General features: G+C 50.1%; 6 protein-coding genes and 1 pseudogene across 16 annotated transcripts in view; 2 read left to right on the forward strand and 5 right to left on the reverse strand.

Moving 5' to 3' along the window:
• Window positions 1–6,449: 6,449 nt before the first annotated feature.
• Window positions 6,450–9,849, reverse strand: LOC120642760. 2 transcript variants are annotated; one of them, XM_039919337.1, is made up of 6 exons: window positions 8,931–9,849; window positions 8,175–8,341; window positions 7,746–7,984; window positions 7,446–7,645; window positions 6,880–7,005; window positions 6,450–6,785 (listed from the first exon to the last, which is right to left on the reverse strand). In XM_039919337.1, the coding sequence occupies exons 1-6, from the start codon at window positions 9,735–9,737 to the stop codon at window positions 6,687–6,689; spliced, it is 1,638 nt and encodes a 545-aa protein (XP_039775271.1). In that variant the 5' UTR covers window positions 9,738–9,849; the 3' UTR covers window positions 6,450–6,686. The 2 variants fall into 2 exon arrangements, with proteins under 2 accessions (XP_039775271.1, XP_039775272.1); XM_039919338.1 differs by having other exon boundaries at window positions 6,454–6,785; window positions 8,175–8,338; window positions 8,931–9,836.
• Window positions 9,850–10,090: 241 nt separating this feature from the next.
• Window positions 10,091–22,349, forward strand: LOC120642761 (scarecrow-like protein 3). 8 transcript variants are annotated; one of them, XR_005662728.1, is made up of 7 exons: window positions 14,767–15,120; window positions 15,281–15,438; window positions 15,524–15,623; window positions 20,697–20,746; window positions 21,265–21,325; window positions 21,461–21,529; window positions 22,042–22,349. XR_005662728.1 is itself a non-coding variant. In XM_039919339.1 (2 exons), the coding sequence occupies exon 1, from the start codon at window positions 10,500–10,502 to the stop codon at window positions 10,848–10,850; it is 351 nt and encodes a 116-aa protein (XP_039775273.1). In that variant the 5' UTR covers window positions 10,091–10,499; the 3' UTR covers window positions 10,851–11,204; window positions 15,281–16,107. The 8 variants fall into 8 exon arrangements, 1 of the variants encoding a protein (XP_039775273.1); XR_005662729.1 differs by having other exon boundaries at window positions 15,539–15,623; XR_005662727.1 differs by lacking the exon at window positions 15,524–15,623 and adding an exon at window positions 15,881–15,988 and having other exon boundaries at window positions 14,770–15,120.
• On the reverse strand, window positions 12,215–14,685 carry LOC120640378 (peptidyl-prolyl cis-trans isomerase Pin1-like). Its single transcript, XM_039916207.1, has 3 exons — window positions 14,675–14,685; window positions 14,066–14,532; window positions 12,215–12,569 (listed from the first exon to the last, which is right to left on the reverse strand). The coding sequence occupies exons 1-3, from the start codon at window positions 14,683–14,685 to the stop codon at window positions 12,445–12,447; spliced, it is 603 nt and encodes a 200-aa protein (XP_039772141.1). The 3' UTR covers window positions 12,215–12,444.
• A 1,124-nt stretch (window positions 22,350–23,473) lies between the features above and the next one.
• LOC120642763 (auxin response factor 11-like) lies at window positions 23,474–30,097 on the reverse strand. 2 transcript variants are annotated; one of them, XM_039919342.1, is made up of 14 exons: window positions 29,760–30,097; window positions 28,847–29,067; window positions 28,611–28,723; window positions 28,301–28,399; window positions 28,154–28,210; window positions 27,504–27,659; window positions 27,334–27,415; window positions 27,132–27,222; window positions 26,591–26,755; window positions 26,378–26,497; window positions 25,667–25,875; window positions 24,229–25,580; window positions 23,930–24,120; window positions 23,474–23,794 (listed from the first exon to the last, which is right to left on the reverse strand). In XM_039919342.1, the coding sequence occupies exons 2-14, from the start codon at window positions 28,935–28,937 to the stop codon at window positions 23,686–23,688; spliced, it is 2,835 nt and encodes a 944-aa protein (XP_039775276.1). In that variant the 5' UTR covers window positions 28,938–29,067; window positions 29,760–30,097; the 3' UTR covers window positions 23,474–23,685. The 2 variants fall into 2 exon arrangements, with proteins under 2 accessions (XP_039775276.1, XP_039775274.1); XM_039919340.1 differs by having other exon boundaries at window positions 27,331–27,415; window positions 29,760–30,096.
• A 9,955-nt stretch (window positions 30,098–40,052) lies between these two features.
• On the reverse strand, window positions 40,053–42,767 carry LOC120642764 (annotated as a pseudogene).
• A 22,588-nt stretch (window positions 42,768–65,355) lies between these two features.
• Window positions 65,356–66,889, forward strand: LOC120642765 (agmatine coumaroyltransferase-2-like). The gene has a single exon (XM_039919343.1). The coding sequence runs from the start codon at window positions 65,502–65,504 to the stop codon at window positions 66,819–66,821; it is 1,320 nt and encodes a 439-aa protein (XP_039775277.1). The 5' UTR covers window positions 65,356–65,501; the 3' UTR covers window positions 66,822–66,889.
• A 581-nt stretch (window positions 66,890–67,470) lies between these two features.
• LOC120642766 (beta-fructofuranosidase, insoluble isoenzyme 6-like) overlaps window positions 67,471–68,780 on the reverse strand; it is a 2,615-nt gene continuing 1,305 nt past the window's right edge. For both annotated transcript variants that reach the window (XM_039919345.1, XM_039919344.1), the window contains 3 exons: window positions 68,263–68,780; window positions 67,968–68,061; window positions 67,471–67,830 (listed from right to left, as the gene is read on the reverse strand). The exon at window positions 68,263–68,780 is cut by the window's right edge and continues 770 nt beyond it. In XM_039919345.1, the coding sequence (XP_039775279.1) occupies window positions 67,567–67,830; window positions 67,968–68,061; window positions 68,263–68,780 (876 nt within the window). In that variant the 3' untranslated portion in view covers window positions 67,471–67,566. The remainder of the gene's footprint in view (window positions 67,831–67,967; window positions 68,062–68,262) is intronic.

Consider the following 68,780-nt stretch of genomic DNA (forward strand, 5'->3'; position numbering starts at 1 on the left):
AAGCTCCGCGCCAACAGCCGAGGGCCCGGACCCCCCATATGGGTCCGCGACCTCCCCGCGTCCGTCCGGACCTCCCACGCGCGTAGAACCAATATACCGCCGGGGCGGGCTCCGGGGGCACCACGTGTCCCGTAGGTGCAGGTGCGGGCGCGAGTCTTCCGTTGGAAGACTCGCCCACCCACCGCATTCAATGCGGGTGGTTGAGGCGTGCTCTGCCGCCGCGGCACGCGGGACAGCTTTTGTCAGGCCTCACTGTAGACGCATATTACCGAGGTACACAGTGCAGCCGCATGCACCGCATCCGCGCAGAGCCCGTCTGCCGCATTAAATGGATATGACGGCACGGCACCCTTTCATCATACCGCATACGCTGCAAGCTACACGGTCTGTTCAGCTACGCGGCAGGCTACGCCGCAAGCTACGCCCTGGCGCCGTTTCGACAAGACAGGGCATGGTTATGCCGGACGGAAGATTCCCACGGGCAAAACAAGGAAATCCCGGAATAAGATCTTTCCCAGGTGTAGCACCATAATAGCGCTAAGTCATTCGTATTAAATACAACATCGTTGGGTCCACCTGTCGGGGACTCAACTGCCATGTACGCTCCTCCCTTGATATATGAAGTGGAGGCGCTCGCTGCACACGCAAGACGCCCTGGACTCTCTGAAGTCTCTCTGGACTCTCTGGAGACTCTCTCTACACTCTCAAAACACAAGCTCGGATTCACTCCGAAGAATCTCGTTCTCAACCTCTTGAGAGCACCAGCAATACAACACACAGTGGACGTAGGGTATTACGCTCTGGAGGCTCGAACCACTCTAAACCAGTTGTGTTCATCGTGATCTTGCATCTAGATTGGGATAATCCTAGCTACCCCGAGTACTCACCCTCTGGGTTTATGTGGGTACACTACGTCACCCGGCTGTGAGTTTGCACACCACGACACAAAGGATGAGAGGAATGTCGTGTATGTCACTTCCTTTTTTTCATAATGAATCATCGTCTATATCTATATGTTTCAAATGAAAAATTTTATCCATCTTTTTCTTTTGTTTAGGGCAAGATTTTCCAGCATCCAAATTACGAGTTTTCAGAGAAAACGTGGAGTCTCCGATACTGCACAGAATAGGCCTTTTCCGGCCTAGCCAAGTAGCCAGCAGGAGCCGCCTCTGTACAGTGATAACATTCATTTTCATACAGTGCTCCTACAGTATCGCGCAGAGCCCTAGCAAACAGTTAGCTTGCTAGGTTACAGCATTTTTATCCTTAGCATATCACGAGATCGCCACATCACTGAAGGCATGGAGGGCTTGTTTGGTTGCGCTAGAAATCTAGCGTGCACGTTTTCTAAAAAAAGAATCTCGCATGCATGAATTACTAAATGAAGTCTGTTTGAAAAAAATTTTAGTGATGGGTGTAATTTTTCGCAACGAATCTAATGATGGTAATTAATCGATGATTTGCTACAGTGATGCTACAGTACCATCCTCTAATCGTGCGGCCAAAGGACTCGTTAGATTCTTCAGAGTCACTGGTACGGGATTCTGAAGTTGATTTTGTAAACTGATTTTGTTTGGTACCGTAATTAGCAGTCAAAATATTACTGTTTCTAGCACTAGCACTAGGAAGCATGCCAAACAAGGCCAACGCCTGTGGAATGGGAAACGTCTCGTCAGTCAAGAGAAAGCAAGCGGGTAGACAGTACTATTCATTCGCAATTTCTCATGATCTTTCCACACGTAAACGGTTAAAGGACCTTTTTAAAAGTAATACGTGAAATGCTATTTCATTTTGTAACAAAATTAAAGCACATACTCTATGCATAATGTCTGGCAGATAGTTTTTTATGGCAGATAACTTGTTTTTATGAGACAAATGCATTGCAGGTGACTGTACTCGACAGAGGAGACAGAACACATGCAGTGCAGGTGGCCTTGTGATATATTCTCAGTGATGCAATTTTGGCAAGCTCTCCCTCTAACCCTCGGAGCTGAAAAGAGGAGCATGATTGCTCTGTAGAAACTTGTCTCTCTCTTTTCCCCTTCCTTCCCTGACCCTATCTCTCCTTAGAGAACTTAGGTCCTTCCTATCAAGGGCCTGTTCCTTAGGTCTGCCCAGCAGCAGCAGCTCCTTACTATGAGAGAGAGAGAGGCTCCTCTGGCAAAATGCACTGCATATTTGTGATCCCTGCAACTACAACAAGGTAGTAGCATGTGTATACTTCAGTTCGGCCATCAAGTGCTTCTTGTTTTGTACTGATGATAGCGAGAGGAGAGTGGAGAACATCCCTGTGGCCACACCACACATAGAGTGGTGGAATGCTGCTACCTGCAACAGCAACAACACATAGAGGGACTGGAGTGGGACAGCAGTTGCTATCAGTACACAAGCAGTTTAGCTGCAGGAAGTTAACTGAAGTTGAAGGGTACCACCATCACTACCATGAGTGAGAAACAAATGCCCCGTTTAGTTCCAAAAAATTTTCACCCAAAAATTTTCACCTCCCCTTCGAACACATGTATGAAGCACTAAATGTAATTAAATAACAAAACTAATTACACAGTTTGGATGTACACGACGAGACGAATCTTTTAAGCCTAATTAGTGCATGATTAGCCATAAGTGCTACAGTAGCCCACATGTGCAAATGATGCGGCCAAAGACCTCAAAAGATTCGTCTCGCGGTTTCCAAGTGAGTTCTGAAATTAGTTTTTTAATTAGTGTTCGAAAGCCCTCCCGACATTTGGTCAAAGTCTCGATTTGACATCCAAAATTTTTTATTTTTGTAACTAAACGCCCCCAAAAGCAAACAAGATCAAAATCTGTTGACTGAGGAGAGAGCAGGTAGCACAAGCAACACAAAAGAGCGCTGGAGAGCCATAATTAATAGAAGTTTCCATTCCTGGGATGCTGGGGTTTAGAGCTGCAGGTTTTCTGTCAGGGAAACTAATGATGCCTTCCGAGCAACCCCAAGCACTCAACTTGAAAGAAAGAACTCTTGCTTTTGTGTTGCTTGTGCTACCTGTTCCGAATTAATGGGACAAGGCATTTTATATATTCTGGTACACTAGTAGTAGTGAGTGTGTAAACTCTAGCTACCAAGACATAAATGGCGTAGTGGATTAGTTTAATGAGAGAATATATATACGTGCATTATGATAAAAAAAAATAGCTTAAGAATATATGAAATTAAAACTGTAGCTCGAGAGCCAAATTACATTTCAACTCCAAAGCAATATAATTGTTCACCAAAACAACTCAATGGCTCGGAGGCCAAGATAATTGTTCAGAAGCAAATTGGTTCGTGCTATTGTTAGTTTGTTACCGAACAAAAGATCCTCGAATGAAATACAGAAAACGTATTACATTCCCATGAAATTTATGAGAATCTGCAGCAAAGTACGTATGACAGATAATATAGAACAACTAAAAGAAACCCAAATATACGGCATCGGCGACTACAAGAGACAAAACTGAAACTACTTTAGTACAACAAGTAGTAACACTACACAGTGTAACCGCAACAGTTTGTTTTTTTAAAAAAAAACTACACCTGCAACTGTTTTGTGGATGCCATTTCCCGCACATCACAGAGGACCTGTCTTTCACGAATCGGGCAGCAAAGGGCCGCAAAATCTCTTGCAACAAGCCATTCTTTCCGGCCGGACCCTTGTGCACGGAGTATCAAGGCGTGTGGCGAGGGTCGATGAACAGCACCGGCAGAAGAAAAGCACCTATCAAATCGAGTTATGGTAACTAGTCGTCCTAGCAGCCGCGCTAGTATAGAGCTTGTTCAGAGCACCAATCATGGCGAGGGAAGAAGACGGGGCCGGGCGTCTGCGTATACGTACCTTCCCGAGGCTACACTGAAAACTCTACTTAAGCCAGCAAGCTGCATCTCTATTTACTCCATGTCGTATCATTTCTTGTCCAGCCGGCGTCTGCTTTTGTAGCTGCTGCCGGTAGCCGTTCCATAGGATCTCTCTCCGCATCAGCTTGCAGCGTAATCTGAAAAAAAGATTCGCTAGAAGCTGCACTGTGCACATCAGGTCCGAGCCGTGTATCTTGACCAGCTGCTAGCATATGTAAGCATAGACCAGTTGCTTCATCAAGCTAAGCATAGATCAGGATTCAGGAGAAATAAGCAAAGCCCTTTTATAGATGGGAACGGGAACGATGCAGCTGAAAACGAGGGCATGCGCTTCCTGCAGGAATATGCTGCTGAGATCAAGCTGCCGATGGATCAGAGAGCGAGAATGCGAGATCAAGGAACTGCAAGTCTGCAATACAGCACTGCTGTGGTTGCAGAGAATTTTGGAGCGCGCGGTAGGTGATGGACGGATGATCGATCGATCGATAGATGAGCAGACACCGGATATGAGAATTCTTCTTGATCCGATCCCTGCGGTTGCGCCGAAGTTTGCGAAATGAACAGCTCCCCCGGCCAGGCCTGCAGACTGCAGACTTTTGCTAGCGAGAGGGCAGGCAAGCTACATGCATTTGGATCGTACTGTAGCACTGTCTCGTCACCTCGTAGCCGTGTCGTGTGTATCTGCGTCTGCGTTCCTTGTACTAATCATGGCCATGGGCTGGCCGGATTCGTCGTCGGACACCAGGCGATCCGAATCCTTGTCGTGCACGCGTACCAAGTACGTAGACACGCATGAGAATCAGTATAGAGATTAAACAAAGTTGACAAGAGCAGAAAGAAGGCCGGCCTTGATCCATCTTTATTCAACGACGGCTCTGAGCCCCTGTCTGACCGATCTTGCTTGGGTTGAACAATGAATGACTAGAAGCTCCACGCATCTACCGAAAATCTTCCATCCGAAACTTTGTGAGTTCACCAAATTGTACATCTTTTTTTGTTTTTTAAAAAGTCAAATTGAACATCTTCCTCTCTGAAAAGTTTCAAATCGAGACTCAGTAATCGATCATCCACCAGCATGGCAGCATGCAACCAGTGGCGAATCTAAAAGTTCTAGCTAGGTGGTTCAATAATTTTAGCACATACTAGCACTTATACATATGCTAATTTTTTAACTCTTGACTAAAGTTTAGGCCATTTCATTAGCACCCCCTTTTGGATGATCCAGTACAAAAGTGTAGCGCTTCCCATTAGCATTTGGATCCAAACGGGTCTAAATCAATTTAGGTCATGTTTGGAACAAGTGCTAATGGGTGAAAGTGCTAAATATTAGCAATCCAAACATGAGTACTAATAGGGTGGACTAAGTTTTAACCAACGCTTAAAATTTTAGCAAAAATATGAGTGCTAATAGATGCTAAAATTTAGCATCAACTTTAGCCCCTCTAAACATACCCTTAATCTTGTACAAAATCTATAATTTTTAATTTTTTATCTTCTCAATTCAATTATCAATGATTGTATGTAAAAAATAATTAGTAGATTTTTCTAGAAATAATAAATAGTGATTGGGCCAAATCTTAAGGTGAGCCGGAGCCCGCCAGAACCACCCCCTAGATACGCCCCTGCATACAACATTTAAGCTTGGTGGTTATAAAAGTCTCAGTAGCACCTGAAAATATTTTAGGATTTAACGGCGTTGTGCATTAAGCGGTAGGCGACATTCCTTTCGACAGCGAGATGCCTGTGGTGATTTCGTCAATCTCGAGGATTTGCCGGCTCAGTCTTTAAAGATACTCATAGGGGTAGGGTTTGTGTACGTGTGTTCATAGGGGTGTGAGTGTGCGTGCATTATGAGTATCTGCGTTGTATTGAGTAATCTAAAAAAATGAAAAAGTTCTTCTAGATAGAAACAAAAAGGATAAATCAGACCATAAATATATATAGTAGAAGGTTGCGAATGCAATGTGAACAATGCTCGTGACTTTTTGTCCAATTTCAAAATTTGCATGCATGATGCATGGTAGATGATTGCGCGCACTATATATCCAATTGTGATTTTGATAAAAGAAACTTTTATACACTTTTAAAGATGCATGTGATAGTTGATACATGGTAACATCGTAAGGCAAGATGCATTTGTTAGTTGATAAGTTGGTAACGCTAGATACGTTACGTTCTCTTGATGGATGTGTTCATAAGGTACACCCAATGTCGGCGGACTGGCCGTGGACGCTGAGTTGGGCTTGGGCTTGTTTACCGAGACGGGCTTATAACTTAAGACGACAGAACGGCGGCCCAACAGTCTAGGTAGTGTGCTACACTGCTGCTGCATGAATAAACACGAGCACTTCCATTAGGTACTGCTTCAATCAGCTCAAAATGTAACTATATATATCGATCAAAAAAAAAATGTAACTATATATATAGTACGAGCCATACAGCTTACAGCAACATAAAACAAAACGAAAAACCGCTAGGAATGTTGGCAAAGCATTAAGATTTGATTAATATGTATAACCACCCTGGACGCATGACAACCAAATCATGGTGTATTTGTCTCGCTTCCCATAGAACGAAATTACTTTTACGGGAACAGAGGGAACTTCATTTTATTTATGGAAATGACGTTCTGTACAAGCCTCTTTCTAATACACAACCTCAATGACGTGTCACGTGTGGCCCACACAAATGGGCAATCAAATATGTGCACCGACTTCTCTACATCTCCACGGGGCGATGAGCTTCAATATTCTCCGTTCTCATGTACGGGCAGCCACTGAACATTAGCAGACGATTTTTTGACGCAAAACAAAATTCAACGATCTTCCCGGCGAACCCTGTTTGGATCAGAGATCATATCCATCATCATTTTCTCTGGAGAGTCTTCCCAGTTGCCAAAGGTTTTGAGATCAACCTGAAACGGAAAAAATGGGAAATACCATGGGCATTGCTGCACACTTAGGAAGCGACATACAAAGTGAATGGTTCAATTTTGCTGGAGGTAGCACCTTTCTTCGCTGCTCTGAGAAAATGTTCTCCCTCTTCTTGTACACATCCTGTTGCCGTCTTGTTGCTTCTCCACCAAGTCCCCATACCTCAACATCAAGGACTGAAGCCTCAACAGGTAAGTAACCCTGCAATCACAGAAGAAGAAAAGAATGAATAGAATCATAATGTAGCTTTGCTAGTGTAATATAGAAACAATCAGAACCTATATAAACACATAATGTGGTAACCAATAGGTTGTGGTTTATAATTTGTGAAATCTTCTTTAAATGAATGCAGTGGAAGTTGTGGTTTACAGGTTTACCTATCCTATGGCCTGGTACGGCAGTGATGTTTCAAAGCATATATGGTTTTCTATATTTTGATAAATAACAACCTATATTGTGAAGCCAAAACAGAAGTCAAGACTCCCTAGCTAACAAGATTTTACAGCCAAGTAACAACAAACTAGCACCAGCACCCGTCTTCTGAAATGACAAGTAAGGCGAAAGAAAATAACGTGGAGCAGTATATAGAGCAAGCAATCCAATTGATATCTCCAATGAGGAGCAGTAAGTCTGAATTTAACCTGATTGGGGATGAGAGAACCATGTTGGTAAGTTTTGTCAACAGCATGATGGCGAACTACAACTTTAGAGAAGTCTTCATCTAGAAAGATCCTCTCGTTTCCAACTGTTCCACCAAATGCTAAGCCAACAGGCTTTGGATTTGCCTCATAAACCCTTATCTGAGGACGTAGATGGCTGTACACAAAGTTCTTCTCCTTACCTGCTAGGTTAGAGACACAGTAAGCTTTTTTTTTTTTAGATTAAGAGACACAGTAAGCTGCTATCAGGTGTGACAAAGGCATGATAAGCAAGGGTCATACCAGATGGCGGAAGCATGCGGAATATTGGATGTGTGGCACAAAGGAACCCAGAGCTACCATAAAACGTGTCTTTGCTCTCAAACCCCTCCTCGGTCAATACACCAATCAACCATCTTCGATCAGAATCAACATTCTTGACACCACCTTTAGAGAATGCTGATAGTAGAATCAGCATTGGTCCATTGTAGCCCTCAACACCAAACCAAAACCGGCTCAGTCCTTTTCCATGAACTGATGACCTACAAACAAATATTGATCAGGGTTAATACTTACTAGATCAGTGTGAGAAGTCAGAATGTGCGGTATACTTGAATTCATAATTAGACTTGGAAGAACATTGGATTTACATCAATTAGAAAATTCAGTGTTGTACAAAAACTAGCTTAAACAAATAGCCACAAGAATAATATCATCAGTGCACCAAGTCACCTATAAAGAAGGTCTTCTGCGTCCATTCCAATTACAGAACCTGACAAGAACTTTTCGCTCAATTTGTTTCTTAGGCTGAGAACAATTGCCCATGCCCTTCCACGTGTTAGTAAGTACACATCAGAAGTGTCAAATGTCGTGTTATCAGTTGAAACAGAGTTCTCCTGCTTGTGAAAGAGTATAAACTCCAGTTAGTTCGGTGAAACAAAAAGGATCAGTTGAAGTTTCATCATTAATGAGTCACAGACATAGTTCCTTAAGGGGCAAAAGCAATAAAGCTCCTAGTATAAGCAATGGTTTTGGAGCAGGAAACATAAGCGTGTGTAGGAGTGAAATGTGAACCCCAACCCTCTCAGTTGTGGATCATTTATGTGGTAGAATCTGGGCACGAACAACTTCTACCAGAATTTCTATAGCTAATGCTGAACCATCCAATGCAAAAATATAAATGTCCAACTTTCCTAGCAGCTGCTTAGATTCTAACATTACAGAATTTGCTGGTAATTGGCAGATTGGGACCATCTGGAGACAATTTTTCTTGCAAACTATAACAGGTCATGAACAACTATGGATCTTAGCTTCCAGGTCTGGCACAGACACAGTATATCCAAATAGAAACAAGTACAAATACAACAACGAAAAACTCTTTACTATACTTAAGCAAGTATGATGAAACTAACAAAATAATAGCAACATTGCTTAAACTCTAACTATTGGATAATAGCTACTAATAATTCTGCAATATTATTTGCTCACCTCCGTCGAATCAGCCGCCAACGACCGCAACCTCTCCTGCACATACTGCGAGAGGCAGTTCCCAAGCCCCGAAGCCGTGGCCAGCACCCACGACGTGAACTCCTGGACCTTCACCCCCTTGCCGCCAGTGGAAATCTGCCATCCCCAAACACTCTCGTCATCAGCAACGGCGCCCGCGGAGACGAGAGCCGACAGCACCAGGTGCGTGACGTCGGGGAGGAGCACCGCGACGGGCTCCGACTTGTCCCCTCCGTCACCCGCGGCAGCCTTCGGGGCCGAACCGCTCCACGCCATGACCCAGCACATCCAGAGGAACACCGCGATCTCCTCCGGCGCGAGCTCCCCCACGACCTTCCCCTCCTCGTCGCCGCCCTCGTCCGGCTGGAACTGCACGCCGCAGGGTGCCCCCGCGGCGGCGCAGGCGGCGAGGTACACGCGGAGGAGCAGCGCGAGGGAGCGGGAGGCCGACACGCGCGCGCAGCAGCGGTTGAACCCCTTGAGGAACGGGACCCACCCGGCGTCCCCGTCCGCCCCCGCTGCGGCCCCGTCGGCGAAGAAGAGTGAGGCGACGGCGGGGCCGAGCCGCTCGAGGAGGTCGTGGAAGTGCGGCAGCAGCGGGGATCCGGAGAGGCGGAAGTAGGCGCGCGGCGGGGCGAGCGCGTCCGGCAGCGCGGCGGGGCCGGCGGCGGAGCGGGAGAAGGCGGCGCGGAGGAGCGGGAGGGCGAGCGCGGCGGAGGCGAGGGTCTCCTGCTCCCGCCGCTCGTGCGCCTCCGGGGAGGCGCGGGCGGTGGAGGAGGACGCGCCCATGGCCGGTGCCCGGCGAGATGTCGCTGCCGCGGCGAATCGGCGATGCCGGGGCGGGGCGTGAGGAGAATGGTGGCGTGGAAAGGTGGGAGGCCGCCGACCCGTCCCCGTCCCCGTCCCCTGGGGAATTCGAGGGGGCGGAGAAGGGGAGCGGCGCGTGGCGGCAAGGGCGGGACGTCGCGGGGTCCAGCGGTCCAGCCTCCAACTCAAGTCGAGTGCCCCGCCGTGTTGGTTCGCCGCTCCGTTTGCTGAGATCTCGGGCTTGATCGGCCGGGTGTGTGATTGGGGCCCTGGATCCACGTGGAGTTGCCGGGTTGGGTTCGGGTTTCTTTTCGCCTCTCGTCGCCGCGGGGCGAGGCCGCGTTGGCTCCCGGAATGGCTTCGTTCGAAGATGAGTTGTTCAATTCAAGGAGTCAGATTGGCTTCTAGCTTCTCCCTCGCCGAGCCCCCGTCCACCTGAACCTGAACTCCTCAGCGCCTAGCCGTGTGTTTGGTGGGGGTTGGAGCGAGCTAGGTTGGGTTGGACCCGTCCCTACAGCTGTTTGGATGGAATTCGAGGTGGGCTGGATTAGACCAGAACCGAATATTCGGTTGAGATGCGGATCGGCTCCGTCCGCTGAAATTTGGCGGACGGAGCAAATCCTTTTTCTTCCGTCCGGAGCGCCGTGAGCGCCGGCGGGTGGTGCCTGCTGCTGCTTCTGCTTGTGCTTGCTTGATAAAAGTTGGAGGGACGCAGCTCCAAGCAAGCTGGCGAGGCTCGGGCTCATGCTCCAGGACGAAGCCTCCTCGTCGTCCGTCACATCCTCCCCGCTCCACAACTTGTCGTCCCACACCATGCCTCTCCACCCGGCCACCGGCCCGACGCCGCCCTGGCTGCTGCGGGAGCTCCGCTCCGACGAGCGCGGCCTCGGCCTCATCCACCTCCTCCTCAACTGCGCCACCACCGCCGCCGGCCGCCTCGACGCCGCCAACGCCGCGCTCGAGCACATCGCCTCGCTCGCCGCCCCCGACGTCGACGCCATGCAGCGCGTCGCCGCCGCCTTCGCCGAGGCCCTGGCGCGCCGCGCGCTCCAGGCCTGGCCGGGCCTCTGCCGGGCGCTGCTCCTGCCTTCGTGAGCGCCGGCGGGCAGGAGGCCGCGCGCGTGCTCGACTTGGGAGGCCGCGGTGGGCGAGCTCGAGCCCCGACCAGGAGCGGCGCGGTGGCGAGCCCGAGCCCCGACCAGGAGCGGCGCGGTGGCGAGCTCGAGCCTCCCTCACTCTTCCATCGCGTCGGCGTCGCGCGAGCCCCGACCAGGAGCGGCGCGCGGGCCCGCGTCGGGGGCGGCGGGGCGGAGCCGCGTCGGGCGCGTCGCGAGGAGGCCCGGCAGCCGGGGCGGTGGCGGCGGGAGCGGGGCGCTGGGGGGCGGTCCGGCAGCAGGGAGAAGAAAGGAGATGGAGAGAGAAGACTGACATGTGGGGCCCACTAACGGAGTGAGTGTTGCCATCCAACCTGTATTCTCAATTCTCTCAACTAAACATGTGATGGGTTGACTCCGTCCCAAAATTAGAGCTGCAACCAAACAATGGATATGTTGGCTTCGTTCTCAAAATGAGAGTTGGATCCAACCCAACCCACTGATCCCGCAACCAAACAGACGATAGAATTAGCAGAGCATCTGTGTGTGTCCTGCAGGTTCGTCACGTTCGTGGTCGGCTGCTCTCGTCGCCTACCGGATCTTGAGGGGCTAGTTTGCCCGCGTGAGAACTAGGTGAAATGGTGCAGACAATTGTGATGGATGCAGCCGGAGCAGGAGATTCCGGGAAGGATGCCAGGGGAGATGGTTGGGGGAGTTTGAGTTGGGGCCTATCAATTTCAGGGTTATCATGTTGATCAAGTATGATGTGGGCTAGCTAATGCCCTGTTTGGGAGCGCAAGTAGCAGACGCGCGTTGCTTATACGCGAACGCGGCTCGGACGTCGATTACTTGATTTTCCCCCGCGCAGTTCAAACATCTGCGTTTTGCGTTGCGTGCGTTCGGCAAACGCGTGGCTGACGCGAGGCGTTCGGCGGGATTATTTCCGCTTCTCGAGTTTACGCATTGCCACTGCAGTCCCAAACAGGGCCTAAGTTGCTTTGCTTCTTTCTGCCGCTTACACGTTTTCAACTCTGAAGCACACAGCCACACAGGTAAAGGAATGTGGTGGACCGGGCCTGTGAAATTTCCAGAGAATGAGCGATTGGGTCTGACTAGAGATGGATTAGAACAGAGTGGTAAACTACACAATCTTTGTACCAGTGAACATAGTTGCAGAACATACTGCCCCTCCCATTCAATTTGGGACAATTCTCATTTGGAATTTTCAGATTTTGTTTCGGATAGGTTGCAGTTAGGACGTCAAACTTCTAAAATCAGTATTAGAAACCTGCAATGCCAGATGTCAATAAACGCATCTAGTGCTTTCAGAAGGAAGGCTTCTAAAGGAAAAGGATTGACACATGATGACAGGAACAATCAACATAGCGAGTGTAATCTTTGTCACATTCAAAACAATCTGATCCCGTCTTGCCGTGATAACCGTTTAAACTACATGTCTGTCACGGAAGCACAAAAAAAAGAAATCAATTATCAAGCTCACAAGCGAATACACACAAGTTCGTCAATCAAGCAGGAAACCATGGAGCTTCTTCAGGGCACTTTCCAGCTATATGGACTGAGACCGGAGGACGCTGTTAGCCGGTCCTCTTGATGATGTGCACACCACTCTCTGTATCAATCACGTCACTTATCTCCCCCACCTTCAGAGCAAACGCAGACTTCTCAAAAGCCTTTTGCATCTTACCCCTCCCAAATGAACCTGCAACAATGACCATAAACTTAAATCACCATCGATCAAAGCATTTTCAATTATCTGGGTGATTGGTGATAATCCAAACAGCATCAGTTGAGGATAATGTTTGCAACATTTATAATGGAAGAATATATTCCACATACATCATAGCCTTTTTTTCATCCCATTCACAAGTACCTTGAATACCAACAAATTCTTATATTTGAATTGTTTAGCAAGTCATTAAATAGCATCCTGCTGACTACTTTGTCGAAGAAGACAGAAGAGCAGGGTATCCTGCGATGCTTTCCTAAAATGTCAACATACTGCTTTAAAGCATAATTGATATGCATTCAATAAGCCGTTTGGCAAAAGTGGCATTTATAGATAATAACATATTCTAGATTTTCCCACAGGTATGTGCAAATTCTAAAATTTCTGCCACATTCAATTCTTAGATTGTAGCTTCTCAACCAAGTCACTAGTCTGACCAACAGACTGCAACTAGCCTACTCACTGGGAATAACAATTAGTTAATAAACAGAAGAAATGTAGCAATGGCAAAAACACAAAAGCTGCTAGTAGGCAAATAAAACATCTTGCCAACTCTTCCCTTTACTGCTTTACTCCTATGCAGCATTCAGAAAACCTCAGCCACTGCCTCCCTCTCCCAGATATTCCTAACACTCTTCACCCTTTCATATAGCCTATAATTAGTACATACTACATACACTTAGCCAAAGCAGTATAATCAACCATGTCAAATCCCATGTTGAATGACAAGCCAACATGTGCTGGTTTCCAAACAAATTGTTCTATTTTCAGCACCATTGGCAGGCCTGAGGCACCACCCAAGCTAAAACAGGACCACTTCCATATGAAGCCATAACTGATTTGTTTGTTGCCAAACTTTTAGTTCTCGCAGACATCAATATTTGTGATTTAATCTTCACTCTTCAGATGGAGCAAATGAGGCAATTAATGCCGTAAGTCATTCCATGTTGGCTAGCATGCTTCATCACCATGGGTTGTTCTAGCAAATACAATGTTTAAGTTGGAAAAAAATATCTTGAAAATAAAAATATAAAAAAAATTTAGAGCCAAATGTTTTTCCAGTTTTTTTTATTGTGAGAAAGTTGGATAGGACTATCAAAACATTTAAACCACGTATCCAATCCATATGTAGCCAATCAAACACGGGAGACAGTTAAAGGGAAGCAGAATATAGCCTTACTTGGCACAAGCAAAAAGCAATGACAGCATCAACTGCCTGAGTTAGGAATGGGATGTTTCTCGTTTGAATTATAGTATAACTGCAACACGAACTCGCCATTATTGTGCACAATTATACACGAAAATTAGATTCAAATACACCGACCGTTCTAATCTACAAGCCAACCACACATACTGCATCTAGATCCGAGTGAAAGTCTATCCACCAGAGACAAATGTTACCATATTTTGTACTACAGAAGTTGGTATTAATCAGGATCCAGAATTAGCAGTACGGGGCAGGCACTGACCGAGGTCGCCGCCGCGCTTGGCCGAATTGCAGTCGGAGTTCTCGGCGGCGATGTCCTCGAACTTGCGCTCCCCGGAGACGATCTGGTCGCGGAGCGCGCGCGCGAGGTCGGCGGCGTCGTCGCGGGTGGTGGCGGAGATGGCGACGCCCTCGGGGTCCCTCCACGAGGCCTTGCGGCGGGAGCCCTCGTGCTTGATCAGGATGTGGGAGGCGCGCACCTTCTCGTCGGCCGGGGGCGGGCGGCGGGCCTGGTGGTGGCGGTCGCGGGGGGCGGAGGACGATGGGGGCTCCGGGCGGCGGCGCTTGTCGGCGGGCGCCGGGGCGGGGGCATCGCCGCCGCCGGGCCGCTTGCGGGCGGCGCCGTCGGCGGCGGGGGTCTCAGACCCTATCTTGGCGTGCTGGGTTGCGACGCGCAGGAGCAGAAAAGCCTTTGGGTGGGTTTGGGTTTTGGGCTGCTCGCAGCGGGGCCTGTCAGATACTCAGATAGACCCACGTTTTCTCGGCCTCCCATTCGTCCACGACAGCGAAAATGATTTGACCCGCATGATGCACATCCACGGCTCTCCTCCTTCCCGCCGCAGCCTCCACCCCGCCTCCTCCTCCTTCCCACCGCCGTCCCATTTTCCCCTCTCCTCCTCCCCACCGCCGTCCCATTTTCCCCTCTCCTCCTCCCCACCGCCGTCCCATCCACCCCTCCTCCTCGCCATCCCCGTCCCCGGCTTCTCCTCCTCCTTCCCACCGCCTCCTCCCCACCGCCGCCTCACCGCTCCAGACGGTGGCGGGCAACGACGGCGCCACGGGCTGCGGTGTGGTGCCAAGCGCGTGCCCCGGCGGTGTCCGGCACCGGCCACTGCGCCGCGCGAACAGGCCCCGCTGGTGGCCGCCGGCGTTGCTGCGGCACTGCCTACTCCCGTAGTTTTCACGCCTGATGCTGTGCTCCACAAAACCCTGGCGACGGCCACCGGCGTCACGACTACTCAATGTCCCGCTCCCCCCGCACGGCCTCCTGTGCATCGTCCGCGCGGCTCCATTTTCCCTCGATCCGTCCGCTCACTGGTTTGCTCCGCCTCTCCCTCTCACGCTCGGACTCCCCCCCCATTTGATGCACACATATACAGATTTGGTTGGTCTATAGTTCAATATTGTGAATCTGCAGTTCGATTTTATGGGTCTGTAATCCGCTTTTGTTGATTTTGGTTCAATTTGGTCGCCGAAGGTGCTCAACTTGGTGATGAACAGGAGCTTATTCCAGAGCCGCAGTGGACAAAGGGCACTTGCACGATGTGGCTTCAGTGGAGAGAGAGCTTTCCATGCTCTTCTTTATGCTTCAGTTCTGATGCACTCCAACTGCTTGACGTATTGCCTAAACAAAAGGTTGGGTACATATGTTCTTGTTTCAGCTGTTTTTAAAACTTTTTGCTAACTAATACCAGTAACCACATTCCCTTCATTTGCATAGTTCTCTTGATTTCAGATGTCTTTGTGCTTGACAGCTTGAGGCACAAAAGTAGCAATGCAAGGTGGATAGAGGGATTGCAGATAAATCAGTAGTGTGCAAAGTGATTGCTGCACTCACCCTTTCTATTATAATATAAACCTTCTTTCTGCTATAGCTGATGCTGATATAAATGCTCCTAGCTTGCATATTTTTGCTGGTAGTTTTTACCATGTGCTTGTGATGATGTAATTTAAGGAGCTGATTCTGAAAGCTCTGATTCTTAACACTTATATGGTTAAGACATATTGCTTTCTGCATAACAGCATCTATCTTCTTTCTAATCTATTTTTTGACTGAATAATTACTGTTCCTATACAGTTTGTACGATACTCCTAGAATGAATATTTCAATTTTAGGGTGTAATGGCTACATGCAGAGTCCATGGCCCTCCTGACCTTTTCTGGGAAATGAAGCTGCTAAGCCAAAGTATTTCCTTGCTTCACTCGAAACATTGATGGAACTGCCTAATGAGATATATCAGTTATAGCATTGCTGTACTCACCCTTTCTATTATAATATAAATCATGCCGGCAAGATTGTATTTAGTTCCTGCTCATTGTTTTCTTCCTTTCTTTTTTTTGCCCACCACTTCATTCATTCTTATTTACTTCAGTTAGCATAATCTGTACCTCCCTGATGCACTACAATACAAGTAGTGTTTTTGGATGTGTATAGTGTACCAAAACAATAGCCGATTGCAAGCTGACAGTTATGAAACTACTCTTGTAGTGTTCAGGTTTTGCAGCATCGCACCCTTAGGCTAGGAGAAGAACCCATTTTTAGGAAAAAAATATTTCCCTGATTCTATTACCAATTCATCTCTAACTGTGTGCCACCTATACGACGACTTATGCTTCTATGATTTACTTTCTGGTTTAATTGATTCTGATGTATTATTTAATATAAAACAGTATAGAAAATACATTGTCGTGGGGATTCTAGGGGTACCCACAGCCGGGTGGCGGAACGCACCCGCCTATTCCCAGTGAGGGAGTACTCGGGGAAGTACTAGGCGATGGGGCTGGATCTTCCCTGGGACAAGGGGACTCAAGAACACACGATTTAGAGTGGTTCGGGCCGCCGGAGCGTAATACCCTACGTCCACTGGGAGATGTATTGTTTTTGGTAGTGTGTATGAACCTATCCTTTGCTGGCCTTGGCCCTTGCTCAGCCTGGGGTTTTCTAGCGGCGCCCCCCCCCCTTTTATAGATCAAGGGGGAGCGGATACATAGAACGTTGATGCCCCGACAGGTGGGCCCAACGTGATTGTGGCTACAGTGGTAGCGAATCTTCCCTCCGATATGCGTACTGCTGCTCCTCTGACACAGGGGGGTCTTCTCTTGTCCCGTCAGCTAGGTGCCCGTTGGAGTAGCGTAGCTTGCGGCGTGGCTTGCTGAGGCTATTATGTAGCGTCATAAAGGGCGAAGCCGAGCTGTCGTATCCATCTGTTACGGCAGACTGGCAGACGCGGCGTGGGCGGCGCCAGTCCCCCCCACTACCTTGGTAATACGCGATCAATAGTGTCCCTGACTAGTCAAACGCCTCGGCTTCTGCTATATTAATGCGGACGTCCACCTACCGCAATGAATGCGAAGGTAGGTGAACCTCAATATGGAGGCCAAGGGCTTCATACACGTGTCGGCCCCGGACCATCCTGAGGCGGGGCGTCGAAATCTTCCCTTGGAGAGGGGTCCGATTGCTATGCGGGGGGTCCGGGACACTATGAGGGGTCCGGGACCCCGCGGGGATCCGGACTCCTCGGGAGGTCCGGAGCCTCGGCTGCAGGCGCTTGAGCGCCTGTTTCTCCTGGGACACGTGGCGTCCCCGGACCTTCCCCAGCCGTGGAACGGGTCCGGACCATTGTCGGGAGGACAGGACGCCGGACCGCAGGGGTCCGGCTGTTTGGTTGTTAGTCAAGGATGACTACTAAGGCTCTTGCCTAGACACAGCAAGAGGGGGTACCCCAGTCCTGGGGTACCGACAGTGGCCCCCGAGCCCACCTCGGGAGAGGTACGAACCCGCGGGTGGGGCCACCACCGTGATGTGTTCCTACGCTACTTGATTGCGTTGGTGTGCTCTTGGAGAGTGCGGGCATCCCGGACCCCTGAAGCCGGTATGCATGTTGCTAGGTTTAGGTACTAGAGTGCTCTCCATGGGGCGACGAAGGCGTAGGCTTAGGGTGCGGAACCAAGCTAAGCGGCTACACAGACTTCGGATCGCTCAGGGAGCAAGCACCACTTCCCGGACCTGGCTTTTGTCGACCGTGGCGAGCGGTCTCCGCCGGAGCGGGCCACCGGAGTGGACTTGGAGCGACCGTGGCGAGCGGTCTCCGCCGGAGCGGGCCACCGGAGTGGACTTGGAGCGACCGTGGCGAGCGGTCTCCGCCGGAGCGGGCCACCGGAGTGGACTTGGAGCGACCGTGGCGAGCGGTCTCCGCCGGAGCGGGCCACCGGAGTGGCCTTGGAGCGACCGTGGCGAGCGGTCTCCGCCGGAGCGGGCCACCGGAGTGGACTTGGAGCGACCGTTGCTGACAATCCGATGAAGCATGTTACCGGACCTCATAGTAAGGTGCAAAGAAACCAAGCCTTATACTAGAAGAGAGCCCGGGACCTCTAAAGACAGCAGTCCTGGATACTAGAGTACTTGTAACAGGGTAGTGAAGTACGTAAACTTAGGGTACATTATCAGGCTAAGCCACGCGGAGCTTCTCTACCCCAGGATACAAATACCTCTTCTCCAGAGCAGGTCCTTAGGGGTCCGGACTGCCTTCCAGCTAGAAGGGGTGTCTTCACCTGACCACAAGCCAGCAACTTAACTTGGATTGTTAGCAATAAGGGAAACTCCGGTCAAGAGGAAAGAATAGTTAAACCAAGGCGAATAGATGTAATCAGGGTGGAGCCTAGGTAAAACTGAGAAAGAAAATCTCCTTTATTATTGTGGTTGTCACGGTATACATCGGAGGTCGGGATTACGAGGTCGGACCTCCACCGCTCCGGACCGCTTTTGCCTGTTTGTGTGATAGGGCCAGAGGTCGGGTTTACAAGGTCGGACCTTGACCGCTCTGGACACACACGTAGACGCCACGCTATTACAAAGGAGGAATTCTCTTAGTCTTTTCTTAGGAGTAACCTACGGATGCATGCTATACAGCGTGTTCTTCGGAGGTGAAGGCGCCCTGGACGTGCCTGAACCGCATCATCCAGCATCACCTCGGGAGCTCGGGGGACCCCTTCTTGCCTAAGAGCTGTCACATGCTTACATGGCATGGGACTAATTCTTTGGCTTTGAATGGAAGAGGCCCCCTCCCCCTGCCGTCGCCGTTGCCGATGGAAACCAGAGCGCTTGCGCAGCAGATGGACCGGTGCGACGCGTGGAGAAGTGCGGTCGTTCGCCGGCTTGTCCTTGGTGCTAGCGCCAGGGGCCCCCGCACGAGGAGGCGGGGTCCTGTCTGCAGCAGCGCCGAGCAACGCTGAGGTGGATCTCCGGCGCTGGAGACGGCAGGACGACACGGTCCACTTCCTCCGGGATGGCCGTCGGCTCCAGGCTCCATGTTGAGAGGAAGCCTTGAGCCGACACCATGCCACCGCAGAGGAGATGTGGCCGTTGCTTGAGAGAAAACCTTGAGTCGACGTAGGGGCAACAGCGCCCAGCGGCGCCTCCGCTGTGCAGCGCTACGTCGGCTCCGAGGTGTCGCAGTGGTGACGCACAGCAGGCGTCGCTGTCGTGCGCCGCCGCACCGAGGGCGTTGCCGCGCCGGTGCCAAGACAGGCGGAGTGAGTGTGGCCCTGCCTTCCTTCATCTTCTTGCTCGTCGTTGCAGAGGATGAACACGGCCCCAGAAGCCTGAAGATCCAATCAGCGCCTGTGCGTCCCCACGGACGGCGCCAAAATGTCGTGGGGATTCTAGGGGTACCCACAGCCGGGTGGCGGAACGCACCCGCCTATTCCCAGTGAGGGAGTACTCGGGGAAGTACTAGGCGATGGGGCTGGATCTTCCCTGGGACAAGGGGACTCAAGAACACACGATTTAGAGTGGTTCGGGCCGCCGGAGCGTAATACCCTACGTCCACTGGGAGATGTATTGTTCTTGGTAGTGTGTATGAACCTATCCTCTGCTGGCCTTGGCCCTTGCTCAGCCTGGGGTTTTCTAGCGGCGCCCCCCTTTTATAGATCAAGGGGGAGCGGATACATAGAACGTTGATGCCCCGACAGGTGGGCCCAACGTGACTGTGGCTACAGTGGTAGCGAATCTTCCCTCCGATATGCGTACTGCTGCTCCTCTGACACAGGGGGGTCTTCTCTTGTCCCGTCAGCTAGGTGCCCGTTGGAGTAGCGTAGCTTGCGGCGTGGCTTGCTGAGGCTATTATGTAGCGTCATAAAGGGCGAAGCCGAGCTGTCGTATCCATCTGTTACGGCAGACTGGCAGACGCGGCGTGGGCGGCGCCAGTCCCCCCACTACCTTGGTAATACGCGATCAATAGTGTCCCTGACTAGTCAAACGCCTCGGCTTCTGCTATATTAATGCGGACGTCCACCTACCGCAATGAATGCGAAGGTAGGTGAACCTCAATATGGAGGCCAAGGGCTTCATACACGTGTCGGCCCCGGACCATCCTGAGCCGGGGCGTCGAAATCTTACCTTGGAGAGGGGTCCGATTGCTATGCGGGGGGTCCGGGACCCTATGAGGGGTCCGGGACCCCGCGGGGATCCGGACTCCTCGGGAGGTCCGGAGCCTCGGCTGCAGGCGCTTGAGAGCCTGTTTCTCCTGGGACACGTGGCGTCCCCGGACCTTCCCCAGCCGTGGAACGGGTCCGGACCATTGTCGGGAGGACAGGACGCCGGACCGCAGGGGTCCGGCTGTTTGGTTGTTAGTCAAGGATGACTACTAAGGCTCTTGCCTAGACACAGCAAGAGGGGGTACCCCAGTCCTGGGGTACCGACATACATATTCCATTTCTTTACCTGAGAACAATTATTGCTTTCATCTGACAATTTATTTGATGGATCTATTGCTTCTTGCAATTTTTATTATACTACCTCCACAACTGTATGAGTTATGTACTCTAAATTTTGTACATCTATATGCAAATTTTATATTAATTTAAACCTTGAATGATTGATTTGGTTTTTGCAGGTTGCGTGGCTTATCTTGAAGAATTTAGTCCACTAAACTACATATACAAGGTACGTTGCCAATCGACACAATCCTTACATACCTCTGTTGCTCTTACGATCTTTATAGTCCAGTGTTTTAAAGTCAATGGGCATCAGAATGGACTCTTTCAAGGTAAGTTTAGGCTCTGCTAATTTAAGTGCTCTTCGATAAAGATTCTTTACAGCTCTCAAGCTTTTCATGGCACCTCTGCAATAGTGATATCAAATGTTCTGAAAAATGTGTTTACCTATAAGAGTAAATTCACCAGTCTTGACTCATGTGCTACAAAGTTTCAGCTGTTTCTCTTAACCTTCAGAGAATAGTAAGTAGGTTCATCGATTGATTAGATATGTAAATTTCTCACATGTACGGACAATGATCACAACCTGTTTGGTCAATTGACCAAGAAAGCTGCCATTTATTTCAAAATAGAGCAAAGGCTGCGTCATCTTCACAATATAATACTTATTCTTTAAAAACTTATGTTCACTCGGTTATTCTGATTTCCAAAGTGAAATAAGTGCAGCACCTCATATTTCCACTCCAGTGTGTGCAGGTCAGCTGGTACATGTGTTCAGACACAAGCATGGATTATCTCCAATAAAGAGGTCAATCCTCTCTGTATGAAATTATTGTACAACAAAATATCCTTGAATTATTAATATGGTTTCCTTATTGTTATTACAATCACCAAAGTAAATTGGGTTTGATATATATGTCATTTTTTTCCTATACAAATGCAGAGGTTGCCATTTGAAAAGGATCTACACGGTGGTGCAAGAAGTAATCCTGTCGAGTCCAGCAATGAGAAGGTAGTGTCAACCTGTGTAAAATTAATATTGTTTTGTATTTACAAAATGTTGTGTTAAACCTATATATCCTAGCCAATAAATTGCAAATTATTTAAAATGTGCCTACACCGACCTCTTTTGATCTGTCCACAGCTGCTGACATGCTACTCTGATCTAGCTACATAAAAAAAGGGCATTTGAAAAAAAACAGTTAACTATTATCTACATTGCTCTTTTCATATAGCTCATATAAATAATTCGTTGATTTCATCCTTATCCAGTGACCATGTCACATTTTATTGCTGGAATGTAGCTTAACATTCTATCAATCTTGCAAAGTATATGTTATCGATGTGTTTGTGTTCGGATTTTAGAATATCAGGGCAACTGCTGATTTCCAAGATGAATCTGTTACTTATGATTCTGCCGTTGTACTACTTTACTCGAGAATTATGAACAACAATTTTTCCACATGATGGCTGGTGCATGCACTCCAACTGGTTCGTTAACAGAACGTCATGTGCATGCTTTAGGTAAACTTCGATGGGTCAACTGAAGTAGAGCCAACATGCTGAAGCAATGGATATGTTATTTTGAGATGCATCCCATATACATGCATTTAAATTGTTTTATCTTTCCAAAATAGGAAATTTTTTATTATCCTATTGTGTGATTGCAGTGTATCTTATGTCTGTTAATTCTTTGTTGTGCAAGTAAGGGAGGAAAAGAGGTAAGCTGATGTGCATCTCACCCTTTCTAAAAACATAGATACTACCTTGAGTGCCATTGTACATAATTGTTTCAGTGTAAATTTAATGTATATGCATGCATATTTGGACCACCACAAAAAGTTCATACTACTACAGCTTAAGACGCTTATTACGTATAAATGCTCATAATCTTTGCTTATCTTATTAAAAAAATGAGGACGCGCCAAGGCGCGCGCAAAGTACTCATGTATAAATAGCAGCATGGCTGATCGACCCGGCTGCTCAACAAGAGTCCACGACCGAGTGGTGGCGGTAGTCCAGCGTCGAGCTGCGGCGTTGGTTAATGGTGGGCTGGTGGCTCGACGTTTCAATCTAAGCGGACAGATTTTACGGAGACTCGGGTCGATATTCCAATCCGTTGGTGGCAGCCAACGACCACGAGTAGCAGCAGGCGACGCGGCGTAGATAGCTCCTCGTGCCCAACTGCCCACAGTCTGAGTCCGGAGGTGGCGATTGGGGCTTCCTCCACCTCGGTCAGAGTCCGGGGGTGGCGGCGGCCCGGCCTAGATCAGCCGATGCGCGCCTGCGCATGACGCGCGCCCCGTGCACTCCTGCCGCGCTGCGACACAAGGTGGGTTGATCTTCGCGTGCAACCAGCGCCATCGTGGATCTCATCTGTCGGCTGTCACAGCCCACAATGCGTTGGCAATAGGGGTGCAAAGAGGTGACAGGTGCACCTCCAACCCTTTTAGTTTAAAGGTTTGTACTGCTTTTCTAAAATAGAATATCATTTTAAAAAAGTAGTACAAAATTTTAAGTTAAAGAGGATTGGATATGCATCTAAGGGATAACAATTTGCAACCCTAGTTAGCAAGGTGTTGCGTACTGCTGCTGGGCTGCTGAGCGGAAAGCGCGCAATCGCAAGCAGAACCCCTCGACTGACCCGGAGAGCCACACGCCGGTTGCAAGCGCTCCATTAGGGCTGTCAGTGAGAGTTTTATAAGTACAATTATCTAAATTGAGAAGTAGGTAATAGTAAACTCTATCATTCTCTCTCCTTATCATATCAGTAAATTAATGATATTTGATGTTATGAAACTCTCCATGTATTAAGACTAGTCTTAGCGGTCTCCCGTTCGAGATACTCTCCCGCCTCGCCACACCCGAGGCGGCCCATACAACCTCGTAGGAGAATGGAGACTGAACACCATGAGAATGTGTTGTCAAACATGCTGTTAGCCTTTCAGTCTGCTCCTTACGTCTCTGCTGTGGTAACTCTTACTCATTACATGAACCGGTTTCTTCTTCGCAAGAAGTTGTCTCTTCTCATCATGCTAGAAAAGAGATAAAAACATCCAGAGAACTCGATGCATGCGCATACCTTTTATTTACAGAACTACTATGCTACTGAGGCACTCATTTCTCGCGTTGCAGTGTTACATTGTGCAGGCTGCAGAGCAGTTCCTACTAAGCTATTTGGATGCAGTCGTTCAAGACGTGCATGCCATTCTCGCTCATCTGCTGTACTTCTGAAGGCGATAGAATCCGGATGCACCTGACACAGTTGATGAATTCCCTGCCAAGAGGTACAAGCACCTTAGAATGAGCTGAGTTGCCATGGTCGTCACTCGTGAGACACAGTAAGGCTATGTTTTGCTGGGTAAAGTAATTCAATGCATACACTACGAGGCAAATAAGCTTATATACTTACTCCCATGGATCGTCTCCAACGAGAAGAACATCATTCTCGTAGTCGACATAAACAAGCTTCCAGTCTGAACTGCCAGGATGTTCCAGTTTCCCCTGGAGTCCAAACATGCACGCAATGGCTGACCTCAACTCATGGTAATCTCTATACCGTGTAACATCAATAGATCTTCCAACTGATCCCAGCTTTTGCACCTGTTAGCATGGAAATCAAGATAGGGTAAGCAAAAAGAAATACTATCTCATATTCAATATCTAAATTACTAAAACAATTATTCATTTTTAGAAATCTTTTTGGTGTACCTTTGTATATGTACGGACAGGTGGTTTCATCGGCTTCACACTCCGATCAATGCTGTACTCGGCTGCATCCATACTGCAGGAAGGTGTTCCCATGGAACTGTTATGGATCTCTTGCAGAGGCAGTACATGGGATTCTCTTAAATCTGGCAACTTTGAGAACATTCCTGCATCAAAGCTCCCAGTTGCCAGTGGTTCAGAGCATGAGCTGTTTATATGGATAGCTTCCATGTGCAGGCCACTTAACGATGCACTCTGATTTCCGCTTTCCTCTGAGTAACTCATTTGCACATACGAGTTTGATGTGCTTGGCAGGTTGTTCACCTCATGATGACTATCCAAATGTTGCATGTCATGCGACATAAATGTTAGTGAATTCAGATCTGGACTGCTGATAAACTCTTGAACTGAATTGGGAAAGCACTCTGAAAGGCAAGAGGTTTGAAATGCCTCCATGGTATCAGCATTTATAGTGGAAGTTATATCTGTAGATTGATTGAAAATATTCTCTGTTCCACTAACTGAATGAATGCCATTGGAGTCCTGGTAATAGGAAGGCTGAATTACCCAATCCAGACCCTCAAAGAACTGTGGAGAACACCCTTGGTTTGGATATGAGCTGACTGACTTCCCTCCATCAGGTGATTTCGATGATTCTAGCTTTGCTGGTGACAGTAATTCATGTTGTTCAACCTGCTGAACTTGCGGCTCTCCAGCAAAACCACCTCGAGTAAGTGCACCTGATGAATCTTCACAGTTGACTTGTTCGGCTTCACAATCAACCAATTTTGGTTCTGAACCAGGCTGCTGGTTATCATAAATCTGAGAAGGCACTGAAGAAAGCTCAGATTTATCTGAAATGGATTTGTGAGACAAGCCCTTCTTGCTCCTCCGAGTTTTAGTTCTAGGCTCACCCTTGCTGTTTTGATCCGAAATACTTTGACTTGAGTATGAATCTGTGTTTCTTGGCCCTCTTGCTTTAACATTTAGCTCCTGCGCAGAAATTGAATCAGTACTTGGCTGAACTTCACAGCTTACTTGATCATCTTTCTCAATATTAGGTGCATTCAACTGCTGTTGGGCTTCATTTGAGAGCATGTTTTCTTGCTTTATTGAACCATTGGAAGAACCAAATGTCGATGGAGGGATATAGCCATGCTTGACATGCTGAATAATACTAGAGAATGAGGATTGCTGACAAGCAAGCGGACCTCCAAGGTTCTGGCCAGATTGATTGAGAAGCATCAAAGCCAACTCTGATCCGATCCCTGGCATGTGTTGCAAGTTAAAAAAAGGATTTGCTTGTGCCCTTGGAATTGATGACATATTTACAGATTCAATTTGTTGCCCAGGAACTGCAAATGGAAAAGTAAGATTGTTTCAGCTTGCTGCTTGATCCTAGAGAATGAAAACCTGGATAATGGGTAGAGAAGCGATGTACCTCCATAACTGGGAAGGCATTGCCGCTTTGAATTCAATGGAGAAGAGAAAACCAGAGAGTTTTCTGGGGTTTCAATGTCCCATAGGCTAACTCTTTCAGGTCTTTCTCCATACCCATGCTCATCCCATTCTACCTGCAAGTTGCGCCATTTTGAGTTTGGCCATCGCATCGGATCATAGTCGCTAATTCCCACAATTGTACCGGTGCATCTGCAATATAGAGCAATTTTATTTGGAATTGTCATGGCACAGAGGTATTGACCATGCAATAAACTAAAATATGAGTCTGCAATTAATAACTTAAATGGCATAGTAATATTTTAGAGGACACGCAGGGGTGAATCCAGGAATGAGGAACAGGGGGGCTGATGACCTTCTTCTACCTTCATCAATGGTGCTAAAATTTTTAGGGGGTCTGTGGGGGGGATCCACTGTTTGCCAGGCAGTAGGGGGGGCTCCAGCCCCCCTAGCCCCCCCCCCCCCCCCCCTGTAAATCCGCCACTGAGGACACGTGTAAGATTAAATATTATCTTTTTGTAAAAAAGCATGAGGAACTTTCCTGTGATATTTTAATTTTTGAGACTTAAAAAAGCATGTTCGTTCAGCTTTGACAGCTGACACTACACACCAATTTCAGATGAGAGCACTAAAATTCAGAGCATAGAATTGGAGCTAGAAAACTGCTACATGCATACCAAGTGCAGATACAAACCTGCGCTTGCTTGACTCCTCTGTCTCAAACATCATTGCAAACCTCATTCCAACTGATGGCTTCATATATGTGGCCTTATTGTACCTTGTAAGAGGAATTACAAATGGCGACGGGCTTGTCCTAAAGAGATTTTAAGAATCATATATGTAAATGGCCTACAGAAAAGCAAGTAAATAACAGGTAAAAACTAAAATGGCTAGATAAATTACTTACCGAGGATTGTAGTAGATAGTAAATGAGCCACCACTTGATGCGGCATGAGCCGCAGCAGCAAGAACACCTATGTGCATACTGTCAGTAGACAGGACAGACGATGACAAAGGCGGTTGTTGGCGGGTGGCCCGCCTAACACCCACAAGGAGTTGTGACTTCTCATCCCTGCACCAACATATTTTTTTCACACTGATGAATTCACATTGTAGAAAGTTTATTGTGTGGAAGATTACAACATGCAAAGCTAATTCAGAGGCATAGCGTGATAGTGGTTGCTTTCGTTGTTAGCATTGGCAAAAACTGGCAGCAAAAGCCTTGAAAACTCTGGAAGTTTAATATCATTGGTGACAAGTACCAGGGAAGGCAGCACAGTAACAGACCAATTCACGAGGTGTTTCCTTCATTACAAAATGTTAAATCAGGTAAAGATTCTATATTCTAAACATTTTATGTGTCTCTCTGATATAATACCATCGGTGCGCATTTATATAAATTTTTCACATTTGCCTTCTCTTACAAGTTGTTCAGTTAAAATGCATACCTGATAAATAAGACAGAATCTCCTGCTTTGAGCCGTTTGGTCCCAACAAAAAGACTCCATCCAGTTGTTAGAAGGTGTCTCTTTGGTTGCCCTGTAAGGAACATCAAGATAAAAAAGTTTTAGACAGTAGGGACCAAAGGTAACCTGCACTTTTCATCCATGAACTAAGAAAACCAAGTCAAACAGTGGCCGACCCTACCACGATAAATGTGACGAAATGTCCACAGGTTATCATGCAAATCTCGAATAATAAGTTCTTGATTAGGAGGCTGCATTGAGTAATCCTGGGGGATCCATAACATAGCCATGAGCTGAAGAGATTGGGGAAAAAAGATCAACCAAGTAAATGGAATGTGGAGAAAAGGTTCATACAAGCTGTGGGAACAGCTTTTCTGCAGCCCGGCGTGGCACTGAGAAACCACCATGTGTACTTGTATCACTTGCCGTCAAATTTTTGCAGAAATATTCTGTGGGATGCTTGCTTTTGGTGTAAGCACCAAGAGTTGGAATTGGGAAAACGTCAGTTTCCTGAAATGGACAGCATGAATAAAGGGTCATCATCAGCTTCTGGATTTCTTCAGTAATTCCATTTCCTATAGTTACTGGTGCTTTCTGAAAGCAGTGCATGTTATTGCAGTGTCAGAGCATTTCTTTGGTAGGTATCAAAAAGAAAATTTTGGTCTGCGCTTGTTGTTTCAAAAATCTCAAGATTACTCCCTCCATTCACTTTTGATAGCTATATTTTAAAAACTCAAATGTTCACAAATGATAGCTATATTTGCTAATGGCATGGACTGTGGCAATAAATAGCACTAGTAACGAGGAGTTTCCAGTTAAAGCATTGGAGGACCAACAAAAAAGTCCGTGTTATATTTATTATATGATAAGTAAAGTTATTTTCCTTGGTCTTTGTGTCAAGATAAAATATAGCTATAAAAAATGAACGGAGGGAGTACTTACTTATGTCAAAGGCAAACCCTATAACTCACACGCAATGCATCAAGGCACCATCATTCACTTACCGAGTGCACTGGTTGAAGGGTCATCTGAGCATAAATCTCATCAGTTTCCTTGTCAGCCTGTGCAAGTCAAAGATTGAAGCATTGATTGTTTGTGGAATACACATTGGGCAATCCAAACATGCAACCTGGATTATCATTTACGCTTACATGCAAAGTAATGTTGTGGACTTGACATAGCAGCTGAGACGGGAGGCTCGGGTAGTTCGGAATGCGTGAATTCGGCACCTTCTTAGTGGTAGCCGCAACCTGCAACAGAACAGCAATGATGCTTCGGAATTTGATAGTTCGAAGAGCATTTCTGTAGTTATGCTAATGAGCAAGCATTCAATGAACAGGTGAAGGAATTCAACCAAACAAATGAGTGGCACTAGTCAATAGTAATCCGTAGCAGGCACATTTGCAGGCACTGTATGAAGATGGCATTAACCGGAGCAGAATATTCAGAATCCATCCGAACCTGCTCGCTGTGCCCCTGGGGGAAGTAGTAGACGAGGCTGCCCCGCTGCGGCAAGCACACCAGCGGCCCGGCACAGGCGTGCCAGAGCTCGGAGTTGATCACCTTCTTCGCACCTGATGGAAGCAATAAGGGAAGAACACTCGCATCACACGCCTAAATGCGACGGACTAGTGCGAAATTCTGCATGAGAAAGCTGCAGCAGCAGCAGCAGCAGCAGCGGTATCTGAAACACTCACCCTGCGCCTCTCCCATGAGCTGCATTTCGTCGAGCAACGCCGCCGCGCTCCGCAGGACACCCGAGGTGGCCTTCTCCTGCGAGGACGCCATCTCCGGAAGCTCACCAACCCGGCGCTGAAAAACCGAGGCTTCCTTGATGCCAAGCTCTAGTGACGAATGCTCGGTTCCCAGCTTATGCCATGGGTAGCTCAAGCTCAGGAATCAGAACGCCTGCATGCCACTGTGAGAGAGGATAGGAAGAGGGTGTTACTCAATGGCAAGCTGTTGGCGAGCAGCAGGCAAAGAGGAGAGGAGTAAAAAGTCAGGTGAAGAAGATGGCCCCAAAGCAAATGCATTCGGAGTAGTAGGAAGGGGGTTGGGTCCCCATGGCTAAAACACGACCCCCCCGCCTTTCCCAAGAAAGCAGGCGGCTTTTGTGTCCTCACGCCACGCAGCGCATGCCTCCTACGAGGCAGTAGCAGTAAAGCCCGGCAGGGCTAGGCCTACGCGCAGAGGAAAAAATTGGCTGGCCGCAAAGAATCTCGATCAGCTAATGAACATGAACTCGACCACTTGGCGCCCGGGCCCTGATGCCGAGAGAGTCCTGGCGTGGCGAACCTGCAACAGCGTCAAGCATGGGCTCTTCTCTTTCTTTCCCCAGGTGGTGAACGGCCGGGCAAGCAAAGCAAGCCGCAAAGCACGGCCTGAGGAACGGCAATGCTGAGGCTGGGGCAAGAGCGGAGCTTGAAATCACAAGCGATTGTAACGTATCCATCCGTCAGGTTGGAAACGAACAAAGCGTTGAGAAAAGAAGACGGGCTCCATCCCGGAAGAGGCAAGGCAAGTGGACCACCAAACGGGGCACGAGAGGCAAGAGCAGAGTGAGACAAGGCGAGGTTAGCAAGAGCGATGAGAAGAACACACAGAACCCACCTTGGCCTTTGTCTCTGTCTCCACTCCCCCGAGAGGCGATCAGGCGAGAGCGCCGGCCGCGTCGCCCGGGGCGGTGGCGAGAAAGTCTGGTCCGGAGAAGGCGGCCGAGCCGAGCAAGCGAAGCCCCGGGGCTGGTTGGTCTGATAAATAAGGGAGAGTGGAGGGGAGGCGGGGAGCAGAGGCGGAGCACGACACCAAGTGCCAAGCGCGCCACGCCAGGGGGCCTCTCTGATAAAGGCAGCAAAGCGGGCGGGGGAGGGAGAGACTGGCGAGGCCGCGGCACGCCGGGGACGGAGCACGCGAGGAGGTGGGCGGTGGTGGCGGCGTTGTATGAACAGTGGCAGCAGCAGCAGCAGGCGTGTCCGGTGCGTGTGGCGTGGCGTAGGGCCGTAGCGGCCAATGATATCATACGGCGAGGCCGGCTGGTTTCCTTTTCGGCTTTTGCTCGCGCCCTGGCTGGGCCTCCGGCAGCCTCCGTCTGCGCGCGCGAGCTGTGATGACTCCTGCGGTGCGGCTCAAGTGGTGACCGCTGCTGCTGCGGCTTTGGCCGAAAGATGCCGCCCTTTCGAGGGCGGAAGCCATGATGCCTCATTTGCGCAGGCATGCATGCGTCGCTGCCTGCCTCCGTCTTGATCCTCGGCCGGCCCACATGTCAGCTGCCACAGCCACAGGCAGCACGCAGCAGCAGCGGAGCAGTGCGCGTACGGCGTGCCTACGCGTGCTGCCAAGCGCGACGCGACGCGACGCGCCACGCCCACGCCACGCCATGTACTGATGTACCCTCCTCTCTCGCGTCCAGTCGCGTCGTGCGGTGGGATCCCGTCGCGGCGGTCGACGCGACGCGCGCGGCGCGGCTACCGGCTCGCTACCGTCGTATCCGTGCGCACGGCGACAACGACGGCCAGCGGCGCACGTCACGGCAGCGCCGCAGCTTGTACGAGCCGGAGCAGGGTTGCCCGCCGTGTAGGATTGGTGTGGTGCGGCGACCGATGGTAGAAGACGAGCGGAGACCGGCACTGTCCGATGACGTACCGGCGTCGCGTCGTGCGTGCCTACAGTAGCTAGGTCGCCGGGCAAGCAGCAGCAACCGTATGCACGGCGTGGCACGCATGCGCGTTGTCCGTAGATGTCACCTCTCGTACAGACTGTAGTGAGTGTATCCATCGAGACGTCTACTACTCCTAGCTCGCAAGGAGTATGCTCTAGTACTGACCACTGCCACGCAGGGTTAATATTTTTGGTGGAATTTCGCCAAAATTTCGGTATTTTTTTCGTTTTCGCTATACACCGGGAAAAGAAATTTCCGTATTTTTCGGTATATTTCGTTTCAAAATTTAAAAATTTTAAAAAATTGTAAAAAAAATATGGAAAAAATATGATAAAAAACTAGGTGTTTTTCTGAGCGAGTAGCACTCGAAATAATTAAAAAAATAAGTTGATTTGGTTGGTTAAAATTACTAAATGGGTTTGGACCCGTTAACGATTAATAGACCCGTTAACCGTTTTAACCTACCCAACGCACCTGGCTCCGCCCCGACGCAGCTTGGCATTTCTCCAGTCCCCTCCTCGCTCGCCTCTTTGTTCCCCTTCCATCCCTCCGCCCGCCCGTCGCCGCCAGCAGCTCCTTCCACCACCCGGAACCGAAATTTCGGCGGCAAATCACCGGATCCCGACCAGGAGGGAGCGGATCCCGCTGCCGGGAAGGCGCGGCGGCTTCCCGCGGACATCCCGACCGGATTTCACTACAGTACCGGCGGAAAACCGCTTCTAGGGGCCGGATTTCGACGCGGGCTCCTGGAAAGAAAGGTATGAGAGGTTATTTTGTGATGGTGATGCTTGTTGATGTTGATCTAAGTTAATTAGTGGTGATATGTGATGAACTTCATGTTGTTTTTGCAATGGGGAAGCTAGGGTTAGAGGAAATGTTAGGATTTGTTAGTTGATTTGAGAGTCTAGTGACAATGTGACATGGAATGTATAGAAAAAATCATTCCAACGTTTTGGATATGAGTTGTATTCAATATTAGTGATGAACTTAAGAGCCGATTGATTCATGTAACCTAGGTACTATGTGATATAGAATAGTATGTAACCCTAAAAGTATTTGTATATATTGACTTGCATTATGCTAGTTTGTATGATGAAAAAAGCACGAATTATAGGTACTATGTGATATTCATGAACTTACATCGTGCTATTTTTCTGTAATTGTAGGACAATGCCAGACGTAGTGTGGGAGCATTGCCAAAAGGTCGGGGGTTTTCTGTGGCCACCACCAGGGGTGGTGAACCCGCCACTTCCGCAGACAGTTGCAGCATTGCCTTATTTGGATTATCACGGCTACCTACCATATGGAGCTCCACAGTTGCAATATCACCCACCTACGTACGTGTATTTTCCACCAATAGACGAGCCGTATGAGGGACCGCCGGGAGAGATATATGAGGATTGAATAATGCAGGTACGTATCCTATCAACAAAATTTATCTATACGTTTAGCTTCCTCTACTTATTCAATTCATTTCACATAAATATTTAAATACAGAGAATATGCTACATGGACTTAGTATGGACTATGCCTTTGCCTCTGTTGTATCTTTGGATTGTAATAATTCTAATGCACTTTGGATGTATTGCGTTGTATGTGTGGACTTTGGACATGAGTTATGTGTTAAATGGTGTATTTGTCACATAATCAGAGGAAACTCTGCCACAATTTTCAAACCATTGCTCAAATGAAAAAGTTTCTAAAATAAAAGTTGTAGATCTCGAAAAACTGAACAAATTTGGTATTCAAAAGTTTTTCATTTAACCTCGGGAACAGTAGGAAAATCATAAATGACATCATTTTCCGGTCGAAAATCACCGAATTTCGGTCGAAATCACCGAAATTTCGGTCGGAATTCATCGGAATTTCGTTTTTTGAATTTGAATTATCTTTCCGTTCGGAATTAGCGAATTTCGGCGAAATTTCGGTCGAAATTTTGTTTCCGCCGGTTGGCGGGATTCGGAAAAAAAACGAAAAGATAAACCCTGCTGCCAGGAGCCATCCTTGGCCTCGAAAGTCCAAACCGCACACATGATGAGATTCGCGGGTGTGCCAAGAAGCGCGAGCGTCTCTTTTCGCTGTGGACGATAAAAAGTCACTTTTTTTCACCTCCCTACCGGTACTTCATTCCCAGGATCAACATGACGAATCAAGCGCATCATGGCTGTACGTGGCTGGCCCCTGCAAGCCGCTGCTGCCTGCTCATCTCGTCTCGTCGCAAGGTGGAGCAACGCCAATGCCACTCCGAATCATTTCGTCTCGTCGCACTTTTTAAGCCCAGTGCCGCTACACAAGGGGGAGAAAAAAAGTCGTGCATTTCGGAGATACACTGATCGTTCCTCTCCCGAATGAGTTTTCTGTTCCTCTCTCGAGAGAAACTTGTGCGAGATCCCTAGTACCAAATGAAAAGGCAGTTTTTGCAAAGCCTGATTTTTAGTTCGCCGTTTCCGTTTGAAATGCAGCTCGGCCTGCCTTGGAATTTCGTCAGTTGAAGAAACGAACAGCAAGCAGATAAGACCTCTTTGGTCAATACTAACTTTTTTGACATGGGCACGCACCCTGTACGGCCCCGGTGTCTTGGCATGCGTCACCGGTGTAGCTAGCTTGCCTCTCGAGTGCGTTTTCAACGATGCCGCGCCCTTTTCGCCTTTATGCGTGTGGGGAAAAAAAAGAGTTGACAAGGCTAGTAGCAAGACCACCAATCTAGCGCACACTTCCATCTAAAAAGAGGAGAGGACGCAATTGATCGCTGCAATCATCAATATTCCTCTGGTTTGGTTTGGCCCTATGGATGTGGTAGCAATCGTGTAGCCAGCTTCCATTGCAGGCCGACGACCGATCGACCAACCATGACGCTTGACGCCCGCCGGATTCGATCTCAAACTACCGCCCGTCAAAACTACTGGTGGTCTCCTTCGACGGTTGCTGGACTCGCCCTCCATGGAAATGGAGGATTTCTTTGTGGCCAGCCATACTTGTGCCAGCTTTTGTGACGAGCCATTCCAAAACTTTGTGTTTGGAATCAGAAAAAGTCTATATCACCCCCTCACCTATCAAAGGTGGACTGCATAACCCCCCAACCTATGAAAATGTCTATATCACCCCCCTGTACTTTCTAAAACCGGTCAAATTACCCCCTAAAGCAGTTTTGAAAAATTATAGTAAATCACAGAAAAATCATAAAATAAAAAATTCAATTGTGTTGGACTCCAAATGAGTAGATCTACACAGTGAACATATAATATGGTATGCTTTAGTACATTTTTTTTACAGCTATAAATAAAAGCATAGATCTCAAGCTATAGTAAAAAAATATACTAAAGCATACCATATTATATGTTCAATGTGTAGATCTACTCATTTAGAGTCTAACACAATTGAATTTTCCATTTTATGATTTTTCTGTGATTTACTATGATTTTTCAAAACTGCTTTAGGGGGTAATTTGACCGGTTTTGGAAAGTTCAGGGGGTGATATAGACATTTTCATAGGTTGGGGGGTTACGTAGTCCAACCCCTATAGGTGAGGGGGTGATATAGACTTTTTCCTTTGGAATCTGGCCTGTTTCTGTAGCTGCAAGCAGGGATTTTTTTTCCCGACCGGAACCGGTCCGAAAATCGCGGTTACCGGTCAAACCGGTCCGAGCCGGTTCGGTTCCGGCCGGTTTCAAACCGGCCCAAATTCAAAATTCAAATTTGAATTTAAAAAAATGAAAAAAAAATCTCTAAAAATACTTCAAGTTGTGACGAATCTAATGGTGTCAAAATTTTTCAAATATTCGTTCATTTAGTATACTTTGCGAGCATTTGAAGTTAAACCAAAAAAATGTGTGCATACAAAAATATACAAATACAATGTAAAACATGTTATACATTGTGTTAATGTAAAAGTAGTACAAAAGAGGGTTGGAGGGTTCATTTAGGCTAAAACATGTTATACAAACATTCAAATTTTAAACTTTCATCGGTTTTTTTCATCGGACCGGTTACACCTCAAACTGGACCGGTTTACCGATCAAACCGGCCGGCTAACCAGTTGGAACCGTTTGAACTGGCGTTTTTTTAATTTAAAATTGTCCAATTTTTACCGATAACCGATCAAACCGGTCCGGTTTACCGGAATCGGAGTCCGGTGGTTCCATCAAAACGGTCTGTAAAAAAAACCCCTAGCTGCAAGCCGTCTCAAACCTTGTAGTGTACTAGTACCAGTACTGAACTAGTGCCCATGCCATGTCTTCGGACAATCCAAGCACAGGCAAGACGAAAGAAAAACAGAGGCGGACACGACGCCGCTGGCTTACGGGTCCGTCGTCGTCGCCAGCCGCCTCGGGGCAGAACGAATCCCTCGGCGCCTTGTCTCGGGCAGGAAGCTCGAGCTCCCAGTCAGTCCGCGCACGGGCGCGCACCACGCGCCGCGGCACCCGTCGCGTTGCGCGTCACCGCGTGCCGCGACGCGCCAGAGCGTGACGCCGCCTCCTATACGCGCGCCCAAGCTCCGTCCGTACGGACAGGTTTTCCAGGCAATTTGACAACACGCCGGAGGGAGGCCCGGCCAGGCGCAGCGCAGCGGCGCAGCTCGCTCGACTGCCGTGAACGCTTCCGGCCACGAGGCAGGCCTGCTCCTGCTCGTCGTCGGCACCCGCGCGAGCGGCGCCAAGCGTCCTCAGCCGCCGCCGCGAATGGAGCCAGCGCGGCCTGCGCCTTTTGGGAGGGTGCCGACCAAGGATGGAAACGAGCACCATGGCCGGTCCGGTCAGAGCCGGGCTGACGGTTTCTCAGGTGCTCTCGCTGCTTGTTTCCCTCGCCGTCGCCGGAGCTCATTTGGCCCTGGCCGCCGCTGCCCGCCCGGGCAGGCAGGCACCAGAGATGGGCAGATGGCAGTTCCCGGCACGGTGGCAGCGAGCGGAGGGGAGACGGGACTGGGCGATGAGGGAAGGGGAAGCAGGGGGTAGGCCCGGGAGGGGCGCGCGGCGGGGTGCAGAATCCCGGGAATTTCGTCGCGGGGCGACCCAGGGGACAGGACGTGTCACATGACGTCACGCGCATGACCTTTAATTTTAGCTATGGAAAAGAGTGGAAACGTAGGATGAGATGGATATCCGAACTATCCAAAACTGTTAGTAATCTGATCCGCTTCCATCGAGGAAAAAAAATAAGCAGTTGAATTCATCATTATTCCATTATTCCTATTTCAAAGCTTATCATTGAAGGGGAAAATAACTTCTCTTTTTTCATTTGCTCTCTATTGCAAGGGTGGAAGAGCGAAAATAGGATTTTTTTAAAAAGAAAAATATTAAAAATAAAATTGACTTTTCAAACCTTTTATGCGTAACGAAAAAGAGTGTGATTTCTTCTTATTCCCATAGAACTTGGAGTAACAAGAATTTGAAATTGTAAATAGCAAAAAAAAAAGATTCCTTGCCCGATCTAGGTCTAAGGAAGAGATTCATTTTCTTATTTTAAAGCATGAAACTTTACGTTCAAGATACTAAAGTGAAATGGTTGTCTAATTCTGCACTAAAACAGAGTGTATTTGTTTTTCAAATCATTCCTTCCTTTTTTTTCTGAAAGATTCTTCAAGCTAAATTATCTGTGCTAAAGGTTGTGCATGAAAATCCCCCCTAAAGGATTTAGGGGCAGCCGTTGGATGGAGAATATGGGTAGCATCCAAGAAGAAGAAAATCACTCGTAACTTTTGCTTCAGCAAGTTAGAGAATCCATCCCGAGTTTCCACGTGTTGCATCCTCTGGATAGAATAGATAGCTTTATTAATGAGATAGTATACTAGTTGATCTCAAACCTAACCATCCAAACCGTGTTTATTTGCTGGTCTACGTACTTACATGATAATACGAACCGGGTTGTCGAACGGACAACCCGACTCCCTGTATCGTCGTGGGACCCGCGTGTCAACTGGGTAAAAAGGAAAAAGGGAGCGGCGGCTTGGTCTACTGGGCTGAAAGCGGAAAAGGCCGACTCGGGTAGGCCCAAGAAGCTCGGTTCGGCTTCTCGGACCGTCTTGGCCCACGGCGGCTCAAACTTGTTGGACCGGCTCGGGTAACTGGGCTCGGCTCGGTTAATGGCTCAAGGGAACGGGCCACGGCTCGTCGGCCCAACAAGCTTGGCTCGGCTCCGTTCTTGGGTCGACGAACGGACCGCGGGGCATTGGTGGCCCACTCCTCCTCCTCTTTCTTCTTTTCCTTCCCTTCCTTTCTTTCTCCCATGGACCGGCGGACTGGGCCGAAGGGCGGCGGCGGCGGCAGGCGAGTCTCCAGGCGGCGACGGTGCGAAGCGAAACCAGGTCTGGGCGTCTTTGGTTCGGGAGATGGTGGGGCTCTGGCGGTCAGGAAGCATGCAGCGGCGGCTCGACAGCGGGGCTCGGCGGCGCAGGCTACACAAGCTTGGCCCTTCCCCGCCTCGGGCAAAGCTAGGCCATGGTGGGGTTGGGTTGTGCGCGTGCGTGCGCAGGTGCAGGGCGTGTGCACGTGTGTGGACAAAGCGCCCATGGCGTGGCATGTGCGTGCGCACGCGGCGCAACGCAACGCGGCCACGGCGAGGCGGCAAGGCTGGGCACGGTCAAGCGCGCGGGGCTCCAGTGTTCAGGGCCCGCGGTGGCGACGGCGAGACGTCACACGGGAGCGTGGGTAACCGTGGCGGAGCAAGGCGTGGACAGGCGGCGCAGCGGCGAGCTAACGGCGGCGAGGTCGACGTGGTGCACGGACGAGGCACGGCCACGGAATGCGGGTGCGCGTGTACGGCCGAGGCGACGTCGTGTGATGTGCGCGTGAACAAGGCCGCGGCGTGGTCTGGGTGTGTGCTCTCACGGCACGGCGTGTCGTGGCCATGGCGAGGCAGCCGTGCGTGGGCGAGGCGGGTCAGAGGCTCGGCGCGTGGCTGGGTGTGGGCGCGCGCAGACCGGTGGTGGCCTCGCATGCGCGGTGCGTTGTGCGCGGTCACTTCGGCATGGCCGAAGCCGAGGCGAGGTGGGGCGGTCATGGAGGCCCGGCTCGGTCAGCGCCAAGGCAAGGCAAGGGCCTGCGCTTGGGCACTAGAGCGCACGCGCACGCACGCGACACACGCATGGCGTGGCCGCCGCGGCGGCGATGGGCAACAGCGGCGGGACTGGCAGAGGGCTCCTGCAAACGAGGCACACAAAAGGGACGATGCCGTGGCGAGGCGCTGCCGTGGCAGGTCGACGCAGTGCAGTGCCGCGTAGCTACGCTGATGGAGTCGTACGGGGCGCAGGCTCGACGAAACTCCGGTGGGCGACGGCGTCGTCCTCCTCTCTTTCTTCTTCTCCTCTCCTTGCCCTTCCTTTGCTTCTCTTCTCTCCTTGGCGGCGGCTGGGAAGGGGAAAATGCCCCGAGGGCTAAGGTTTGGAGGCTGCGGCGAGGGCGTTTTATAGGAGCGCGGCTAGGGTTGGAGGCTCCTGGGCGGCCCGGACACCGAGGGTGTGGATGGGACGCGCGCGCCGGGGCTGGGACGCGTGGCGGCATCCGGAGCTCGCGTGGCAGGGACTTGGCAGGCAAGCAAGGGGACAGGACATGCAGCCTTTCCAGCGGACATCGCGGCACGGCGACCGGGTGGTTGCGGAGCTTTGTCGCGAGGCGAGGACAGGCGCGCGCGCGGGTGGTTGAGGCCGCGGCGGCGTCCGCGCGGTGGAGGCGAGGCGGAGGAGAAAGGGGAACAGGGGGGCCGCTGACCGGTGGGGCCAGGGCGGCAGTGGCACAGAGCGGGTGAAGCGGTGTGCGGTACTCGCGAGCTGGGCCGGGCGAGCGGCTCAGGGAGAAGGTGAGGGCGCCGGTTGGGCTGGCTGGCTTGCGGGCCGTCCGCGGTGAGCAGGCCGATCGGGCGTAGGGGTGGGCGTTCGGGTTACCCGAAATATTCGGGTCGGATTTTTCGGGTTTTCAAAAATTCGGGTTTTGAAAATTGAAACCCGAAAATTACTTGGAAAAAAGAAAACCCGACAATTCGGGTACCCGTAATTTCGGGTTCGGGTTCAGGTAACCCCGAATTACCCGAAATTAACGAGCCGGCGAGCTGCTTGCCGTGATGTCACTGGCGTCCTGGTTCTAGAATGAGGTTTTAGAGGAAAAAAATAACCAAATACAATGAAAAGGAATCCAAAATCAATCACCGAGACACCATGCTGTTCCTTCCGTCTAGCCACACAAAGATCCAATCATATAAAAATATCCAAAATCAATCACCGTTGTCGTGTGGTAATCGGATTAGCAAAGGCAAAAGAGGCTGATGCATGTCATGAATTCACGAGGTGCAAGGCTGCAAGCTGCAGCGCAAGAAGCCGGCAAGCCGCATGCCTATCTGGAGCTGCTAAAATCCGCTGCTATCCAGAGGAGCCCTTTGCCCCCTGCACGCTCGCACCTGATTGCAGCGCCGCCGGGCTCCGGATGCTGATGGCGACGGGGAAGAGGCCTCGCTGCAGCAGCTCGCTGAGATGGGTGGAGGCGAGGACAGCGACGCCGCCGGTCGGTGGGTGCAGGTTTTGGCGTCGCTCCTAGATCCGCCGTCACAGGGGCGATGGGCGCTGGTGGGCGACTCGCGACTGGTGCTCGGGGTAGTGGCGGCGTGACTGCGTGGTTGGGGACTGGGGGTGCCGGGGTGGGGCGTAGGTTAGGGTTAAGAGGATTCATGGGCTGGGCTGGGCTGATTTCATACAATGAATAAACACATCTATGGGCTGGGCTGATTTCGGGTAGTTCGGGTAATTCGGATACCGTAGCCCAATACCCGAACTACCCGTAATAATTTCGGGTACCGTGGGTTAGAACCCGAATTGGGATTCGGGTTTTTCGGGTTCGGGTTTTCCGGGTTCGGGCTCGGGTTTTTCGGGTTCGGGCTTCGGGTTTCGGGTATTTTGCCCAGCCATATCGGGCGGATCGGGCTGGTGAACAGGGCAGGCCGGCGTGCGCAGGGTTTAGCAGGCCAGGCTAGGTGGGGTTTGGGCTGGCTAAAGGGTTTTAGCCCAGGTTAGAGTTAGGGATAGTTAGCCTTTAGTTTTAATTTGAATTGGCTTAATTCAGAATTAAAACTCACACAACTCAAACAAAAATTATTCAAAACCGAATTTAAACAAGGTAGATTCAATTAAGCTCCAACTCCAAATATAGCACACTAACATTTATATCCTTATATTTGTTTTGCTTTTAATTTACTAGGAATTTAAGATGGAGGAGAGTTCAACCTTATGTTGTTTCTACCTATTAGCACATGCACACAAAAAGTTTTTGAAATATCACATTTTTGCACTATATAACATTCCGCAAAAATACGAGATGTTACACATGAAACATGACATGGAAAAGTAAAAAGAAAAAAAAGACAAAACTCTCTTATTCAATCTTGAGCTGAGGAATTAAAGGTGAGGACTCCATGTAGCAATCTGCAGGGTCAGGCAGCGCCTCAACCCGCGTCTGACTGGTCTCCAGCCTCTGCACAACCTGGTGCATAGTCGGCCGCAGCAACGGGTTTGGCTCGATGCACCAGAGCGCCACGCGCGCAAAGCGCTCTACCCTCTCCATGTCCTCAACGGTGTCAACATCCGCGTCGCCGCGCAGCATCAGCTCTGTCCTCCGTGCGCTCACCAGCTGCGCCGCCCAGCCAAACAACGTGACCGTCTCGTCTTCCTCCTCCGCGCGCTGCGGCAGATCAGGCGTCACCGGTTCATGGCACTTCCGGCAGCAGATCATCTCCAGCAACACGACACCAAAGCTGTACGCATCCACCTTGGTGTCGACGCGCGAGTTGCTGTGGAGCCACTCGGGCGCAATGTACCCTCTGGTGCCCCTAACATGGGTTACCGTGGTGTGCACCTGCTGGCTCCCCAACAGCTTGGAGATCCCGAAGTCGGTGATCTTGGGGACGCCATGGTCGTCCAGCAGGATGTTGTCTGGCTTTATATCGCAGTGGATAATTGGCGCGATGCAGCCATCGTGGAGGTACTCGAGCCCTCGGGCGATGGCGAGCGCAGCCTCGGCGCGGCAGCGCCATGGCGGCCGCTTCTCGGGGTTGAAGAGGAAGCTGCGGAGTGACCCACCTGACATGAACTCGAATACAAGCATCCGGTGGTTGCCTTCTTTGCAGTAGCCGATCATACGGACCAAGTTCCGGTGGTGGATCTGCCCGATGGACTGCACCTCGTTTGTGAACTCCTGCTCACTGTACTCGTTCGAGCTGATGAGCTTCTTCACCGCGATGGGATGTGGCTGTGGTGATGATCTTATCGTTCCTTTGTAGACCTCACCGAAGCTACCTTTGCCCAGTAGTTTCTGGAAGCCATTGGTGGCTTCATGTAGCTCCTTCCAGCTGAATGATCTCACGCTCGGACTCAACAGCCGCTGTCTCTCTGTTCTTGGCGACACAATGCTGTGCCACGAGGCCGCCGATGGCAATGACCAAAAGAATGGCCAAGGAAATGGCGATAACCTTGTAGGCCAATGCGTTTCTCGTCCTTGATGTCGAGGATATCACCTGAGAATTCGTTGTCCGCACCTTGATCAGGGCCTTCGTCGTGACACCGTTTGCTCGCAAGCCGTTGGTGAGCACCGCCACCTCCGCACAGTCAGATCCGCCGATCATCAACGCGGCGGCGCAGAAGCAGTCGCTGAGGCAGTACTCCCGGCACTGCTCCTCCGTCACCGATGAGAACTTCTTGTAGTATATCGAGGCCTCCCAGGTGGTGTTGAGCAGCTCCACCAGGGTGAACTCGTCGGAGCTGTTCTCCCCGTCGCAGCTCTGCGGCTCGAACGCCGGCGTGCAGCCGCTGTCCCTGTGCTGCTCGTCGGCGTAAGTGTACCCGCTCGGGCACACGCAGTTGAGCCTGTCCCTTGAACTCGACGTCGGCGCGGAGAGGCAGTACGACCCCGGGCCGCACATGCCCTGCAACCCGGACGTCCACTTGTTGCAGCCGTCATCAGGGAACGCACCAGAGACAGTCCAAGACGTGTTGCCCGTGCCGCCGTCCTTGGGACGGATGTAGGTTCGGACGATACCGTCGGGGTCCATCCTGGCGAACTGGAAGTATTCGCCGGCGGCGAAGCTCGCCACCGGCTTGATCAAGCTGGAGATGGTGCCGTTGTGGAGGGTGTAGTTGAGGCGGCCCCGGTCGTCGAAGGTGACCGTCGTGTTGCCGTCGGGGCTGTTGGTGTACGCCTGCCAGTAGGCGTTGGGGGGCTCGTTGCCCTTGAGGAGGTCGACGTAGAGGACGACGTTGCCGTCCCTCTGGACGCCCATGCTGAACCGGCCGGTGGTGAACTCGGCGTCGGCGCGCTTGGCGAAGACCTTGCCTTCGGACCGGGCTAGGTCGTAGACCAAGGACTGGCCGGGAAGGAGCGTGTCCGTCGGGTACCAGAAGCTCTCCCACAGCACTTGGCTGCCGGAGTCGCTCAGGAACTGGAGGTTGCCGGAGTCGCGGAGCGCGAGCACCGATCCACGCTCGAGGGTCGGCGGCGTCCACAGCACTTGGTTGCCGCCGTCGGTGAGCGTGAGCTGGCCGTCGGCCGTGACGCTCAGGACAGACTGCGCCGTGGCGTTGGTCGTGGCCCCGGAGGGCGACTGTTTCGCGAACCACACCACGGACTCCGGCTCCGACTGCGGCTGGGAGGAGTCGCCGCCGCCGAAGCGGAACCACGTGGCGAGGAGGAACTTGGTCGGGTCGGAGGTGAATGCGCGGAAGCCGAAGGCGAAGCCGCCGGACGGGCTGGTGATGTAGTCTGGCGGCGCCATGGTGGCTCCCGCGGTCTGGTTGGTCCGCGCCGCCACGGCCAATTGCAGTAGCACCAGCAATGGCACGGCAAGAAAGGGAACGCGGGTGACGGGAGCATAGCAGCAGAGCACCGGCGCCATGATCGCAGCTTCGTGCCGAGCGCCCGAGCAAGTGCTGTGCTGCTGTATGTGTGGCCGAGCACAAGCTTATTTTGAGCTGGCTGGCGGCCCCGACGGGCGAGCAGCGGTCGTCGCGGAGACGCGTCGTAGCAATTACTCCACCAAATGTCTTGTGACACGACGCCGAGGCCAGACTTTGGAGCTCGAAGACACGCCGAGGCAAGACTTGAGCTCGAGTCTTGACGATGGCACGTACGGATGGCAAGACTTGAGCTCCAGTCTTGACGATGGCACGTACGGATGGAGATGGAATCAACAGAGAAAGGCGACAGGAACGTCCAAGGAAAGCCCCCATCTGGTGTGCAGACCACCTAAACAGTTGCATCATTAGGGCCTGTTTAAGTTTCTATAGTATCTGTCACATCGAATGTTCGGACATATGTGAACATTAAATGCAGTTGAAAAAAAATAACTAATTATACAGTATAACTGATTAGCATGAGATGAATCTTTTGAGTCTAATTAGTCCATGATTGGATATTATTTGTCAAGTAAAAATGAAATGTGCTACGGTATCAAAACTAACAACTTTTTACTAAATAAACAACTAAACAGAGCCTAAGTTACGTGATAACTCAGTGTTCTGCAGTCCGTTTTTCAGAACCAGTCAGCGACGTGCTCTGCATGCCTACCTAGAGTCTCCGGAGAACCAGTCCGCGACGTGCTCTGCATGCCTACCTAGAGTCTCCGGAGAACCACTCAGCGACCTGCTCTGCCCTTTAGAGGCCCTATTTGGTTTCCCTTCTAGAAATCAATTTTAGAAGGGAATTTTATATGCATGGCAGGCTAAATAAAGTCTATTTGCAAAAAAAATTTATAGATGGGTGTAATATTTTGCGATGAATCTAATGATGATAATTAATCGATGATTGGCTACACTGATACTACAGTTCAAATCCGAAAAAATGATCCTGCTTCGAAACGGCACGGTTCAAATCCCGAATCTAATAGTAACTTGTTAACCTTTGCTAGCTGCTCACTCCGCCGAAAATGTAAATTGCTTTGACTTTTATAGATACATAGATTTTGCTATGCAACTAGATAACCATATGTCTAGATATATACTAAATCAATATTTTGAGATGGAGGGAGTACAGTGGCGAATCAAGCTGGAGGAGTGTCATGGTGCGTTTTCAACGATCCACGCTCGAGGCTCGGCGGCGTCCACAACATTTGGTAGTATTATCACCATGACACTCCTCCAGCTCGATTATCTAGTCCATAACCATCGACATAATTACTAAGACTATGAACTAGGTAATCGAATCAGAGGAGTGTCATGGTAACACTACTCTCACATTTCAGGACACTCCCCATCCTCTCTCTTTATAATGACTTTACTATGTCAGCAAATTTAATGCTAATGATACTCCTAAAACACTCCCATTGATATTGACCTTAGTTGTATTAAATATAGACTAGTTATAAAATCAATTGCATAAATTGATGCTAATTCACGGGACAGATCTATTAAGTCTAATTAATTCATCATTACAGACTAATTGGGCTTAATGGATTTGTCTCACGAATTAATCTTTATTTATGTAATTAATTTTATAATTAATCTATATTTAATACTCCTAATTAGTATCAAACATCCCGTGACGGAGACTATTTAGTGGAAACGGCAATCGCTGCAATCATCAATCAGGCCGACGACCGACCAACCATCGCGCCGGCTTTGATCTCAAACTAAAACCCGTGAAAACTTGTGGTCTCCTTCAACGTTGCTGGACTCGCCCTCCATGGAAATGGAGGATTTCTTTGTATGCTCTTTGTAGCCATTCTTGACGAGCCATTCCAAAACTTGGTGTTTGGAAACTTGGCCGTTTCTGTATCTTCAAGCCGTCTCAAACCTGGTAGTGTAGTACTAAGCATGTGATCCATCCCTTGCCTGCTCGTTTGTCCATGCCATGTCTTCTAACAATCTAAGCACAGGCGAGACAACAGAAAAACAAAGGCAATTTGTTCTGCTAGCTGCAGCTGGTGGCTGGTGCTGGTTTGTTGTGAGAAAAAATTACTGCTGCCTGGCTAATGGCCGGTGCTAATTTGATGTGAGAGAAAAATACTATTGTTTCGCCGAAGAAGTAGCCAGCATCGTCGCCGGCCGCCTTGGGGCAGAATGAATCCGATTAAGATCCCTCGGCACCTCGCGCGACGCGTAGCGCCATGCCACACCGCGCCGCGGCGCCGGTCGCGTTGCGCGTCACCGCGTCGGCGACGCTGCCGCCTCCTGTACGCCCTACGCACTTGTCAGTTTTTCTATGCAATTTGACAAGACGCCAGAGGCCCGGGCGGACGCAGCGCAGCGGCGCGGCTCGCTCGACTGCCGCGAACGCTTCCGGCCACGATGAAGGCCTGTTGCTCCTGCTCGTCGTCCGCACCCGCGCGAGCAGCGCCAAGCGTCCTCGGCCGCCGCCGCGTATGGAGCCAGCGCGGCCTGCGCCTTTTGGGAGGGTGCCGAGGAGGATGGAAACGAGCACCACGGCCGCGGTCCGGTCGGAGCCGGGTGTTGACGTCTTTTACGGGCCAACACAAGATCGCGCTAGGTCGCGCGGCGTGAGGGGGAGCTCTTTGCAGCACCTCCTGCGTGGAGCGGTCAGACCGGTCAGAGGGACCGGTCAGACCGGTCGCCGTGCAGAACGGCAACGATCCGACGAACGCTCGCCCGGGAGGGACCCCGTCGGGGCAAGCGCACGTAGGGTTGCCCTAGGCTCGGCAGGCCAGCTAGGGCGTCCTCAAACGCCATAGAGACGAGAGAACAGCATGTCGAGGTTGGAAAAGCTAGGGTAAAGAGAAAAGGTAAAGATGATAAAAGATAAATGTATTTGATTAGTTCGATTGTGTTGTGTCTCTCAATCGGTCGTGATCCTTTATATTTATAGGGTGGGGAAGACTTACCACGCAAGAAATACTGTTTACAGATCTAAATCTATAAGTGTAGCAGCACCGCCCAAATTAAACCGGCTTAAGTGCGCTAACCATCATCTTAATATTTAATCAAGTTACTGTGCACTTAAAACGGTGTAATCTGACAGGCTGTCGGGTAAATCCCGATTAAACTACTGTACTCCATGATCACAATTACACTAGTAGACCCGTACGAAGACGAGCACAGGTGATACCGGCATACAGAAATCTTCAAATTAATTTACAACACAGGGTTTACATAAAAGGTTTAAATACAAACGACAGAGTTCAAAAGCACAGCGGAAGTTTAACAACTGAGTTCGAAATACAATACGGTAACCACGACGACGATAAAAGGCGAGCTCCACATCCTGCCCACCGATGTGATGCCAACCTGCCCGATCTTCACGGGGAAGACGGGGCCCACTCGACGGTCCAACCCGGAGGAAGCGGCTGTCCAATCCAGGACGCACAGACCTCCTCGAAGTCCGCGGGGACACAACCTGCTCAGAAGGGTTACAACAACAACCCTGAGTATACTAATACTCAGCAAGGCTTACCCGACTCTGGGTATACTTAGCCCATTACCTAGACATGCAAGGCTTTTTGGCTCTGGAGTTCTTTTGCTGAAAACCTGCTAGAAGTGAATCCTTACTTTCAATATTTTAGCTCCATTTAGTACAGCGAGTATTAACTAAATTCGCCTAAACATCTAGAGCACACATGGTGGATCAGATTATTCTTCAGTAACTCACAAACTAGCCTTTTACATTACGTTTTCATTCCACTTTCTTACTACGATGTGACGCAGTGACCAAGGCTCTCATATCAGCGAGTCACGGCGAATCGATCCGATTTAACCTTGCAAGGTGGACCTAACTCACACGACACATGTAAGCCCCGTCGGGCCACACGCGTCAACTGTTTCCATCATTACCACGACATCTGAACCACGCCTGCTAAAACCCAGGTGATGGACCCTCTCGGTGAACTCCCAGAGAACCCGAAGGTGGCATCCTATCCAACACCCGACAACTTCCACGCCCAGCGTCGCATGTCGGAATTCAAACTATCGTTGTAAAGCGGTACACAGCTTACCGGTTTCGACTACCTCCTACTTCCGGCATGTGGTTAGTACTGTTCAATCCTCAGTCATCAGGGCCAACAACGGTACGGTCCTCAATCGACACAGGCGGAAGTTCATTTTCTCATCTATTCCATTTCTATACTCCAAACCATTTCCGCCCGGTCTCCAATTCTATTTTCCTCTTTGGTTCAACCTGCAGCAACTTTGCCAAAAAAACAAGGACTTAAAACACGCGAGTGACAGGAAATCACTCGACTTCTACCGAAAACCTATTTAGCAGAGCATTTCTATCGACATCTGCATACTAGTATAGACTCACGGGTACCTAGGGAAAACATGCATACTATGGTTCCATACAACTCCTAGAATATAAATGCACAAATACTTAATTAAACATTAATATACTTAATTTTTGGGTTATGCTCCGGGGCTTGACTTGCAGGTCAGCGGGGTTAACGAGGTCTTCTGGAGCGTGCTCAATGGCGTCCTCCTGCTGCTCTCCCGCTTGCGGCTCTTGGATCGGCTCGGCGATCAACTCGTAGGCGACTTCGTTCGCGGCATCTACACGAATAAAAATATGCCATGCAACAGTTAGGACACAGTGCGACACACGAGTGCTCAAGATGCGATGCAATGTGATATAATGCAAAATGAGCCACAATCAAGACCGACCAACAATAATTGAGTAATCACAACAAGGCTAAAACTGAAAGGGTGTGGGTGCTGATGATTGGTTTCAAGACTTCAAAAATATTTTTGCCTGAAGTGTTTCCTTCAAAACAACAACTACTAAACTTGCTTAGGGTAGCATGGATTAAAACAGAGGCTTGCTTTGCTAAGGTTACACATGCATGAAACAAAAAAACAAATAACCACAAGTATAAACGAAAAGTGCTGCTAGAAGCCAAATAAAAGTAAAGATTTGACTTGCAGATGTGATCTAGCAACAAGAATTTATCCAAAATAATATGATTTTGATAAAGCATGCCATACAAATTTTCCCAACATTTATTGACGATCGAAAGCATTTATTTTAACCCTAGATAAGAAATTAATCAAGAATAGATCCACAATCAAGCACATAGGCTATGCACCTGAAAATTTTCCAGTGGACTACACATACAAAGAGTAATCTATTGGATAAAAAAATTCATAAATTTTTGAGCAACGGAACAACCGGTAATAATTAAACTAGCTTAAACACAAACTGAATTTTCATCAGGGGCAAAAGTGATAATTCACAGGCACAAGTATTTTTCCTCAGAAGTTTTTGATTTTAGAAACCTAACAAAATTGGGTTTGTATTTTTAGGATTTTCCTGCGATTTACTATGCAATTATGAATTATCAGCCGAAATAAAGAAATAAAATTGAAAAACATAAAAGATAAAGGAGGGCGCTGACAGCCGGGCCCCACTTGCCAGTGGGCGCCGGCCCAGCTCCTCACCCCTCCCCTGCTTTCGGTCGCACGCGCGGCCAGCGGCTCTGGTCGGCGCAGCCCGCGGCGGCGCTCCCCGCCGGCGGTGGCCGGCCGGCGGCCCGCGGGGAGGCGCAGAGGGGGGAGGGGGCGCGGCAGCCCGCGGCGGCGCAGGGCAGCACGCGCGGCGGAGGCGGCGTTCCGGCCCGGCCAGGGCCGCCCGGCGGCAGAGGCGGGGGACGCCACGGACAGGGGGTCCGGGCGGACTTGGGGCGCGCGATAGCGGCGCGCAGCCCCGCACAGGGAGGCCCGGCGACGCTGAAAGGCCCTAGTTTGGTTTTGGTAATTGAGTGACAACTTAGGTGGACTAATAAGTGTTTATGTTGAGATACACAGGAGATTAGTCCACACAAAGACACTAGTATGAGCGACATATGCCATGGAGGAGAAATGGCTAAGGGTTGATGCTATGCTCATATAGTGTGATCAAGGAGCTCATTGCATATGAGACATGACATGGAGTTATGTGACCAAAGTGGAGAAGATCAAGACAAGGCTTGGCTTGATGGACCGGTTGCAATGGAGAAGGGCAAGTCAAGGCTTTGAAGCGAGGGACCGAGAGGCGGTGAAGCTTGGGCAAGATTTGGCGCCGATGGACCGAGGCAACGGTGAAGAGCGAGCAAGGTCAAGATCGATGGACCAAAGAGGTCATGTGATGATATGGAGTGGATCATATCATTTAAGAAAGATCAAGCCAAGTGTTGACTCATGATGATGATCAAAAGGCTTGATGGAGTTTGGTGCTTGTGTGGCATCAACATTTGGGAAGTTGAAATGGAATGCGCAAGGCAAAGGTATGACTTGTAGGGCATTTCATTTCACCGGTCAAAGGTTGTGTAGAGAAGTGCATGACCGGATTTAGGATAGATGGCCGTACTATCAAGAGGGGCAAACTTGTTTGCATATCGGTCATCTAGTGCCACTTGAGCGATCTAACATTGCGATGTTGCTAGGATCGAGTGGCGTGGTGAGATCAAGTGAAAATCCTTTGAAAATGATTGTGAAATGCTAACACACATGCACATGGTGTTGTTCACGTGGTGGTGTTGGCACATTTGCAAAGGAGAAAGAGTTGGAGTTGATGTTGATCAACTTTGGGAAGCAAGAATGGTCTTTTGGTTTTCTCCGAAAATTAGGTTGTCTCTTGGAGTGGAATACTGCTTTGATCCATTGTGTTTTGGATCAAGAATTCAGTTGGGTTGTGTAGCCCTCTGAATTAGCTTTCCATAGAGTCCAAGATCACCTAATTTGAACATCGGAGCTAAGAGTTATGGCCGTTTTACCGAGGTACATTTCTGCTGGAAATAGACCTGCGGACGGTCCGCCCTAGACCTGCGGACGGTCCGCCCTTGAGGGGCGGACGGTCCGCCGTTATCTCGGTTGAGCTCAAACAGAACCGTTTTTGGCTCTGTGGGTGGTCCAAAATGACCTGCGGACCGTCCGGTCCATGGGGGCGGACGGTCCGCCTTTAAAAGCTGAAACGGGCGCAGAAACTTGGTTGTTCTGTCTTGGGTGCCCAAAATGACCTGCGGACCGTCCGGTCCTTGGGGGCGGACGGTCCGCCTCCTACTGAAATTTCTGGGACACAAACACTGCGGTTTCTGTGTGTGCTCACGTTTTGAACTGCGGACAGTCCGCCCCTGGGGAGCGGACAGTCCGCCGGTAACTTTCAGATTTAGTCAGAGACGTTTGCAAATCGGTTGGTTCGAAGTTTTGAACCGCGGACAGTCCGCCCCAGGGGCGCGGACAGTCCGCCCGGGGCTCTAACGGTCGACTCTGACACATAATCATTGCAGTTCTAGCCGTTGGTTTTAAATGGCGGACGGTCCGGTTTTTGTGAGGCGGACAGTCCGCGAAAACTCAGTTTTCACGGGATTTGAGTGTAACGGCTAGTTTGGGGCCTCCCTCTATAAATAGAGGGTGTGGCCGGCCATTTGAGGAGAGAGAGCACCTTGGGGACTTGGTGTCCATGTGTGAGAGTGCTTGAGAGCCCTCTACTCACTCTAACTTGATAGTAATCATCCGATCGAGTGAGAGAGCGATTCTAGTGCGATTGCTTTGAGAGATTGCATCGAGTGGCACTAGGTGATCGTGTTGCAAGCCGGTGTGCTTGTTACTCTTGGAGGTTGCCACCTCCTAGACGGCTTGGTGGCAAGAGACTCCGTTGAAGCCCGCAAGAAGTTTGTGCGGTGCTCCGGAGAAGAGTTTGTGAGGGGTATTGTGCTCACCCCGCGGGAGCCGCGAAGAGCAACTCTAGTTGAGCGAGACGTGAAGAGCAACAAGTGGTTCGGCCGGATCATGTGCTAGAGCTCGGTGTGAGCACTCCACGTGGGAGAGTGTGACTTGAGAGTCACCACTAGCAAGAGGATCGGCGGCAACCTTGGAGCTTGTCTCAACGGGGATTAGCTTGGTGGCAACCAAGTGAACCTCGGGATAAAAATCACCGTGTCAACTTTGTCTACTCTTCTCGGTGGTTTGCATTCTCCAAATCACAAGCATTGTATTTACATTCTTCTATATCTTGTGCTTGTGTAGTTGCTCTCTAGTGATTAGTTAGCTTGTGTAGCTTGCTAATCAACTTCTTGCTTGTGTAGCTAGAAGTAGAGATCCTAGTGTAACTAGTTAGCTTGTGTAGCTTAATTAGTTGCTCTTGCTTAGATTGTGTAGCTAAGCAAGTTGAGCACTTGGATTTGGATTGTGTATCCTTGTCCTTGAGCATCTAGTGAGCTTAGGTTTGGCTTTGTGCTTTTGCTCATTAGAATTGTTTAGGAGCTCCCCCGGTTTGTGAAGTACTAGTGCTTAGGCTTGTGTGACTTGGCATTAGAATTGTTAGGAGAGCTCTTACTAGCTTGGCACTCCATTTGCTTTGTGTAGGATCCTTTTTGGAGGTGCCTTAGAGTCATAGTTAGAGGGGTGAAGTCTTGGCTAAGCGAATAGTTTTAATTCCGCATAAGTTTCGGTTAGCCGGCGTAATTAATTTTAGAAAGGACTATTCACCCCCGCTCTAGTCCGCCATCTCGACCCTACAGACGCGCGCAGTGGGGGTGGCGCGCGGTCACGGCGGCGCGGCGGCACTCTGATGACGGTGGAGCCGGAACCGAGCGGGCAATAGGTCGGGAAGGGAGAGGAGGTTGCGGGGGAGCTCACCGGGGTTTCGTTTTGGGCGGAGAAGGGCCGGAGGTGGGAGCTTGACGGAGAGGGGCGAAGCTCGACGGAGATCGGCAATGGCGGCCGCGGTCTGGAGCTCGATTCGGCCGGGGTAGGGGCTCGGCCGAGCTCATGGATGGTCGGAGTGGGTGCGGGCTGAGGTCGCGCAACTCAGAGTGCAAAGGATTGAGGTGGGGCGGCGAGGAACGGCCGGCGCGGCATCGACGGCGAGCTCTGCTCGTCTTGGCTCCGCGCGAGCGCGAGGAATGGAGAAGGGAAGGACGGGACTGGAAGCTTCTCGGGACCACGCGAGGAGAAGAGCGGCATCAAGCGCGATGGCCGACGCGGGGATGCGCTCGCCGGCGGCCAGACGCCGGTATGGGCGTCGGGGCGGCACAGTAGAAACACTGGAGAGCACAGTTTACTCGTTGAACGATTTTGACTCAAGTTTGACCCGCTGAAACTCCAAATTTCATATAAAAACTTGGAATTTGACCAAAATAAAAGTTGTAGAGTAAAAGAAGATCTACAACTTTCGTTTTGGGCCAAAGTTGATTTGGAGCTCGGATCGGTGAGAAAAACGAGATCGAAAACGGCTAAGTAGATGTTTACTAAGCGAACGCGATTAGCGCTAACGACGAACTTGAGTCCATGATTAGCGAGTTAACTCGTGATTAGCGAGCACAAATAACACAGGGGTGTCACAATAAGATTTCGTAATTGTACTCGGACTCCTCATGGACCGGACTTACCGATTGGACCCACCGGTCATACCGGTCGGGCTCTTGCCAGATCAGCTACAGCACCAGACCGGTCAGACCGCTTGGTCAGATCGGTTGATGCCAATATTGGTCGTCAACATATGCCCCCTGTTTTCTGGTGAAGCTTGCTTAACAGAAAACATAACCAGGACCAAAATTGCCTCTGGATGATGATAATCACTCACCGGCCTTATGTATGATTTTCTAGATCACATATGCATGCTATTATAGCCAAAATAAGAAAAAATAGCGATTGTGATGATATGGTTATGCATCAGCAAGCTATTTCGGCTTTACAAACATTTAGCATATCAGAAATCTTGACACGGCCATGGCTGCTGATCATATTGGCCATAGCTCCATGGTGAGGCATAAGTAAGATATTGATAATCATAACGAGCCAACCAAGGACTATGCCCAAATCATGGATTAAATATACCTGAATATGCAGTCCATGGCACATGCATCGACGGAATAAATGATGAAGTCCAATGAGACGTCCGATGATGCTTTTTTGATCTTTGTGTTAAAAAACTCCTTCGTTTGCCTTCCAATTGATTGCTTTGTTTTTGTTCATATATCTTCTTGTATTTGTCCAAAAGCTCTTTAAAGGTCGGCGTCCTCTTCTTTGCACCACCAGAACTCCCAGGTGTAGACCGGTCAGACCGGTAAGGAAAACCGGTCAGACCGGTTCCGTCAGAACCGATATGATTGCTCTTGTTTTACCCCCCAGCCAAACTTGGACATTGTTCGACTATATTGTTTGAATCATGATCATCGTTGGGGACAATTTTATCAATTGAGCTATCAGATTGTTCTTCAACAATCAGCTTTTCTTTATCTAGTGTCAAATCTGAATTTTTGTTCAATCTTCCATCTTTTTGACACGGTAAACTTGTTTCATCACCTTATGCTTCTTTTTCCACATAAACCGATTTTCTTGATGAAAACGGTCATTATTTGTAGGTGATGGTTTTCTAATTGCCGACTCCCTATAGGTAATATAATCTGGACACAAATATCTAGGAAGAGACGGCATACATGAATTATAATAACATGACGGATAAAAACAAGGCATGCTGTAATAAGATCCGCATGGCATAGGTATAGGTGACCTATGTGACGGAAACGGCATTGAATTAGGAAAATTATTTTGTTGCCGATTCCGATCATGGAATTGCTGTCTTGGAGTAGATCTTGAGTGTTTTGGATGTTTTGGCCGACTAGCATCTTTTATTTGTTTTTTGGATTTAGCCGGAAGATCTCCAAGAAAGGACTTCGACATTTTCTTTTGATGCTTGTAACGGCCTTTGGATTGAATGGTTTTCCAAACACCAATCTCAGGTTTCTTGGGTTTAACCATCTTATGTTTTGATTTATTTTGCAAAATCCTAGATGAACCGGTTAGACCGGTCTTGGAACCGGTCAGACCGGTTGCAGTGCAACCAGCACCTTTGCCTTTGTTTTGTTGCCCCCCGAGCGTTGAAGTACTAGATTTAGTCTCTGTGCTCTTGTCAGGGGATTTTGGTTTAACAATTTCGGCTTGAGACAACCGAATTGTATCTTGACCAACAACATCACAAGTTGGCAAATCTTTGCAAGGATTATTGGTCGGCTTCTCAATAGCCGACTTTTGAATAACAGGAATTGGATCTACTTTATCCACTATATCAATTAGTTCAGGTTTACCAAGCAAATACTTGATATAAATACGATCACTATTGGATAAAGTACTTGTAGACAGTACCTCTCTCAGAACATTGTGGTATGATGGCGATCCTTTGTTCTCCATCCAGCATGAAAAACTCAGGTCGATCTGTACTCGAAGAATCTCTTGACATAGTTCAAAAGTCATCGCCATAGGTGTGTCTTCAGATTGCACCATATTGCTAGGGCTTGATTTCGGTTATGCAAAACCGAAACACCTTTTCCCCAGCGGAGTCGCCAATTTGTGTTGACGCCTTTTACGGGCCAACACAAGATCGCGCTAGGTCGCGTGGCGCGAGGGGGAGCTCCTTGCAGCACCTCCTGCGTGGAGCGGTCAGACCGGTCGCCGTGCAGAACGGTAACAATCCGACGAACGCTCGCCCGGGAGGGACCCCGTCGGGGCAAGCGCACGTAGGGTTGCCCTAGGCTCGGCAGGCCAGCTAGGGCGTCCTTAAATGTCATGGAGACGAGAAAAGAACAGCATGTCGAGGTTGGAAAAGCTAGGGTAAAGAGAAAAGGTAAAGACGATAAAAGATAAATGTATTTGATTGGTTCGATTGGGTTGTGTCTCTCAATCGGTCGTGACCCTTTATATTTATAGGGTGAGAAAGAATTACCCCGCAAGAAATCATGTTTACAGATATAAATCTATAAGATTTCCTAATTGTACTCGGACTCCTCATGGACGGTCAGACCGATTGGACCCACCGGTCAGACCGGTTGGGCTTGCCGAATCAGCTACAGCACCAGACTGGTCAGATGTTTGTTCAGATCGGTTGATGCCAATCACCCCGTTCGGCTGGTGGACAGCCTCCAGCCTCTACAGTATTTCCCTCTCACACAACTCCAGCCTCCAGCCACCAGCCAGACAACAGTGTTTTTCTCTCACAAAACTCCAGCTCCAGTTCCAGCCTGCCGAATAGGGTGAATATTTTTCGTCAACACCGGCCGGACGGCTTCTCAGGTGCCCTTGCTGGCTTGCTCAGGCACCAGAGATGGCAGGCAGTTCCCGGCGCTGCCGCGCTCGGCACGGTGGCAGCGACCAGCGAGAACGAGCGGAGGGGAGACGAGACAGGACGGGACGGGACGACGAGGGAAGCAGGATGTGGGCCCGGGAGGATGGCGCGGCGGGGGGGCAGAATCCCGGGAATGTCGTGGCGAGGGCGCGAGGCGACCCACGACGGGGGACAGGACGTGTCACATGACGTCACGGGCAAGGGGAATCAAAAGCAGAGCAGAGCCGGAGCAGGCAGGCTCCCTTGTAATCATATACATGCCTCGGACGCCGCCCAGGACCCAAACAGTGCGCCGCATGGCAGGCGCTACAAGTCCTGTGCCGGGGGGCGTATCGTGCAGTGTCCTAGGCTGCGCGTGCTACCCAAAGCACATTGCAAATGTTTTTATTTGTTGCTAAACGAGAAGTAATTTTTTTTTACGGGTAGAAAAAAAATCTCCCTTTTTTTGCTTGCTCTTGGGAGAATCACATGCATGGTGAGATTTGAATTTTCTGAGCACCTGCGGAGCGTGCAGTGTGGAGCGGGCACTACTGGACGTAGGGACTGGACGCACGCTGGTCATGTCGTGACGCATGCATGGGCATGGCATTGGCATGCATGCGTTTCCGTGGAGTGAATGAAGCTCTCATCAGCTCAGCGGGCACGTACGGTACAGTGGCGGCGCGTGCGTGATCGATTGTAGCCGGCTTTTCGTGTGTGTCTTGTTCCATTCCATCCGTCCACACCGTCGTCAAAAAGAAGGCATGCCACGAGAGCAACTTTGGTAAGCCGGCCTCAAATTGCGGCCTAGCTAGCTAGCTAGACCTACTACCTCTAAATAGCACCACAAAGTACCTAAAACCTACGTCTACGTGCATAACAGCATAAGGTGGCATCGTCTGTCTGTCTGTCTGTCAACGAAGCGCTTGTACGTAGTACGTACATTGCAATAGGTCTGGCATTGCCGCCGTTGCCTGAACCACTACTGTTCGACGTTTTGTTACCTACACCCTTCGTTCCAAATGTTTAGTAGATTCCATTTTTGTAATTCCAATGTATAAACATTTATTAAGGATTAACAATAATATGGCAATTACAATTGCTATAATAGCTAGGAGCAACAAGGAGTACTATCTATTATGATGAGTAATGTGTCTAGATTTTTTTTTTTGAAAGAGCTGTCTCCTTAGGATGGTGGAGGGAGTACACACACTACCCGGTCCGGCGGAGAATCTAGCACGAGCTAGTAGCCGCTAACACTACTTTTACACGGAGAAGCGGGAAAATTGTCAGCCGCCGCGGCATGTCATGGAGAAGCCGGGTGGGGGCAGAGGGCGTATCAGCGGCGCTAATGATGAACTTTAAGGCCTCCAATGCAAGCCGTGAGCTCCAACCATTTTGTCACCCGGAAAGACGCGCCGGCAGACGGCAGCCACCGTGCCCAGCCCAGGGAATGGAATATGTAAAACAAGGCGGGGCTAGTTAGCTAATCCTTGGAATCTCGCACATGATTAGACGCGGCAGGCAGCCGGGCCGCTTTGCAGAGTATGTATACAGCCTACTGTGATGTGGATGGTCCTACTGTAGGGTGTCAAGTTTACCGTGTGCTAGTACTACATGGTCCTACTGGAGACATCACGCGTGGCAGTGCCATACGGTGTCGAGCACTCGAGCTACGGACTCATCCGGTCGAGGCCGAGACGTTCCAAGGCCCTGGTGCTGCAACTAGTACTGTAGAACCCAAAAGGCAGAGGCGAAACGAAACGGGAAAGCGAAGCAAAGGGAACGGAAGGGCGTGTAAAAGAGCGGCGACTTTCTTTGACGACGCGCCGCCCCCTTTTGCCCATGGGGGGGCTTGGGGGTGGGGCTGTCGCCACATGCGACGGCGATGCCATTCCCATGCGTTGCGAGCGCGCCTGCCGCCTGCCAGCCCTCGTAGTCCGCGCGGCCGCGGCGATGGCGAGAGCCAAAGGGAAAAGGAATGATCGGTCGGTACGTCAATTGGTCGCATCCTGGCGCGGGGGCCGAGGAGCACGCGCGCGCCTGCGTACGGCGGGGAAAGGGAAGGCTCCTCCCCATCCATTGATCATCGATGCCCGCCTCCGCCTGGGCTCTAGGGCCGTCATGCTTGGCTTGGGGACTTCTGGGCTGGGCTCTGCCAGCCGTGGTGGTGCCGCGCGGCCCAGCGGTCAGCTAGCGAGTAGCGACACTGTTCTGTTCACGGTCACGAGGGACATTTTTTTTTCTTCTTTTCTTCCTTTTTCGCCCCTAGCGCCGCTGGCCCGGGCTGCTCCTGTTCTACTTCTATCTTCTCTCCCACGCACACACTGATCCTGATCCGTATGAAATCTGCATGGGTTCGTGGAATTTGGTGGTCTCGTCCGTTCCAACACGCGGAGTAGCTGGTTCTTCAGGCTTGGCGGCTCATGTCACGACGCACCGTTAAACGAAAGGTCATCTGCCCTCCAGTCCCTGTAACGCTGCTGTTTCTCAGGAAAAAGAGAGTTCGTGACAAAAACATATATAGGGCCGAAGCCAAAGGAGTGGGCCTTCTAGGCTCGTATTACCGCATCGGCCCAAGCTTTGGCCAGCGCTTTTTTCTTTTTTATATTTAAAAAAATTAAAATTTCAAAAATATATGTCCTTTTTTAAAAATTTCAAAAATATACCCCGGTCGCAGTAAAGAATATGAGGTGAAGTGTGTGAATGCTGGATGTCCATGGCGAGTACATGCATTCAAGGGAAAATGGAAGTCAAACTGGAAATGTTCCATTGTCACAGAGCACACTTGTTTGCTGTCAGAAGTTATTCCCTCGCATCGCAATATATCATGCGACTTTGTTGCAAAGCAAATGTATGGGTTTATTATGGACAACCTAAATTATGAGTCAAAAATGATTATTCGACACATTGAGCAGACTTACCAATACACCATCAGTTATTTGAAGGCATGGCGGGCTAAACAAAGGGTGTTCGAGATGCGGTTCGGCACATACGAGGCATCATATGATAACCTACCTCGTATGTTATCTCAGGTTGCTGCTAGAAATCCTGGAAGCTTTTATGACACATACCTTTTACCAGCCGTGACTAGGGGACAAAGAATTATGCAACGAGCCTTCTTTTGCATAGGTGCTTCTGTTAGAGCATTTCAGTTTTGTCTTCCGGTGATCTGCATTGATGGCACATTTTTGACTGGAAGGTATAAAGGTCAGATACTCACCGCAATCGGTGTAGATTGTAACAACCAAATTGTTCCGCTCGCATTTGCATTTGTTGAGAATGAGAACATAGACAGTTGGTATTGGTTCCTTAAACGAGTGAAGAATCGTGTTGTTGCTACACGTTCAGATGTGTGCCTTATTAGTGATAGGCATGCAGGTATCCTGCAATCAATACTGAAATTGCAATGTGGAACTGCGACAACGCCTCCATTATGGCCTGATGTCCAAAACAGGTGGTGCATTAGGCATATGGGTGCAAACTTCTATGAACACTTCAAGAACAAGGATCTTAAGAACCTGTTTAAGAGGTTGTGCACCCAAAATCAATTGAGAAAATTCAATGCATTATGGCAGATGCTTGATCAGTTGACTGCAGAGCTAGTGAAGGTAAGGGCATCAGGAGCAGGCACGAGTCAGGCTGCAGAGGCTAGGGATTCAATTGAGAAGCCATTTTCACACTGGATTCGAGGTGCACCTAAGGAGAAATGGTTATTCCTTTATGATACCGACGGAATACGGTATGGTATTCAGACAACGAACCATGCAGAGTGTTTCAATATGGTTATGCGTTCTTGTCGTGCCTTTCCACTTGTGGGAATTGTTGAGTTCATCATGTATGGGTGCATGAAGTATTTCAGAGAGCGTTACACGGCTGCAAGCATAAACATCAGCAACCCCCAAATTCAGTTTTGCAAAAGAGTGACACAATATATGCAAGAGAAGATTGAAAAGGCAAAACTGCACCGCGTCATATCCACAGGTACAATGGAGCATAGATTTGAGGTTTTATGTAAGGATAGAAGTGGTCGTGGTATCCGTAGAGATAGAGTGGTACAGGAGAGTTTGATTACAGTTGATGGCAAAGCATTCTGCTCCTGCATGAAGCCTAAGTTATTGCATATGCCATGCTCCCATCTCATTGCGGCATGTGCAGAGTCTGCGTTACAGCCAGGACTATTTGTTTCACCGTACTTCAGCAAGGAAGCAGCTGTATCCACATGGGGACATGAGGTATACGGGATTGGAATTGTGGGGCCTTTCACTCAGGATAATGAGAATAAGATGTTTATTGCTGATCCGGCCACTAAGAAAGGCAAAGGCCGCCGTCAGACACGTCGTATTCGGAATGGTATGGACGAGTCGGAAGCAAGCAAGGCACAAAAACGTTGCAGCCAATGTGGATCATTGAGTCACAACTACAAGAAGTGTCCTCAGAATGCACTTCACGATGCTGCTGACGTCGGTCCTTCCGGAAATCCCAGAGATGGAGCACCTCCTACGTTCAGACGAGCATCGGCGAGAATTGCTCGTGGAAGGCATTCGGTGTCATGATCCACAATTGTATTTCATTATTTGTAATATGTAGTAATGAAATATGGCAGGCATGTAATGAAGTATTATTGTATTTATGTGTCTAGTTTGTATGAAATATATATTTAGCTATGTGTTCTCATATATTTTTGAATGCAGGTATGGAGATGGACTCCTTGCTAGACCCAGTGATCGACTCGAGCCACAGGTCTTACTTTGCAGCTGTTGAGCACCGAGCCCTAGAGGTGCTACGTCCTCGTCCACCCGGCGAGGCGATCTCTATACACAACGATTGGTGTGACCGGTATGTAATGAAATATTATTGTTTATGACTTATGTATTCGCCGGTATTCCTTTGTTTTGACATTTTTTATTTTTTTCCAGGTTACGTGAGGCCGGCCTACTGACTCTGAGCCGTCTTGTCGAGGTTGGGCCTATTCAGCTCGACCGATCCCTCCTGACGGCGCTCATTGACAGATGGAGGCCGGAGACACACACGTTCCACCTCCCGTGTGGGGAGATGACTCCTACGCTGCAGGACGTGGCCTACCTCCTCGGCCTCCCTATCGTCGGGGAGGCTGTAGGTCCGCGTGTGGTGGCGGCCTCATGGAAGGATGAGCTGGAGGCCCGTTTTGCCCTGGTTGACCGCGTGGATGAAGCAGGTCCGATCAACCCGCACCCAAGAGCAGCAGGTACTTCGAAGACCTGGTTCCTACAGTTTACAATACGTATTCATTCCAAATATAAATTTAATTATTACAATTCACATGTTCCATTGATAGTTGAAACTATTTATCTTAATTGTTTATGCAGCCTGCCCTTTTGGCTGCGGATGCCGACGAGTACAGTGTGACCAGATCGCTGGAGGCGTACCTACTTTGGTTGTTTGGTTACATAATGTTCAACAACACTCATGGCAACTCGGTCGATAGGATTCTCCTTCCGTATGCACGGGAGATTGCGGATGGGGACGAGGACGTACCGCCCTACAGCTGGGGTGAGGCGGGGGTACTTGCAGCCACTTACCGTGGACTCTGCGATGGGTGCATGAAGACACATGGGAACTCTATCCTCTCAGGGTGCTCACTACTGCTACAGCTTTGGTCGTACGAGAGGCTAGCCGTTGGTCGCCCCTTGGTCAGCCACGAGCCTTACCACGGGGGCATATACGGCGACGAGGAGGACGAGAGGCCCACTATGGGAACTATCTGGATCTGGCGTCAGGTATGTTCGCAACAAACCTAATTTTGTTATTCATTGTTACATGATGTATTAGCGCACTTTTAATTTTACTTATTCGGAATGCAGAGGTCCTGGGCACATGCGCGGGTTAAACGCGCATATCCTGAGTTTGTTTCGGAGCTCGACATGCTGACGCCCGAGGACGTTGTCTGGAAGCCTTACAGCCCAGAGGCTGTTGCTACCCGTGCACCAGCAGGCCTGTCTTCGCACTGCTCCGCGAATGCGAGCCTGTGGCTTACTTCCGCCGTCCTGGTTTATGACATCGCGGTTGAGGCATATTGCCCCTGGAGAGTCAGGAGACAGTTTGGGCAGCGCCAGGAGTTTCCGGTGCCCACCGCGTTGGAGCGTGTCAGTCACCAGAACCACAGGTAATTATAAATGAACTTGGCTCATACATTCGTGTCGATTCTAACGATTCTTCGTGATCCACTTTGTAGGTTGTCAAGGAGTGGCTTGCCGTGCTCTGATGATTGGCTCACCAAGATCCAGCCGTGGGTGGACCAATGGGAACAGGCAGACGAGCACTTGGTCCATCCAACAAGACCACACACAGATAGCTCCTTTAGGGCTTACCTCACCTGGTACTTACCCCGGACTCGGGCTCGTCTGGTTTTTGTTGACACTCACCCGCAGCCACACCAGGCGAGGCCTCAGGATGGCTATGCCCGGCACCACGTGGAGGCACTAGCTGGCGCGGTGAGTCTCTTGATCATATTTGCATATATATAATCATATTCATAAGATAATTCATGTGTTTGTAACTTTACTGAATTGATGCAGTTTCGCCTTTGCAACATGATGGAGACGGACTGCTCGACTTACCTGACGAGGGTACGTGCCGGATCCCCAATGACCCAGTTTGAGCAGATAGAGGCATGGTCGAGGCAGCGTGATCAGTTGCGTCAGGTAACGCACAACTTCGGAAGCCGTGTGCAGTACGAAGACAGCCACGGGTCGTCTCAGGCGTCGTCGTCGTTCCCGTGTCCGTCGACCATACACGGGCCGACGTCGCAGTTCTTCCCAAGTACAGGTAACGTACATATCTCTTTAAAATTACATCAAGTGTTACTACATATTTACTAATATCACATACAGGATACGATCCAGCTACTGCGTTCGGCCATACTGGAATGTTTAGAGGGACAGCACCAGTTGGCGGACCGTATCCAGGGATGGTACCGGGGCCACAGATACCGGCGTGCACAGGTTAATTTATGTTTCGTATTTCGGTTTCTACATGTCATTACGAAATATACGAGCGTACGCTAACATCCATATTTTTTGCGTAGGATTCTACCCCGATGCGGGCGCCGGACCTTCTTCTTCCTCCTTTCGACCAGATAACGAGACATTCACCTTAGACGACTTCGACAGCTTGAGTCCAGAAGAGCCTGCCGCGCAAGGTGACCCCGATGTCTTGGGGTATTCACAGCTAGGAGGAGCACCACTTGGGATCTCTCAGCAGCAGACACCGCAGCCCCTTGCGCGTCCTGAGCGACAGGTGAGGTCTCCGGATGTTCTCACCTACTCCGAGGGACATGTCCGTGCCCAGCAGAGGGCTAAGAGGGTCCGACGCCCTAGGGGTGGTTAGATGTATATGATGTTTATTTGTAATGAGATAGCTGTGGACCGCTTATTTGTATCCGATGTTTATGATTGTGGTAGGTTACTTGTCATTTGTTTTTATAGATATTATTTATGTGAACTTATTATGTTTGTGGGTTCCATAATGCTCGTGAAATAAGGGAAGTTCTTGCGATTTTTTTCCGTGATTTAATGAAGGACAAGTAACGTGCGGTAGGAGTTAGCGGCCGAGATCTTGCCGACGATGATGACGAATACACGCTCGAATAGCTCAAAATAGGTCCCTGCAAAAATAAAAGTCCGAGAAAAAAAAGGGGGCCTGTCGCCCCCCCCCCCAAATGGGCGACAGGGGCCTGTCGCCCGAGGGGAGGGCGACAGGCCCCTGTCGCCCATTGGGGGGGCGACAGGTCCCCCGTCTTTTTTTTTCTCTCCAGGGACTTCGTTGCAAATTTGAAAAAAAAAATTACACATTGGGCCTGTCGCCCTATGGGAGGGCGACCGGGGTATATTTTTGAAATTTTTGAAAACGGACATATATTTTTGAAATTTTAATTTTTAAAAAATATAAAAAAGAAAAAACGGCCTTTGGCCATACGGACGTGTATCGGTCCAAGCATGGCATGCGGGCCTCCAAGACTAATGTTGCTGCCTTGTGTCCTTGCCTGCAGCTGCAGCAGGGCCCAGCCCTTGTCTGCACTGTTGTCAGCCTGCATGAAATTCGTCTTCCTGAAGAACATCGGTCAGGCAGAGCTCCCGGTGGTTGGTGCAGTGCGAGTGGTAGGTAAAAGTAAAACAACTATACTCGCCTGGACTCATTGCTTGGTCAGACTATATATTCCTGCAATCGTAATCCTGTCACCAGTTCACACGGACTTTTTATTTACGATCCGAGAGGCGAATGGTTCAGCGGCGTAGTGTTTATTCAATCGATCAAGTTGACACCTCACTGCCAGAATTTTGGAGGTCAAACGAAGATTTCCTGCATTGTCGCTCCTGCAAAAGCGACGTTTGTTCTTGTCCCTGCGATTGTCTCCTTGCTGGGTCAACGTCAATCTGTACCTGGCCAACCAACTCCGCTGAATTCTCCGGCTGACAAATCAGCGATCACCGGGGCCGCCGCACCCCATTTCAATGCGCCGCGCGCACGCGGGGGTTTCGTCAGCTCTTCACCCACCTCGCTCGCAAGCCGATGACCAACCACCATGCGACACGGTTTTTTTTTTCAAGCTTGGATGTATGCTTAGAATGATTTTTTTTTCTATAAGAGGATTAACCCAGCCTCTCTATACCCATCTTGTTGATATATACGGCCAAGTCTTTATTAGAATGATTGAGACCAACCTTCCAGCTGGGAAATTAGTTTGGTTCAATATATCAATCATCTACCCCGTCGCAAATGTGTCTAGGAGAGTACTGCGGCGTCACCATCTTATCTACCCCTAATTAATTTTATGCTCCCTTCGTCCTGAAATATAATTGAAATATAATGCATTTTGATTTGTCCTAAGTCAAATTGTTCTAAGTTCGACTAAGTTTATAGAAACGAGTAATAATATTTTGAATATTAAATAAGAATAATTACATCTATTATGTAATATATTTTTATATAGTTTACTTCTTTGATATTAGATGCTAATATTCTTCTCTATAAATTTTGTCAAACTTAGACTACTTTGATTTCGGTTAAAGCAAAATGTCTTATTACATTTCAGGATGGAGGGAGTATGTGGAAGCAACTTCAGCCTAATAAGATTGCAAATATAAGTGATTTGGGTCTATAAGACGCTGACTTTGACCATCATTTTCAATAAAATCATATTAGACATGCTCCAATTATTAATTTTGTCGAAGCAACTTCTCCCAAGAATAACAAATAAAAGCGGTTTACTAGGTCTACAAGATGCTGATTTGACCATCACTCTAGATAAAAAAATACATTAATCTAAATGATGAAAACATATGTGTTCTAAAAATCCTTTTCATCCGCTTTATTGTACAAACTATTTATATTTATAGCTACTTATGGCTAAGTGAAATATAATAAGTTTAACTTTAAGATAAATTTTAAACTTTTATATTCAGACAGAGTGACCGTAGATATATATACTCCATATATATAACACAGAGTCAATCAGTCAAGCCAATTTGTTGGACTGATGAGAAGTAGTAATGTGATCAAACAAAACGTTTAGCAAATTCTGCATGTCCTCACCTGGTGTACCACAGTACCAGTACTACTTATATTTGTAGATAATGCTGAGATATGGTTTCGGAGACCAGAAGATAAATTTTAACATGTGCAAAATAGTATGGAACAGTCGTGCATTTTTGTTTAGGAGTTATCCGGCCACTTGAATTGACTAGCTAGATCGAAAATGAAGCGAGACTTCCAGGGCAACGGCAGATCATGCGGCGATCAACTAGTAGTTGATCACCAGAAGCGTTCGATTGGTTGGTGTGGACTGAGTGGCCAGGCATGGGTGGTTTCGCCGAAACACACGTGCCCATGCCCAGGACCTGTCGTGCATGACTCCGGGTCGGCAACTAACTGGAGTAATTAACAGCAATCGTCTCGACGTCCCTGCAGAGTCCATTTTCCCCGTCGCAATCCACTCCCGATCAGTCAGCAACAGCTCACGATTTCGGTCGGACAATGATCAGTTCCGGCGAAGTTTCAGTGCTGAAAGCAAAAGGCCTCCGCCTCGTCAGTGCCGGGTCCTGCATGCCTTCCCAGTCTGCAGCAGCATCACTACTGTCTACTCATACAAAAGTGCATGTGCATCCATCCACCAATGACCAATCCATCCCACGTTTTTTCCCCTCCAAACAGAAAGGGCCGGTGCACGGTAGCAGCTAGCTATGGACTTGGCTGAGCTCGTGTAGTCGTGTCCATCCAGAATCTGAACGAGGCGCACTAGTTTTATTTTGTGGCTATCCTCACCAACTTAACTACTATACTATCTTCCGATCCCGCGCTGAATATTAAACGGCGCTACCCAGTAAGCCCGCGTCGGTTTGAATTTGACCGGAACAAAACTTGTTACTGATCCTCAGAGGCATCGCGCGCCGTTCGATTATTGCGGCTCGTCGGGCGCGGCCTCCCTCGCCACCTACCTCTCGCTCCGTCGCTCGCTCGATCCCATGCATGCGTCGTCCCCTATATATATCTTGGCACTGGATGCTAGCTCATTCACCGCGCCGCTCCTCCTGCGTTCTCCACGCAGCTGATCACTGCCCAGCACCTGCATTGGCTAACAGTTCAAGGACGTGTCGTGCAGATCCCTAAGCAACCGACAGTGCTGTTTTAATTAGCTATATATCCAGCAACGTGCTTAGGATCTCGATCATGAAGATCACCGTGCAGTCCAGCAAGGCCGTCAAGCCGGCGTACCCCGGCGGCGAGGCTCCGGCCGGCGCGCCGGGCGTCGTGCCGCTCACGGTGCTGGACAAGGCCAACTTCGACACGTACATCTCCGTCATCTACGCGTTCCGGCCCCCTGCCCCGGGCAACGCCGCGCTCGAGGCGGGGCTCGCCCGGGTGCTGGTCGAGTACCGCGAGTGGGCGGGGCGGCTCGGCGTGGACGCCCAGGGGAACCGCGCCATCCTGCTCAACGACGAGGGCGCGCGCTTCGTGGAGGCCACCGCCGACGTGGCCCTCGACAGCGTCATGCCGCTCGAGCCCACGCCCGCGGTGCTCGCCCTGCACCCCAGCGGCGACGACGCCGTCGAGCTCATGCTCATCCAGGTCACCCGCTTCGCCTGCGGCTCCCTCGTCGTGGGCTTCACCACGCAGCACATCGTCGCCGACGGCCGCGCCACCAGCAACTTCTTCCTCGCGTGGAGCCAGGCCACCCGCGGCGCGGCCCTGGACCCGGTCCCCGTGCACGACCGCGAGTCCTTCTTCAGGCCCCGCGACCCGCCGCTGGTGGAGTTCGAGCACCGCGGCGTCGAGTTCAAGCCGTACGAGAAGCACGTGGTGGAGAGCCAGAGCCACGCCGGCGGCGACGACGAGGAGGAGGTCGTGGTCCAGAAGGTCCACTTCAGCCGGGAGTTCATCTCCAGGCTCAAGTCTAGGGCGTCAGCGGGGTTGCCGCGGCCGTACAGCACGCTGCAGTGCGTGGTGGCGCACCTGTGGCGGTGCATGACGACGGCGCGCGGGCTGGACGAGGGCCAGTCCACCAGCGTGTGCATCGCCGTGGACGGGCGCGCGCGGATGAGCCCGCAGGTCCCCGACGGCTACACCGGCAACGTGGTGCTGTGGGCGCGGCCCACGGCGACGGCCGGCGAGCTGGTGGCGAAGCCCCTGCAGCACGCGGTGGGGCTCATCAACCGGGAGGTGGCCCGGATCAACGACGGCTACTTCAAGTCGTTCATCGACTTCGCCGGCTCCGACGCGGTGGGGAAGGAGCGGCTGGTGGCGGCGGTCGACGCGGCCGAGATGGTGCTCAGCCCCGACATCGAGGTCGACAGCTGGCTGCGGATCCCGTTCTACGACCTCGACTTCGGCGGCGGCCGGCCCTTCTTCTTCATGCCCAGCTACCTGCCGGTGGAGGGTCTGCTCATCCTGCTCCCGTCCTTCGTCGGGGACGGCAGCGTCGACGCCTACGTGCCGCTCTTCAGCCGCGACATGGAAACCTTCAAGGACTGCTGCTACGCCATGGAGTAGGCTGCCGCCCGTTGTTTGGTTCATTCGATTGTCAATGCTGTTTCTTCTTTTTTTTTCCCGGTGGCAAATTGCCGATGCTATATAATTTTGGCAGAGACTAAATAAATAAATGAAATTTCGATAACCTGTTGCTCGATTCAGATTTTTCAATGCTCCATTGGTTGGTTAACGCCCATTGTGCTCAGAGAAAGCCTACGGAATTCTCTTCACTAATTGCGGGGCTCAGTCGTGCCAGAGCGCGTTACAATGAGGGCCTAGTCGGAGTTGGCCCACACACGAATTCGGCTCGCTCCATTTAATAGGCCGGCCTGTTAAATTTGTACTTTTACTGCGGGGGGCGAATTCCTTCCGGACCGGAATACGCAACGTTTTTTTTCAATTCCGGCCACACACAAGTCTGCTCCAATCATACTCGCCTCCTCGGCCCAGGTTGCAGTGTTTCTATCTTGCTGACACATTTCAGATAGAAACCTCAAATACAACAATAATTACAACACAAGTATGGGCGGAAATTATGAGAATCGATCGTACTACCTGGCTATTTTTTATGTGAGCATAGGGTAGAATTATGTGTTCTGTGTGCTTAAAACTCTGCGACAAATAACGGCCATACTAACATATACTACATCTCGACGTAAAGACAAGGACGCCGTTAAGTGGTTTATTTAATTTCCATCGTCTAAAATTGTTCCATCATGTTGCTACCTCTACGACGCGATGATCATAGAACCAACAAGTACTCCTGCTAATACACCGAACTTGTGCACATATTACTGGATGCAGCCAAGCCGTCTTCTTCTTCTTCTTCTTCTTCTTCTTGTTCAGGTACTACATTGACGCTCGCCGGGGCAAGCTCCCAGGCCTCGAGCTTGGGCACCCTCACCGCATCCGATCCATTGTTGAACACGTACAGGTGGCTGCTGCTTGTTGCGGCGTGCTCGGGGTACACTCTGGCAGTCATGCATGTCCGCCCTCCACCTCCAAAGCTCTCAACGATCGAGTGGTCGATCTGTGTGTTGCACGAGAGGATACATTGTCAGTGCCAAGCATGCACACGTACAGTAGTAGTTGCAGATTCTAAGAAGCTCTGGTACTTAGTAACAGAGCTAGCTCGATCACTACATTAGTGCCACGTAGTGAGCTCACCAATGTTCTCAGCGATATGCTCCTGTCTTTCTCTATGTCCACGTCCACGAATCCTCCATGCGTCGGTCTGTACACCCCTGCCTTCGTGGAGGACCTGCACGTATCTGAAGGTTCAGAGATTGCCATGTCATCACGTTCCGGCCCGTCGTCTAGTCAGAGGAAGGCCCGGTAGAGAGAGAGAGAGAGAGAGAGAGAGAGAGAGAGAGAGAGAGAGAGAGAGAGAGAGAGAGAGAGAGAGAGAGAGAGAGCCCAGTAACATTCACGGGCCGGCCCAAAAACAACGTTTCGTTCGTACCTGGTGAGGTCCGTGCACATGAGGACGGTGTACTCGCCGTGGAGGAGCCGGAACACCCTGAAGAACACGGCGGTGTGCTCCCGCAGGTCGTCGCCGGACGCCATCACCAGCAGCCCGAACGGCCCGACCCCGCCCTGCACGGAGGCGCCCTTCTCCCCGCACAGCGCGTCGGCGTCCAGCAGCCGGTTGCCGTCGAGGCCCTCGGCCCGCTCCAGGCTCGGGATCTCGAACACGACGTCCACGTCCGCCTGCGAGCCCGCGATGCCGCCGATCTCGCGCAGCCCGCCGGACTCCACCTCCGCGCCCAGCAGGGCCGCGCGTCCCCTCCGCAGCGTCTCGATCTCCTCGACGGGCCACTGCAGCAGCTGCCTCCCGGCGGGGTCCAGCCACAGCGCCCGCGGGAACGACTGGAGGCCGGACCAGCCCCTGGCGACGTCGTCGGCCTCGCTGTCGGACTCGTTCACCCACGCCCACAGCACCCGCCGGTTCTTGCGCGCGTCGAAGAACGTCTTGGACGC

The sequence above is a fragment of the Panicum virgatum genome, chromosome 7K (genome assembly GCF_016808335.1).
Source record: "Panicum virgatum strain AP13 chromosome 7K, P.virgatum_v5, whole genome shotgun sequence".
In the NCBI taxonomy this organism is placed as follows: domain Eukaryota; kingdom Viridiplantae; phylum Streptophyta; class Magnoliopsida; order Poales; family Poaceae; genus Panicum; species Panicum virgatum.

Coding starts and splice junctions, on each gene's coding strand:
- LOC120642760 (XM_039919337.1), bottom strand. CDS start 9,737: ATGGGCGCGTCCTCCTCCACCGCCCGCGCCTCCCCGGAGGCGCACGAG. Junction 7,006..7,445: donor GTTCTCTCATCCCCAATCAG/GTTAAATTCAGA, acceptor CTGTGATTGCAG/GGTTACTTACCTGTTGAGGC. Junction 6,786..6,879: donor TCTCAGAGCAGCGAAGAAAG/GTGCTACCTCCA, acceptor TTTCCGTTTCAG/GTTGATCTCAAAACCTTTGG.
- LOC120642761 (XM_039919339.1), top strand. CDS start 10,500: ATGCTCCAGGACGAAGCCTCCTCGTCGTCCGTCACATCCTCCCCGCTC.
- LOC120642763 (XM_039919340.1), bottom strand. CDS start 28,937: ATGGCGTCCTCGCAGGAGAAGGCCACCTCGGGTGTCCTGCGGAGCGCG. Junction 25,581..25,666: donor ATGCCTTCCCAGTTATGGAG/GTACATCGCTTC, acceptor TTCCATTTGCAG/TTCCTGGGCAACAAATTGAA. Junction 24,121..24,228: donor CTGTCCGTACATATACAAAG/GTACACCAAAAA, acceptor CCATGCTAACAG/GTGCAAAAGCTGGGATCAGT.
- LOC120640378 (XM_039916207.1), bottom strand. Junction 12,570..14,065: donor CAAGCGCGGCGGCGACCTCG/GTCAGTGCCTGC, acceptor TCATTGTTGCAG/GTTCATTTGGGAGGGGTAAG.
- LOC120642765 (XM_039919343.1), top strand. CDS start 65,502: ATGAAGATCACCGTGCAGTCCAGCAAGGCCGTCAAGCCGGCGTACCCC.